Source organism: Mercenaria mercenaria, chromosome 14, assembly GCF_021730395.1.
Source record: "Mercenaria mercenaria strain notata chromosome 14, MADL_Memer_1, whole genome shotgun sequence".
Classification (NCBI taxonomy): Eukaryota; Metazoa; Mollusca; class Bivalvia; order Venerida; family Veneridae; genus Mercenaria; species Mercenaria mercenaria.
Window position 1 is genome coordinate 47,684,601 of NC_069374.1, and position 66,526 is coordinate 47,751,126.

Below are 66,526 nucleotides of genomic sequence, written 5' to 3' on the forward strand. Positions count from 1 at the left end.
GCTTTTAAGATATCTTAACACTACTGAAACATCCCATGTGAATTTATACCGACAACCAGGTGGTTTTAAATTAAATACTCCCTTCATGAATCTGGGTATCAGAATACTTGAAGAACACCAGGAGTTTCCAAAGAAAGGCAATGTCTGCAGTAACATACTTTTATGTGTGTTGATTTTACTGTAAGAAGAACCACTTTTCAGAAGAAAACAAAGATAATTTACTACCTTACTTTCAGTTGTTTGAAATGGATTGCAATGTTGTTTACGACACCAAATATACCAGAATCTGAAGGCCAAATCATACTGTTTCCTGGTTCCTTTTCGCCAGCCCTCGAGGATGATTCCAATAGCTTGTGATGAAATTCTTGCACTTTGCAGCGATTCCCTGATATGACTGCACCGATCAAGGTGATCTGCTTTGCCAGAGGATGAACCTCTCCACTGTGTGTCAGTCGCAACAAATCTTGATGTCTTGGTAGCCTGACAGGATAATCAATCAAAGTTGATAATATCAAAGGAAAATAAGCTTGTGATTTCCAATGAGGAAAAACAATAATTGCTTTATCTACTTCATCTTGTATGATTTTATTTACCACTTTTCCCAACAAATTAAAAGGTGGGAAAATGTAGGGCGAAAACTCTTTCCAAGACAAAGTAAAAGCATTGTTATGAAAGGCTCCTGGTTCAGGAAACCATGTGACAAATGTTCCCAACTGTTTATTCAATCTGGATGCAAACAAATCTATATCAGGTTGAAAGAAATGTTTACATAAACGGACAAAAATGTCTTTTTTCAACATCCATTCTGTTGAATTTGAGAAGTTTCTAGAATAGAAATCTGCCATAGAATTGTTTGAACCAGCGACATGAACTGCAGAAATAAAAATACTTCTTTCTAGACACCAAATCCAAATCTGACATGCAAGTCTATCTAGTGATTCTGATGCAATACCACCCATGTCATTGATATAAGTAACTGCTGTGACATTATCACACTGGAAGAGTATATGAACATTCCTTTTATTGGAATACAAAGACTGCAAAGCATGGAAGATTGCTAATAATTCTAAAAATTTATATGCTTTACACATTCAACACTATTCCATCTTCCACTTGCAACTTCACCAGAAAAAACATCATAACAACCCCAGCCTAAATTCGAGGCATCTGTGCTACATTGTATAGAAACTTTATCTGGCCTAACTGGCTTTCCATTTTTGAGGTGTATGTTATTTATCCACCAAAGCAACTCCTGTTTTCCAACAACTGAAAGGTACACTTTATTCTGGAAATTGAACTCTGAACCCAAACCTACAAGTTTGTCTCTCTCTAAGGCTCTATAGTGCATAGGAGCTTCTAAAACTGCATGAAAGGCATTAATGATCATGCCAATGAAGGATGCTAAATCTTGTACAACAACTTTTTCCCCTTTTAATAAAATTTTTGCTTTCATCAAGATTTTCTGAACCTTATCTTCTGTTAAGAAGACTTTAAATTGAACTGAATCTAAAATAAAGCCAAAAAAGACAATTCTCTGTGTAGGAACAAGAACAGATTTTGATTCATTCAAAACAAAACCTAGAGAGGTCAATGTAGAACAAATTTTCAATGTGTTACCATGACACATTTCATAGATTTGATGCATATTCAAAGAGTCATCTATATAAAATGAACACCTGACACCTTGATGTCTCAGCCAAGCATAGATTGGTTTTAATATTTTGGTAAAAACCCTAGGGGCTGAAGATAAACCAAATGGGAGTACAGTGAACATCCATAGGATATCATCCCATTCAAATTTTAAATATTTTTGGAAATCATTGTGTATGGGAACAGTAAAATATGCATCAGTTAAATCTACTGAAGTAAAATAATCATTTCTCTGCACAAGATCCAAAACAATTTTGAAATGTTCTTGTTTAAAATGCTCATATACCACGAATTTATTTAAATGTTTCAAGTTAATAATTGGCCTAAACTTTCCATTTGGCTTTGGAACAACAAAAATATTAGAAACATATTGTCCTGGTTCCCATTCTGATTTTACAATTGCACCTTTCTCAGCCAAATTTTTAATTTCATTTGAAATAACTTGTTTCTCTGTTAATGAAAAGGAAATCACATTTGGAACTGAATACTGGACTGGCTCTTGAATAAATTCTATTTCATAACCTGTTATTGTTTGAAGAATCCAAGGATCATTTGTAAACTTCTCCCATGTGTTCAGAAAAAATTTTAGTCTACCTACCTTAGGTAAACTGTTCAATTCTGTTCGTTTGGGGATGTTACTGTTGCACTTGGCCTTCCCCGACCTCTAGCACCACGCCTATACATAGCTCTAGACTGCCACGGCTGGTAGTATGTATCTGTACTCTGTGGCTGGTTAGAGGCATAGCCGCCATAAGGGTGAAAACGACGACCCCTGTTTCCTCTGAAGGAGCCTCTACCCCTAATAAAAGGTCTACTAAACTGATCTATACGAGAAGAAATAGAAATACCAGCATCACAATTTTTAATTTCTTTAGCTATGTCGTCTCCGAACAATTGCGATGAGATAGGCGTACTCTGACTGCACAGATTTCTATATTTTTTCTTTAAATTTGGTCTCAATAGATACCTTCTACGAAGTGATAAATGATACTGAACCTGACCAAATAAGGTCAATGCATCAGATACAGTTCGTTTTGCATCATCATTTTTCGACATAACCTCTTTCAGTAAATCTACCAACTTTATAATAGAGGTAACACCTGTCGCAACCAGATTTTGTATCTCAACTAGCATTCTATCATAACTTTTGGGCTTCTTATCGAGAATTTTCCAAATTTCAGAATTTATCAAAGGTGGACACAACTTGTCACAATTTTGAGGGACGTTATATTTCAACATCATATCCTCTACATCACACTGTGAGGTACAAGCAGTATTGATTAAAGAGGCTAACGATGAAACAATTGGGTCACCCTTGACCACAGATTTTAGTTTTGGCATGGACCATTCAGTATCAGAAGGATCAGTGTTTTCTTTTGAATCACCCCCAAACATTGCATTTAACATATTTTGTGACATGTTTTTATCTTGTACAAAATTATCTTGGTTTTGCCTGTAAGACAAATCAGAGTCTGAAACATCCTCCGCATCTATTTGTACCCTTAAATTTGGTCTAGGTTGATTATAACTGTCAAAATCGTCATAATCTGGCTGAAAAAAAGCTTCATCATCATAGTTTTCTGGGTGCATACCCGTGGACAAGCCCAGACCTAATTTTTTCTTCAAATTTGCAACGTCCTCAAAGGACAAATTATCTAAATCTATCATATTACTTTTCTTAGATTTTTTCTTTGGGGGTTTGCTTTGGGTTTTGGATTTTGGTTTTTTCTGTTTTTGAACACCTTTCTGATTTTGAACACCTTTCTGACTTTTACCACTACGAGTGGGTTGAACAACCTCTTTATTTTTATTTTGCTATTTTTTGACACGGGTTCATCAACCTCGCATCCAATTTCTACATTAGCACCCACGGGCGGGATATCCTTATCTTCACAGCCCGAAACTTCCCTCTCGGATTCTGAGGGACTTTGGTCATGGCGGGGATCTACGTCCTCGCTTGAGCTCATATTTACAAGCTAAATGATATCACTCGGGATACTACGTCCTCGAGTAGCTCAAATAGATATTTATAAATGGAAATACTTACGACAGAAACCAATAAAACAACCGGAAAAATAAGAATTTTAGCAAAACACGTGAACGCGATGCTTCTCTCGCCAGCGCAAAACATCGAATGATTACAGCTGTTCACCGCTTCCGGTGCATGGAGCGGTCACGTGATACAGTTTTTCAATAACTTTAAAGCGCGCTTCTCAACCGTATCGGCAGAACATCTTGCTGTTCATACATGCGAGAGCTGAAGGCTTTATGAAAAATAATAACTGTATTCTTTTGTATTCCCATGATGGTAATTATACATGCTTTGCGTAAAGAAAAGGAGAAATAACAATTAAGTATCTAGTTACAATTGACAGTGACATATATAAGGCCAAGACAATGTGTTTAATGTCTTAACATTTTATTGAATAACTGTAGCAATATGTACATAAATCTGTGTATTTAGTTAAAATTTCAACCACATTTTGTTTTTACAGTGTAAGATAGTTATTCTTCTATATTCTTAGAACTATGCTGAAAAGAGATTGACTGAATAAGTTTGCAGATAAAGTTTTGAAAACACATTTATTCAGGAAGGGCCTGGATTGTCCACCCTGAAAACTTGAAGTATAGCTGTTTATTACCTGTATTAGTAGAATGATTTTCATGAAGTTTTTGTGGTGAAAAAAGTAGGTCACTAGGTCGTGGCGGGTCTTTAAACTTGTAAATTTCCTACTCTTATTTTCACAAAATCGTCTTCATATTTACGTATGTGTGATGTTGGTCACGTAAGCATCCTAAATAGTGTCCGGTCTATATATAGTAAAGGAGGCTTCATTGTCTTATTAAGTACTATTCACCGAAACAATAGTAGCTTATTAATAAACAGGAAATTGGAAATTATAACAATACATTGTACATGTGAAATTGGCAAACCTTAGTCTTTCAGTTCACAGAAGACTATTGGCAAACCTTAATCTTTCAGTTCACGGAAGACTATATAAATACAGTGCAACCTCTGCAGAGCAACAGCCTTTGGGAGATGCAGATATTTGCCTCTGATGAGAGGTTGTTGCTCTATAGAGGCTACATTGATAGTAATTAAATCAGCATTGGGAAATTTTGGTGATGCTGTTGTGGAGAGGATTTTGCTATAGATATAGAGAGTGCCGCTATGGAGAGGTTGCACTGTAGTAGCATAATACACTTATAACTTGCAACTTCTAAAAGACCTATTTCTCTCTCCATTTTATTGGTAGAGTGTGGGTAAATAACAATTTCTGTGTCCTTACTGGGAACACTTATTGTTTATTTTTTAACTCTTTAATGTGCATACAAATATAATAGGGTTATTATAATAGCAGCTCGGTCTGGGATGCTGTATTCGGCTCGAGTGGATTTTGCCAGATCGGATATCCCGGGGGCGCATGCACCGAGTATGATCCGTCCTTGCAAATTCCAGATCTAGGTACTGTTGTAATGAACCTTTTATTATATACATCCACCTTTTTGTTTTTTGTTTGTAAGCAAACGAAATCTTAAATGTTTGTTGATGCTTAAAATAAAATGAGTGGTGTTCCTGTGCCAGCTCATGTATGTAAGTAGTCCGGCAACATACAATACGGGGGTACAGTACGGGATTTTTTTGAAGGTACAGGATTTTTTCAATCCGGTTCGTATTTTCTTGGTTTAACATCGCACCGATACAATTATAGGTCATATGGCGACTTTCCAGCTTTGATGGTGGCGGAAGACCCCAGTTGCCCCTCCGTGCATTATTTCATCACGATCGGGCACCTGGGTAGAACCACCGACCTTCCGCGACTGGCGAGCCAGCTGGATGGTTTCCTCACATGAATAATTCAACGCCCCGAGTGGGTCTCGAACCCACATCGGTGAGGGGCAAGTGATAGGAAGTCGGTGACCTTAACCGCTCGGCCATGCAGGCCGCTGAAATTCAAGTTGTAATTTTGACAGAACGTTAACTTAAATAGGTACATAATAAAGATATATCTACTGTTCCTCTTATGCCTCCCACGCACACCTACTTTTACATGGGACTCATTTCAGGTTTAAGTATCATGCCTTGAAACAATGGATAGGTCAATTACAGCTTTCCATCACGGATATCAGTAAAGTGAAAAACACTTCAATTATAAAAGTACGTACATCACACACAGTGGGAAATCACATGATCAAAATAATCTCTAAACCAAAGTTATATTTCTGAAGAACATGAATAAATTTCCTATCATGATAAGATATGAAATTTAAACATAGCCTATCTTATGACCAATGAAAATTGTTGAATCATCATAGAGTTGACAATAATGTTAGATTTCCTGTAATTACAAACACTAAGGAAAATAAGAAGTCTCAGTTTCTTGAAAAGTGTTCCAGATAATCGGAAAGTGATTGTGATTGAAATCTATGTAGTTCTATACGTTGCCATATGATAGGCTTAATTTTAGATTTACAGCAAAAGCTGTTTCAATATTATCCCATATTATTCATATATTTATTTTGGTTCAGGGATTATTTTGATCAAGTAATTCCCTGCACTTAAGAAAATTTGTGAAAATAAGATTTATCTCAGTTTGATAACCAAGAGGGGTATTAATACTCCACCTGAAAATGTTTGCTGGAATAGTATTATTAAGCTCAAAACGGGCCTCAATATGAATAGTAGATAAAACAACATAACACTCTAAACGTATGTCTTAAAAATTGAGCCGCGCCATGAGAAAACCAACATATTGCATTTGCTATCCGAATAAATCCACACCAGCCTTCGCATCCACACATTCTGGTCAGGATCCATGTTGTTCGCTTTCAAAGCTTATTGCAATCGGAGAAACCGTCAGCGAACAGCATGGATCCTGACTAGACTGCGCAGAATCGCATGCTGGTTAGGATTCAGGCTGGTGGCAATGCACTATGTTGGTTTTCTCATAGCACGGCTCAAATTATTATCGGGAGGTGTACTTTATGCTGCCGAAATGTACATACATGTAGTTTCATTTCAACGAGAAAATCAATCAGGAGCCCATAGGGGAGCAAGGGTATATGGAGATTTTTGCAAGTTCGTAAAATCGGTCAAAGGTCCTTTTTGATGTTGTCAAACAGTGTCAGTTTATGCCTCGGATGTTAGATATTTCCGTATCCGAGAGCTGCAAACCTAGACATTTCATAAATATTTCAATATGAATTTTTTGTAATACACGGTGTTGATGCATATCGGATCCCTCTCTGTTCGCGCACTGGACCTACTATGTGCTAAACAATAAACTCCAATGTCAGTGAGTTCGGAAAATCGGAATATTCGTCCTCAACAAAGGTTTGTGCATAAAACCACATGAACCACGGGAAATTGTTACATTTGTTATATCAGGTGACACGCGTCCAAACGAAGATGGAATGTAGACTTAGGGTTATGACTCGGGTGGACATTAGACCATGTTTATGAAACTTAAATACGACTGTCCTTGAATATAGGAAGTATCTAGTACCTTATATGTAAAACCTTTAATCCCATCTTATTTGTAAAAATAACTTATGTTGTTATTTTCATCATGTTTCCTTAAAAACGCCCCACTTTCGATTTCGTTAATGTACGAGACCCCTCTCGGTCGGCATAATTTTGCCTAACAGGATCCCTCTTGCTTTTCTGCACCCGGCACGGGAATCCTCTCGGTCACAAGTAACTTTCTATCTGCACTGGCATCCCAGTGTTAGAATTATGAGATGGTATTCGTATTTAAAAGCAGCAAAATAATTAAGACTCGTGTGCCCGGGCGGACGGGAGTTCCTTTATTTCTTATGGTACAGATGTGCCGTTGAAATACCACCTTTTCAGACCAGCTATATATAAATTGCCCCCTTTTGTATCAAATCAAATTATACAAATCCTAGTTTCAAGTGATTTAAGTACCACGGTATACGTAAAGGAGAAGGTTCACTTTTGCCCCAAATTGGCATAAAAACTGAAAGTCTCAAAATGGAGTGAAGAACAAGTTTTCTTTCATCAAGAAGTATTGTGTTATCAAACTGCAAATATTCATTATCAAAGGAAATAACTGACAAAAATGAGAATACTTTTAACATTAAGGTTATGTGAAACCAGTAGTTTTGACTGAAACCTTGAATAAATCTGAAATTTTCAATATGAGCACAGCTGTCAAACACAAAAAAAAAATGACCATAAATTTTGTGAAAGAAGCTAGACCTATGGTCGAGATATTTTTGTGGTCCTGATGTGTGCTCACTACTAAAACATATGTGACTTAATCATGGGGGATAAAGTGCTCATTTTTTAAAAAAAAAATCAGTGATGTCGGAAATATAATAGATTTGTTTCTAAAAGTCTGAATTTGCTATATATCTACAGGATAAACATTCTGGTATAGAAAAGAATGCATACATGTATTTTTTTAATTATAACAAATTTAAAAATGTACCAAATCGTGTAGGCCATAAAAAGCTTAATTAAGTGAATCATGTCTTTAAATATGCATGAGCATATTAAGGGACATAAAAGGGACATAAAAACACCATGACTGATTTCCCTTAGAAAAAGATGGTGTTTTCAATAAGAATACCATCTCAAAATTCTAACACTGAAGATAAGGGTGCCGGTGCCAATAGAATTTTTTGTTAAGGAAGGTTCCTTGCAGGGTGAGGCAATAAAGAATCTACTGAGAGGGATACCATGCATTGACGAAATCGAAAGTAGGGCGTTTTAACTTTTTAAGGCATCCGCGCAGTCTGGTCAGTGTCCATACTGTTCGCTTTCAAAGCCTGTTGCAATTAGAGAAACCGTTAGCGAACAGCATGGATCCTGACCAGACTGCGCAGATGCGCAGCTTGGTCTGGATCCATGCTGGTCGCAAATGTACTATGTTGGCTTTCTCATGACGCGGCTCACATTACGAGTTTCATTATATTTTGATGTTATTGACACGATTAATACGAGGGGTGTCCCAGAAGTTCGCGGAATTGTTAATTAAATTTCAAAATACTGGTTATCTTAAGCAAAGAAATCAGCAAGACAACATTTAATATTTCAAAATATAAATGTATAAGAATCAAAAGATAATAATAAATATGAATACGTAAACGGATGTACAGAAATGACCTATAACAAAACACCCAGAGCACATAACTCGTCGATGACATTAGCAAAACATTACAAGTTCCCTGTTCACTCTTTTTACATAATCCCGACCGTTGTTTACACATTTTCGGTGTTTGCTGGCCCCAATTTCACAAAAAAAATCTTAAGTAATTACTTAGTTAAGTCTGTTATTCTAAAATCATGCTAATGCTTAAGCTATTATTATTTAATGTTGATTTTTTCTATACCAATGTATTTATAGCTAAATTAAACTATCATGGTTAGTAGTATTTGTCTGCAGTACTTATTTCAGTCACGCAAAAATGATATTTCTATTTAAGCACGATATAACGAACTTAAGTATTTGATTAAGTATATTTCTTATTTTTATACATCATTTTCTGTAAAATTCAGAATTGTTGTGCTTTGATCTATGAAATAGTCATGTACGGGTCTGACATAGACGAAAAAGTCAAGATTGAAGACGCATAAAGGGCAAAAACAAGCACTTGAAATAACAGACTTAGCTAAGCAATCACTTAAGTTTTTTCGTGAAATTGTGGCCAGATCTATTTCTGGAATGTTTCCATGTACCACTCTTTGTCAAGAGTTAAAACAATTCTCTGTGCAATTTGCATAAGGTAAGAGGTCAACACAAAACGTTGGCCGCGTAACTGGGCTTTGATCTGCATTCGGTCGCTTCTTTCGGAAAGCTTGAATAAAATCTCTCCGCATAACGTGAAAATGAATATCAAATTGTTAATCGATCAGGTGCCCGCCCGGTTCTGGTGTCGTCTTCAACAGATAATCTGCCATTACGGAATTTGTTCGTGCCGCTTGTAAACGAATGTTTTCCCGAATGACGGAAGCGTTGTCGATCTTTTCATCAGCTTCAGGGTTTCCGCTGGCGACATCTGAAGGCCTACGCACATTTTCACGACACTCCGTAACTCAACGTCATATGTGAACGTCATGTCGATGTTGATTTCTAACAGCGGTGTTACTAAAGTTACAGCGAAATTTTAACGAAAACAACCAATGACGTTGACATTTTCAGGAAATTACGACAATGCATGCTGTAAACATCAAGTCATTTCACTGAAAATTTATCCGCCTTACAGTGCTGTTAATAGACAATATTTTAAAAAACAAGCCAATATTAATGCCTGCACCGGTTAAGGGGGTGTCAGTTGCTATGGAAAGTGATATAATATTGAGAGTAAGAATAAAAATTAATTTTTGCTTTTAATCACTTAACCATACTTAGGTGAATATGTACAACCACCAAATTTCAACTAGATTTGTGTTAACATTTGTGAGAAAGGACTTTATTCTGCGAACTTCTTGGACACCCCTCGTACTACTTTAAGATAACAGGAAACAAAAGTTGAAGGAGAAGGGAGGGAAATATTGTAGTTTTCTTCCTTGAACAATATTAACAATTGGGCCATGATGGCCCTATATCGCTCACCTGTTATCATTTGACTTGAGGACAAGAAGGGCCTCAGAAAAAATATCTAAGTCCAAAGGACAGGAATAACAAAAGAAAGAAATTTAACCAAAAAGAAAAAAAATCTTACAAGGTACAGATATGTCAAAATACACCTAAAAATTGGAGGTACCATCCATGTTGTACCACAGAAAAGTGGTCTCGGTTTTTCCCTACGGCCAATAATAAAAAAAGTTACTAAAAATAAGCTATTTATAGTAACGTAAAAGGGAAATAATTAAAAAGAAAATTATTGTAAGTGAACAAAAGAAGTATCTGCCAAATAAATCTGTTGACATAAATGAAATTTCAGATCAGTATCTTCATTAGTTACGGAGATATACCCATTTTAATTTGAAATGAAGGGAGGTAATTTGACATAAAATCAGTCCATAGTTATCTACCCTGATTGGCTCAGTCCAACTAATGACAATAATGAAATTTCAAATAAGTCCTATAAGTACTTACTGATATAAATCCATTTTGACTACAATCAGGGGAGGTAATCAGATATAAAATAACTCTGGAACCTATGATTGGATTTGATTTGTCATGGAATCCAAGATTTATTGTTCTTGAAGATATTTTGGAAGTTTGTGTCAAATAAAACCATAAATGAAGTCTCTGTATGGCTGCAAAAGCCAAAATAGCCAATTTTGGACCATTAAGGGGCCATTACTCTGGATCCCATGATGGAAGCTGGCAGTTCAAGAAAGGAACCAAGATCTTGTGGTGATACAAGTTGTGTGCAAGTTTGGTTAAAATCAAATCATAAATGAAGTTGCTATTGTGCAGACAAGGTCAAAATAGCTAATTTTGGCCCTTTCAGGGGCCATAACTCTGGAACTAAAAATGGAATCTAGCCAGTTCAAGAAAGGAACCAAGTTCTTATAGTGATACAAGTTGTGTGCAAGTTTGGTTAAAATCAAGTCATAAATGAAGCTGCTATTGTGCAGACAAGGTCAAAATAGCTAATTCTGGCCATTTCAGGGGCCATAACTCTGGAACCCATAATGGGATCTGGCCAGTTCAAGAAAGGAACCGAGACCTTATGGTGATACAAGTTGTGTGCAAGTTTGGTTAAAATAAAATCATAAATGAAACCACCATCGTGCAGACAAGAAATTGTTGACGGACGCACGGACTGACGACGGACGACGGGTGATCACAAAAGCTCACCTTGTCACTATGTGACAGGTGAGCTAAAAATCATCGCGATACTTCCCCATTGGTTTTATATCTTTTCAATGAAACTAAGATAAAGAAAAAAAAACGAATTTAGCCCTTTAGGCATGATATAACACAACAAGGCAAAATGAAAGCAAACTATGTTTGATTAAGTCTGTCCGTGAATTGTGATAAATGTATAGATTTTTTTCTCATTTCTGCCAACTTCGGCTTTTCGCTCTGTCGCGGGGAATGCCGATATTTAAGGAAGTTCTGCACGTTTAAATAATAGGAAGTAATGGCGTAACGTCATTTTTCGGGAAACCGTGAAAAAAGGTTTGATTAATCCAACACAGGTAGGTTAACTGCCCGCCGTAATACTGTTGAAAAACGGCGTTAAACCCAAAACGAACCAACAAACACCATCCACCCACTCATACAACAGATTGTCATTCACTAATGATAACTATTATCATATATTCCAATGGTTAAAAATTGTCTTGAAGACTTATCTTAGTGTTGTATTCGTATAGTATCTGTGACATACATTATAAGTCTCTTATAACTGATTAATGAGTGGCATCTGTGTACAATGTTATATAACGTTTATGTAAATATATACATGTTTTTGATTTATGTAACGATGTACATGATGATGAGACTGAAAGAAATAATCTTATCTATCTTATCTAGCGTTTCACAAAAGAAAAGCGCAATGCAACGTAAAGATTTTAGTAGAAATGTAGTTTCAGTCTTATTATATAATAATATCGTATGACAGCCATTTATTTCGAAGAACAATCTGTTAATACGTGCATGGATAGGTTTCCATTATTATTGTGTATATTAAAATTATGCATAGCAATAATAAGATTTTTTCACGTATTATTAAAACTTTTGACCAATGTTCGCATATTCTATTATTTATTTCATGTTCCCCTTTGTAGTTAAATATCTAATCTCCAGAGCTTGTGGTTTTGCTGTTTATAATATTTTAAAGTTATTCTCATATAAAGAAGTGACCCACAAGTGGGGTCAATTTGACCGAAGTGCATGATTTGAACACACATTGTAAAGGCCCTGTATAGAACTAAGCTCAAAGGCCTGATGTTTGAGAAATTCGATTCATTTCCTAAATAATTTCTATGAAACAAATAAACAAAAGGGCACTAAACTAACCGCCTTTTAAATTGCATTAAAAGTATTAGTCATTGTCACCAGAATGATGTTTTAATTGTACAATGATATTGGTATTTTCGTGTTCATTATTACCTCTATGTCAAATATTTGTTTTCTGTGTCTTCTAAAATGTCTTTAGGTTAATCGACAGATAACTTAAATGTAAGGGTAACTACATATAGCTATATGCCAAAATTATAAGCCAAATGCGTTAAGGGTTTAGACAAAAAACCCTGTGCTGCACAAATTATGAACCAAGGGCATGATTTGAAAGAACGTGGCATTTATCTATTGCACAATGTCATTTGCCGACTATCTAAGCTCTGTGTCTTCAGGTTTTAGAAAAGTAGATTTTCTTTTTTTATCGGATATTCGGCTGTATTAAGCAAAAATGCTAGTACGGTACCACAATGCTATATAACAAATTTCTGAGATCCAGGATGGAAAATCTAGCTGTCTTATAAGCGGAAATGTCATTATATTATGTTGATGCTTATTTGAGCCGTACCATGGGAAAACCAACATAGTGGGTATGCGACCAGCATGGATCCAGACCAGCCTGCGCATCCGCGCAGTCTGGTCAGGATCCATGCTGTTCGCTAATAGTTTCTCCAATTCCAATAGGCTTTAAAAGCGAACAGCATGGAGCCTGACCAGACTGCGCGGATGCGCAGGCTGGTCTGGATCCATGCTGGTCGCATACCCACTATGTTGGTTTTCTCATGGCACGGCTCATTTATATTAAGTGGAACATCTTTATATTGAGTGGAATTTACTTTATATTTGTATATAAAGTTCTTTATGTAGTTTGGATGTCCTTATTTAAAGTGGATATGCCTTTATATCGTGTGAATATGTTATTACTTAAAATGAATACTTCTTTACAGTATGTGATTGCAATATTATATAAAGAGCATACTTCTTTATAAAGAGTGATTATGTCATTATTGACCTTTTACACAAACTATTGGTTGCTATGCTATTTCACGGATGTTTTGATTTTAACGCGCATGTACTTTTAACGTTAGGCAAAATAAAAAAATACGCCAAAGACGATAAGAAAAAAACATACATAAAATTATCATTATATTACGAATTGTTTTGCCACTCTTAAGATGATTCATGTCAAGTAATTTATTATACAGTATGCTTTGATTAAAGACATGTATGTTATTAATTATATCTTAGTATAATACCTGAAAAGCCTGCTTTATTCTCATTTTTGTTAGAAAAGAACAAACATTTCCAGTCTATTTCCAAGCACCATACAAATATAAAACTTGTTCCTTACATTTAAAAATGTCATATTTTCTTTCATTTTGTCTATGTTTTCCACAACATCAAATTGTTCTTGTATATATTTATGTCCGACTTGAATGACATCTACATTCTAAGGGGTCGCGGCTCCATGTCACTGAAGTTGCATTTTAAGCAATCTATCGGAAATTATTACGTAACTATTATGCAAATGACATGATAATTAACATAGGTCACCTAGTAATAGTAACCAAAACCCTCGAGAGTGTCCCCTAATCGGAGCAGATCATAAAAGTTACTGAAGCATATAAGATAGCTTTGATATGACATACTTTAAAGGCCTAGATTCACTACTATATAAGTGCCTCCACCCTCCAATCTAATATACAACTCCCATCTTATCTGCTGCTTATCAGCCATTATGTAACAGTAACTGACTAGAGGGCAATTAGCACAGCAGGGACCCCAACTAGACCATAAAGATGTATGCAGTGGAGTTGAATGAAATTAGTTTTTCTTCAGTGAATGTGGAATGATAATAATAATTATTATTATTTGGGTATTATATAGATTATAATTACTGTTGCTTTAATGTTATAATAATAATGATAATAATAATAATTATTATTATTATTATTTTATTACATATAAGATGATAAAAGATACAGTAATAATATTGAAAATAATAATGATAATAAAACAAAAGTATAGTGAAAACTTCTCGAGTTCTTTGTGCTGACAAAAAATTAATATCAAATTATTGTGTTCCATCTATACTCATTTTTCATTTTCATTTTGTTGCCAAAAGTGACTTTTTTCATGCTTTGCTTTGTAACTTTGAAATTCACATACTGTTTTCAATTTAAGATAAATGTTATCTACAGTATCATGCCAGCTTTAGATGAGTGAAAGTCACATTTTTCTGAAATATCACAATTCTCCAGACAGAATTTGAAGAAAAAACTTGCGTGTTTCTTTAAGAAAGTTTCTGATTATTTTATTATTGTGTTTGATCAACAACATTTTTCTTTACAAAGAAATGCAAAAAGAACCTAGTATAAGTTTAAATGTTATCAATTATTCACTAATTTAACATAAATTACTTTGTTTCCCCTTCTCACTAACTGATACACTTGAAAGGTAGACTGACTCTCCAATAAACAATGACCCTTGTTTATTGGAACCATACTGTGATGGTTATTAGCTGTGCTGGTGAAGACAGAAATCCCTTGGCCCACTGCCAAAATCTAGGCCTTTAATGCCTTCGGTCATCAATGCCATAATCAGAACGCACTCGGATTAATATACATTGTATCACGTTCCGAAGCTCTTTTGGAAATCCAACATAAACATTTCACGTGATATCTAGTACTTAAAATCTATTACAATATACTTTGGAACTTAAATGGACATTTCTTTTTAAAACGATGAAAGTTTCGTTATAAACAAATCTGAATTCGTAAGATATGAATCAAATCAAGGACTATAACTTCATACTGAAGGAAAGAACCTAATGTAAATTTCTATTTGTCATCGCTCATGTTTACATGCTGGATCATTTTCATATCGAAAATATATAATGCGCACTTATTACCCGTGAATAAATATTACCATGATAAACTTGAATTCCGCAAAGAATAGGAACATCGTTTAACAACAGATAAAGAATGTAAGTAGACCACCCCTCCCCACTACCCGCTCCCTGTCTATTAAATCTGACCGCTGCATTCACCATCCGAACCACTTTGATATTGCCAAATAAAAACTTTCCAATCCAAAGAATCGATAGCAATAAAACATAACAATTTTAAGATGATTATTATTATTTGAATACGGAATGAATTGATCTCCATTTGGGTATAATTGGATACAAAATCGAAGGCTGAACCTTTTTAATTGAACATGTTATTTTAGACTTCATTAGTTAAAGTATATCAGCTGTAGGTTTGCAAAGATCTATCCGTGGATATTTACTATAAAACAAACAAATTATTAATCCAATATATTTAAATGCAATATAACTTTAACGTAATTTATATTGTGCTGTCATTTCTTTTTGTCATACGTAGAGTGCGCATGCGCGAAAATTGTCTCCCGTTGCTAATGAAATAGCTCTCTGTAAAAAGGTCTAAAGTGCGTCTTTTAAATATAAAGTTGTTATGTCCTTATATAAAGTGAGTTTTTTATGATATGAAGTTCAAAATTTAATGCAGTTATATAAAGTAGTTATTTCTTAATACATAGTGGATACTTTTTTTTATAAAAAGTACTAACATAACCTTATGAAGTTCATTTGGTCGTTATCATATTCTATTACGAGGTTAATTGATTATATAATGTGATTATGCCATTATTTGTAGTCGATTGTTCTTTATATAGAGTCGTAAATTCTTTATATAGATATATCCATTATGCGGGTGTGCATTCACCAGATAGACTCCATAGAAACCGGGCGTGAATTCACCTATGGTAGTGGCGTGAACAACCTTAATCAGCTGCCTGTACAAATTTCAAATGGCTACAGCATGTAACTTATATTGTCTAGAAGAATACTATCACTGTTGAATAAATATCAAAATTTATATCAAAATAAAAGTGGGGGTCATGTTTGCTATATAAAAAATGTTTTCAGACAGACACACAAAATTGTAAAATCAGCTAGAAATGAGACCCACATTATAATGGTGGTGTTTTACCTAAGTATTCATGATAAATTCTATGCCCCAAAAATGTATGGAAAGAAGACTTTACAGATAAAATCTTACAACCGACTTAAAGCACTTTCAATCACTTTATTTCCTTTTTTGTCTCTGTATACCTATAAGAAAAACTTTTTTCTGAAAGATAGTGGCAATATCATTTGAGCCTAACAACATAAAAAATGAAAATAAAAACGAGGTCTTTTTTGGCTTAGTACCAACATTCTCTAAGATTTCAGTATGATATTTTCAGTAGCTATGTCAAATTTAGCCGAATATATCCGTCGCGGCATGATTCCAATAGTTTTGTCCTGTAATCTTATTGTCTTCTCCGATCTGCACACAAATTACACATTTGAATTGATTAAAAATGTTAATCCTTTCCTCTAACTGCTATCTATATATTAGTAACTTAGGAATATTTAGACTACAAATTTGCATTTATTTTGAAAAACAAAATCAAATTCAATGTACACAGACAAATAAAAACAGTGAAAATTTGATAATCTTTTGTTTTATCCATGATTTTAAAAGCAAAAATGATATAAATTTGTCATTCATTTATCTCAAAAGTTTTATTCAGCACTGACAATACTCTTCAAAAGTAACATTATCGAAAACAAACGTTGTAAAACCGTAGAACTTAGACTATGGAAAGCCTCATCTGTCTTATAAGCAGAAATATCATCATGTTATGTTGATAGTATTGTACTATTTAATGACCTGTCAAAACATGTTCCCGGCTTTCATGTTAATCTTATATAGGCTCGAACAGAATATAATGAAAGCCGGGTCCATTTTTTAACAGGTCAAATAAATTGGACAATAATTTATATTCATAGATACATCTTTATGTATAAGTGGTCGTTACTTTAATTTGGGTAGTCCTATTTGTATATAAAGTTAATTGTTCTTTAATAGTTTTTACTCTTACTCTTACTCGTCCCTTGACGAAGTCTTCATCGTAGGGGGGAGTCTGTCGCCGAAGTTGCTGCCATTCTTCTCCAGGCTGGTCTGTCTGTCTGGCATGTGTAAGGAGATCAGGCATCTTCAGTGATGTCCACTCCTTGATGTTGTCTGGCCAGCTTTTCCGTTGTCTTCCGCGTCTGCGTCCTTCTTCCACCGTTCCTTGGAGGATTGTTTTGCTGAGGCCATCATGTTTTGTGATGTGGCCAAACCACTGGAGCTTTATCCTCTTAACGGTGCTGAGCAGGGGTTCTTGATGACCAACAAGGTTCTTGACTTGATCTCTTACGAACTTATTTGTTTTCCGTTCCGTTCCGAGTAAGAGATGCGCAGCAGCTTCCTCATGCACTTTGTCTCGAATGCCTGGATTCTTCTTTCTGGTTCTGCCATTAGTGTCCAAGTCTCACAACTATATAAGAGGGTGGACAAGACAAGTGCTTTGTAGAGCCTGTTCTTTGTCTGGAAGCTGATCTTGCTCTTCCATATCCTCTCAAGGCTGGCCATGGCCGCTAGACGGATGTGGATTTCTGCTGCACATGTGCCATCGCTGGACAGGGTTAAACCTAGGTACTTGAAACTGCTCACTTCTTCTAATGGCTCTCCATTCGTTGTGATGTTAGCAGGGGTGTTATTCATGCTGTTCACCATGACCTTCGACTTCTCTGTGCTGACTTCCATTCCGAATGCACTGGCGCTGGAGACCAATTTGTCAGTCAGCTCTTGCAGTTCCCCGGTACAGCCTCCCATGAGATCTATATCGTCGGCAAATCTTAGATTGGCGCTGCTGGAGTGTTCGTAGAGGGCCTGGATGAGTTGGACAAGTCCTTCATCCACATTGAAACCTCTGGGTACGCTCCACAGACCTTCGTGACAGACCCTGTCGAAGGCTTTCTTGAAGTCGATGAAGTTGTGGAATAGGTCACGTTGGTGTTGCATGTGCTTCTCAATAATCACTCTGCAGTTGAAGATCTGTTCCACTGTACTTCTCCCTGCTTTGTTTTACATGCCATGCCTTTTTGTTTCCATTACGTGTGTAAGAGATTCACCTGGAGGGGATTACTTTTATTTACACTGTCCCGTGTCTTTGGAACATGGTGGGGGTAAGAGTGAGGTTGGGTGCGCACCATAAACCGGTTTAAGCTCCCCAGTGGTGTTTTGGCCACTGAACTTTCCAAGGCGGTGCCCCACTGTGTTCCTTTGTTTGTTCGTTTTGTCCTAATGTGTTGGATTTGTGTGTGTGTGTGTGTGTGTGTGTGTGTGTGCGTGTGCGTGTGTGTGTGTGTTGTTCGTTTTGTCCATATGTGTTAGCTTTGTGTGTGTGTGTGTGTGTGTGTGTGTGGTACACGCGTCTGCGTGCTGGGGGTTTCGTTTTGAGGAGGCTGCGTTTTTGGTGTGTGGCATTCCCTGTTTGATATTTTTCTTTGTTTTTTTAAGCCAGCCTGTTCCTCTGAAAAATTTATTCTGCTACTTGTCGCAGTTCAGGATGACTCTTAGCATGACTTTGCTAGGTTGGCTGATCAGGCTAATTATCCTGCAATTTTGGCATTGTCGGAGGTTCCATTTCTTTGGCAGGGGTATAACAAGGATTGTGTCCATTCCTCTGGCCACTTCTTTTGGTCCCAGATCATTTGGCATAAAGCAGTTAGGGCCTTAAGTGTGCTCTCACCGCCATTCTTCAAAAGTTCATCTGGGATATTGTCCACCCCTGGAGATTTTTCCTGACTTCAGGTTTCTAACTGCTGCCTCTACCTCAGCTTTTAGAACTCAAGGGCTCTCCATTGTTTCTTGTGTACTGAGGTGTCTGTGTTGATTGGGAAGTTGTATAGGCCATCACAGTATTCTGTCCATATTGCCAAGACTTTCTCACTGCCCGTCAACAGATTGCCATCCTTGTCATCGATGACTACTGCCCGGGGTCTGTTTGTCTTGGTAATGACCTTGAGAGTGTTGTAAGCTTCTTTGCTGCTTCCTTTCTCCATGGCCTTGTTGGTAGCAGAACACTGGTCATCTATCCACTTTTGCTTCGCATCTTTCATTTGTTTTCTCACATTGCTATGAACAATCTGATATTGTTTCCTAGCAGCTTCGCTTGTATGCTTCAGCCCCTTTAGTTTTCTCCTTTCATCACACAAGTCTAGGACCTCATTTGTGACCCAAGGGCGAATGTTCTCCCTTTTTTTTTGCCTAGAATATCCCGAACTGTTGACAGCAGAACTTCCTTTGTGAAGTTGGCCAGGGTGTCTATGTCCGTTTCGAGTACGTTCAGGACAGCAAACTTCCCGCCTACATGAGCTTGGAAAGCATTCACAACTTCTGGGTCTTTCAGCTTTTCCAGGTCAAAGGATATCCGTAAAATCTTTGGGCTCCTCTCTATCTTCAGTTTGAGCTTGAAGTTGGCCAAGACTAGGCCATGGTCACTGCGAATGTCTGCGCCGGGGAAGGTTCTTGTCTTTGCTTTGTTAACGCTGGATTTGAAGCGCTGTGGTACCAGACTGAAGTCTATCTGATTGTGAGTTTCTGTCCGGCGAATGCCAAGTAGCAGTTCTGGATAGTTTGTGTGGATGCAGTGTGTTGGCAAAAGTAAGGTTATGACTCTTGGCAAATTCTAGCAGTCTGAGCCCTCTATCGTTTGTTGTTCCGATGCCAAAACGTCCCACTGTCCCCTTCTAATTCTCAGATGCATCTGGGCCTACTTTTGCATTTCAATCCCCTTGGATCATAAGTATATCTTTCTTCGGAACCGTCTTGATGGTTGACTCCAGTAACTGATAAAATTCTTCTACGTCGCCATCAGGTAGGTAGGAAAACGGTCATAATAATAATAAAAGGATCTCAAATGTAAAACAAGCCTTATATCTAGTTTCCTGTGCAGGGATTAACTATTCAACGTGTTGGCCTTGAATCTGGCATATTAGTAGGTGCCGTTGCGCACGAATCAGATCGGTTACTTGTTAAACATATTGTTATGTATGTATTTTCTTTCGGGCTATATTGTCGATAGCTGATTGTTTGCTGACCTAGCTTTTGCAGATGGTATATTCTATGTATTCTCAAAATGTTTACTGACCTAGCTTTGGCAAATGGTATATTCTATGTATTCTCAAAATGTTTACTGACCTAGCTTTGGCAAATGGTATATTCTATATATTCTCAGAATGTTCCACCACAGTAACGATAATAGGGTGTGACAAATATATTATTGGTTCTAATAAGGAAATGTTTTAGGAAACATTAGAACTAAGAGTTTCCTGTATTTCTGAAAAACAAAATATTACAAGTTTGGACATTTGAAGATTTAAATTAAAATTGCGTATTTAAAAAGTTATGTTTGAGGAGAGGATTTATTCATTCTTTGGATAAACTAAATTCAATTTTGATCTGTTGTGAAATATTTTGGAATTGTTATGGATAGTGTTGATTTTCAAACTAGGAGGATTTAGACTTATCTTCTAATATTACGGCGTTAGATTTCACTTTCTAGCTGAAATTACGGTGAGCCAGTCTAAAATGGTCCGAATACGCTTCCGCACAATAAGTTTTGAAATCCTCTTAGAAGCAAGTAGGTATTCGTTTAAAATATAGAAACATAGTACTATTGTTACAAATGTTGGAAACGGTAAAGTTAGTGACAAAATCAATTATTGATATATATTTACTAGTCTTTGTTCGTAATATTCAAAGATAAATTCGATTTTACGACTATTTGTCATTTTTATTTTTAAAGGTATTTTGAAGTTTTACTTTCATGAATAAAATTGTGTTATTGTTAACAGTTGCTGGTTTGTTTTTCTGTTGCTTAAATTTACTGTAACAAGAAATTATTACCCTTTGACGTGACAATGTCATATTGTCGTTTAAGATCAGTTAACAAATTGATTTTAACTATTGTATTTGACAACAACCCAAAATGATAATACATGTATATTTATAAATCAGTTTAATATTAGTGCAGTAAACTTACCTTCACTATATGGGCCCTTCCCGTCCTGCTCTAAATTTCCAAACTGAATAACATCACTAGTGTTCAAGGCACTTTGATTTGTTCTTTCATAGTCTTTAGTCTTAAATTAATGAACATCGATGCAAAGTACTAAATGAAATTTAGGAAAAATATCCGAGTTAAGTAAGGAAATATTCTATATTTCTTCTGTCAAAATATAAAGAAATGATTTTGTTCACACGTTTTATGTATTACATGCAATTTTGATTAACTACAAAAAGAACAACAATTTATTCACTTTACATAATTGACTATAAAATGTAACATAATCTCTTAAACCATAGACGTTTACTATTGTTTTAATACGTTTACCATGTGCATGTCGTATTTAAATGATTTTATAACAAAGCTCAGGGGCGTGTTTAAGATAGGAGGTGTGTTTTATATAGTGGCGCCTACACTAAAACACTGAAACGGACAGCTTCACTTAAAGTCTCATAATGCCATTGTTTAAAAGGTGACTTTCGCATACTTCATACGCTCGGGTATTGAATTAAAAGCACGATTGCAGATCTGGGGAGAGCCATTTTATTGTGACAGGTAGCCTACACAAAACGTTAATCGGCAAGTGGGTCTCCGTTTACAATCTAGTTTGAAAGACTTTTTCTTACACGATAGATCTACAGCTGGCCTGCGTTCAAATTTTCTTTCAAGAGCAACATGTGGTTGTTTTGATGTAGAATAAAGTAAAGCCATATCTAAAAAAAGAAATATAATTGTTATTCCAATTGCAAGCATCTACTTAAGTCAAATTTTCATTTCAATCCGCCAGTCAAGAAATTAACATTTTAACGATACTATAAAAAAAAAGTCCCAAGCATGAATGGTTGAGCAGGATTACGGGTATCCTACCAGGCACACTTAGTTAACATGCAACTTTGGAATCGGCGCCCTAGGAACAGAAACAGTAAATAACAATGTTAACAAACCACACTTTTTTTCTCGGGGAAGTAGCAATAGATCTATTATTTTGAAAATAAATATCACAAAGAGGTATATACCATTAGAAAATGATAGTTATCTATATATAATATTTTTTCTATCTGCCGTATAATCATATTTAAGTTTTTGTATAAAGTCCAAGTACTTTGAATATGAAAATTTTCCAACTTTTAAGAAAGTACTTTCTTGATTACATGACAAGGACCTTCGATCTTCCTCCTCCACATGTAAAACTTTGACCCTGCAGTGATTCAGACTAACAGAGGTCAGACGTAAAGTAGTCCTACATTCACTATCAATGGGGTCACCTTATCGTCTGTGTTAAACTTGTTTGGCATGAACTAGGCTTTATCAAATTTAGTGCAAATAAACCAGACACACTTTTGCTCTGTGATTTGAAAAACAGCAGACAGGGGAGATGCATCACATCGGATTGATAGCAACGTCTGCGTTCCTCCTTGGTGGTAAGTCGACACAAATTATTCATTTGCGGGAGCAAAATGTGTCATTTTATAGAGAAACAAAACAATAAAACTATACCGATTGATACTTAATACCGAGGCGTAAAATATTGTTAGTTCTGCTATCCCGACCTACCCTAATTTTTTGGTTCGACTCTAAATGTTTTATGGCCTTGGAGAATGTTTTTCTCAACTTTTAAACAAAGTAGATGCAAAATTTCACTTTTTATGCTTTAAACAGAAATCAACTTACTGATGCACTAAAGGCATAACACTCTTATTTGTATTCATTTTTGACACAAAATAATTTTCGAAAAGTTTCACTTAATAAAAAAAAAAAATAAAAAATTTTTTTTTTAAGTATGCTACAGGAAACAAAGAATTTTTAAAGCCTTATAATAAAACATATGCAGTTTTTTTTATATACAAACAAATGTATATATTTGCTGTTCTTATTTTACGGTGAATGGATTAAAAATTATTATTAATTGTATTATTTCCCTAAGCAATGTTCAGCATAACTTAGTTCGTAGTTATCAGTAAGTTTAATAAAACTGTTTTCTTAAAGCCTTAAAACTGCATTTTATCAACACCTTACTCACAACGATAACAAAACACGCATTTTCTTCTGTTCTGTCGAACGGACTGATAATAATTTTTCTGTCGTATTTTTTAAAAATTTTTAATTGTTTTTTTTTTTCCTTTCCTTTTTTTTTTTTTTTTTTTTTTTTTTGAAGCATATGGATTCACACTCTTTTGCTAATAACAATATTTTTAGGACTTCTTATTCACCACGCCATTGCGGACATTGGAACACGTGCGCACGCGCCATTAGAAGTTGAAATTTTGGCCGTGGCCGACTACAGTTCTTTTGATAGGTATTTATTCAAAACTTTTCTGTAAAGACCCAGCTCGACCTATATCACTGTCACCTTAAATTCTAACTTTTTAGAACACGTTCAATGTTCTCACAGCTAAGCAGATATTCCTATCGAAATGTTGATATATAGTGTATAAATCCGGTTAACCAGTTTCATATGTTTTCAATATATCTGTCGAAAGTAGTGTTATTTTGTCTAGTGCATAATGTGTCAGTCGCTCAACTAAAATGGCGTGGATTCGACCTTGTCCGAAGGTCATTGCAAGCCGAGCAATTTTGAAAAAGGAAGTATTTTGAAATTAGTTACTGACAATAATATAAAGGCTATTCGTTTGCTTTAGTGAAAGACTGAAATATGAACTGAAGTTTCTGTAATTTCACCAACGACGTACAATTGCTCATGAGTGAACGATATTTCATTAATGTAAATCAAACCATATTTTTATATCTCATTTTTTCCCCCAATCATTTTATGGTTCCGTAATGATTGAAAATAATAATCTATTTTCATCTATAAAATTATCAGCTATATTATGTGTTTTTACTTTAATAATTCACTGAATAGTATATCATGAATTGATTTTCCGCACACAGATGGTACCAAACTACTGACAGTAAACTCCCACATGCAACAAGGGTGAATATAGCCAAGCAAAACTTGACGACATGGATTGGTACAATGATTCATTCGGTAAAATACGTTTCCTTATAAGAAGGCAACTGTAAAAGGCTAAATGTTACGAAATTAACATGATAAATGATGTAACAGTAAGGCCGTGGGATTTTGACGATAATCGGCAAATTACGTATTTCTTCGTAATCAAACATCGGTATTCTTCGGTATACATTACGGGAAGCCACTTGCGCGTTCAACCATATAAACGTCCGAGGAATCCCGAATAGTCTTACAATGATATGTAATTAAACGGAAATTACCTAGTGTTATAATGGGTCCATTATTTTAGGTGTCAAGTATAATTTTCTCATTAATATTTTATAATTGGCATAGACAGGTATGGAGCGGAGCATAGCTGTAATTTCGTAACGCTTGCTTATTACCGCTGTTCGTGTGAAATTTAGCTTGGTGGGTATTTTTTTTTCAGGCGGATACGGAAACCAAAGTTTAGATTTGTATTTTCTAAGCGAATGAGTTATACACAGAGTTACAATTGTATTTTTTTCAGGCGAATTTGGTGTACAAAGGCCTAGAAGCTCACAATCTTTTCGTACAATTAAAGCTTGTAGATTTGCGTATAATGACGGTAGGTATTTGTTTTATTTACCAAAGTTTTTTTATAGATAATCCAAGCCGATCCTTTCAGCTAGGTAAAATGTTAATCAACGGAAACGTCTGAAACTTCCAGATGAGTAGCCACAAACATAATCTGGTTCCCTGTCCTATAATGGTTCCATCAAAATAGCTTCCAATTTTTGGTACATTTTTCGAAATTCGCAGGGGATCAGTCTACCACTAACAGGAAGTACTCGTAACAATCTTTTCGATCTGAATGTTGTTCGTTTGCTGTAGGCACGTGCTGACAACTGGTAAAAACTGATACCGTCTAATATTTTCTAGATACCACCAAAAAACTATAACCTGCTACTAATAGTAATTTTTTTGTTAACCTACACACAGAAAAGTGTACCTGTTATTAGAGATCATCTGCCAATTACGTCTATTTTCAATGTCAAAGAAATGATCTTTGAAGACAAGATTCACCATACTTTGTTCCGAAAACGCTTTCGGTCGCAAGCACCAAGAAAGAAATTATGAACTCTTGACGTATAAAATTTTGTTGCTAATACCTATATTTTGTCTTCTTGGTCAGACCGCGTCTGCATCCCCATGGACAGAAACAACTAAATTCAAGGTAAATTCAACATTCATGATCGACTACAGGGTGGTGCATCCGCTCTTCAAGGTCAAATCTTTGGAGTTACAAAAGACCATTCCACACGACCACGCAATGCTTCTGACAAGGTTGGTACCTATTGAGTCTATTTCTGATCAATGGAATATCGGTTATAAAAACGGCGATTTCCGTTTGACTTATAATCCATACAAGATTTCGGCAATCTTGACTGTTACAAGAAGTCACGTGATTGTACGAGAGGCATCACGGAATCGCACGGACTTTGCCGAAGATTGTCGGACTGCGACGCGTGGTATCGCCATGGGCAACAGACATGCAGTATTACTCCAGGTCCAGGGCAGTGCAGACCTGTGAAATAATATGCATTCCAGTGCGTAGTTAGACCGGTTTATTTTTCATCATATTATGTTCGTATTGTCTTTGATTTTTTATGCGAAGCTTAGAAAATCTTTTGCGTGCAAGCAGTTCGGTCAAAATAACAAAAATGCCAGAGTACTGGCCACACAATACCCAGTTACATACGTATGAAATTTCATTTATTGTTATTTTTAAATTTGTTTCTTTCAGATATACGTTGACCCATGGCCCAAATGGAACACATTTTTATGCAGGTGTATATTAATTTCCATTTGTTTTTATTATCATTATTATTATTATTATTATTATTATGTGTTTTGTGGAAATTTCAATGAATAGATACGATTTATTGAGCATAGCTTTTTTTGTTTCTAGAGTGTTCTGGCCTAAAGGAAATGGATTTAGGCATACTTACAACGACATTTGAGCCGCGCCATGAGAAAACCAACATAGTGCATTTGCCACCAGCATGGATCGAGACCAGACTGCGTATCCGTGCAGTCTGGCCAGGATCCATGCTGTTCGCTTTCTTACCCTATTGCAATTAGTGACATGGTTAGCGAACAGCATGGATTCTGACCAGACTGCGCGGATTCGAGGCTAGACTGGAACCATGCTGGTCGCAAATGCACTATGTTGGTTTTCTAATGGCGCAGCTCATTTGTCTTGTCGTGACACAATGAAGGCATAGATTCCATAGACAGATAAGGAGTTATGTAATTATTCTATATGATACACATCCTAGACACGTTACAATTCCGTGTCACTGCAGTCAGTATCATTATGTTTTAAAATACACGTCCTAAAGGAATTTTCAACAATCTTTTTCTTAAGAATATTTTCTGAAAAATAAAAATAAATCGTTCTCAAAGTGGACGTCTGTTTTGAAATGATAATATGATTGTAATCATTATATCCTAGTATTTCAGTTCTGTTTATACGACTAAATTGATGGATGGCTGTGGTTTTTGTTTACAGGAAATGCTTTCTTCGCAGCAGAATGCAAACCAAATAGCCAGTCCATCATTAAGGACACTGACAGCATGTATACAGCCCAAGCAATCGCACATGAACTCGGTCATAGGTGTGGGTTTATTTCCTTTGTTTTTAGTTTATAGCCACAATTGCACATTTATAGCTTGTATGGCGACTTTAAAGCTTTTGATGCTAGAGGAAGACTACACGTGCACCTCCGGGCAATATTTAATCACGGGGGCACCCGGGTAGTGGGCCTACTATCGACCTCCTGTAAATCCAGCTTGGCTTCCTCGCGTGAAGAATTATATATACGCTCATAGCGAGGCTCGATCCACTTCCTTAAGTGGCTCTTGATTTAAAGCCAGTGACTTTAACCACTCGTGCACAACCGACTTACTGAGATTCTTTATATTTAGATAAGTGTTATGTTAACTTTAAGGACGAATGGTTCTTCCTCAGATTTTAACCTGAATACTGGTTTTGTATTATTCAATATATGCAGACGACAGGATTCAGTTTTTTAAATTCCGAGATGATTTTTGCTTCATTCAAAGTCAGTTGTTTTCGTTATAAGCAAAAATAGTTTAACGAAAATTACTGTGTGCAGATAATTAAAAAATCTTGATGTTATGGAATTGAAAACAAAATAAATGAGTTCTGTGATATTGTCGTCAAAATTGTCAAATGTAAATTATTTTGAACAATATGTTCAACATCAGTTTTAAGATAGATCAATCAAGGGGTTATTCGCAGCAATTTTCTTTTAATAGAGAGTCTCCTCGTTTTTTTTTTTTTGTTTTTTTTTTTTGTCGAATAACGTAACTCCATATTTTGGTTTTCGTACAAGAGTACCAGATTATATAATCTGCTATGCACGTGTTTTCCTTATTACCATCTAAGATTTATTAAGAGGTGGGAAGAACATGAAAATACACATGACTGTGCTCCAGAGCTGTATGATCTGCTTATGTGCAGTCGTTTTTCCATATTATATATCTGTATATGACCTTGATTTTTTTATGAAAATTACACTTGTCCCCTCTGTGCTTCCGTACATTCCTATGCTTTGATACTTTTACTGGAAATTGTATTACAGGGCATCCATTTCCTAGAAGAACTGTTACACATGCTTGCAAATATTCTTTTACATTTTACAGTCTTGGTTGCGAACATGATGGTGAGAAAAACGCATGCGCAGACAGTGCCGGCTATTGTATGGCGGCAAAACTGAGCACGAAAAGTACCAACAAATGGATATTTTCATCTTGTTCCGTGACCTATATTAGGAATTTCATTACTAAACTTAACAGGTATTTCACTCCATCAGAATACATATTATTTTGTATGAAAATCTGTCTGCGTTACATCAAAGGGAACATACATCTATACTGTTGTATTCCTCACTTGAATATATCAATAGTAGTTACCAAGGTATTCCGAATATAAAGTGGTTCAGAAAATATAATCCTACTAGGCATTTTAGTTCAAATTATATATATCTGACACGGTAAATTCTGCTGAAATTGAAAGCAACAATATAATTATTTAAGACACTATCTTTTTATAGGCAAGTTATTGCAGAATTTTATAAAATATGCTAAAAAATATGTATTCATTGACAAGCATTTTCATTGTTAAATAAAACCTCGTGAAAATGTACGTAATTAATGTCAAAATTTGGCTGAAACTTTATTGACTAGAACAGCTTGTACACTTATTTAGAGAGAAAAACAACTGCCTCGCCAGAGTCGATGACAATCATGCCAATACGGAACTTGGTAAAGTATCTCAGAAATGGGTGGGAGAGGTGTTCACTCCGGATCAGCTTTGTGTAGCTTATTTAGGGAAAGGTTCCTACTTTTGTCGGGTATAATGAACTTTTATTTATTTGTTTGTTGAATTTCTCTTTCAAACATGATTTAAGAAAATATGTTAAACATTATTAATAGCAATTTCTTTTAATTGTATTGAAGGATTTTTAGTACTTCACAGAAATATTCCCCATGATTAGACTATGTGTCGTGCACATGATTCGTGGTTGTCGTTCAAAGGTCAAGGTCACTACAGAAGATCAAGTAAAATTGTTTTATCACCTGTAGGGACTTCTGTTTTGCAACTCGATCACTTGTTTAAGCTGTAACCCAATACCAATGAGATGACTCTATATATATTTAGGATAAATACCAAGGGAATTTCACAGACCTTTGCAGAAAGATGTACTGTTACAGTCCTGCACGAGGTTCTTGTTCCTATACTGACGCTGGCGATGGTGTTGCATGTGCAGCCGGATCTGTATGTACTTCCACTTCCTTCACATTATTGTTTGTTGTTAAATAAGTTTCTAAATATAGTTTAGAAGACTTTAATTAATATAGCAATATCTATATGTCTAAAAAATGCTTTAAGTCTCACGATATCGTATTTGGGTCAGGATTAACGTAAGAAATGTTCATGACTATGTGAGCATTGTATAAAATACTGGCTTAGAAGTTAAAAAGAATTCTAACACGATCCGCAGCAGCTGCTATATAAACATATAGCGAAATCGCCTATACATGAATCTACGATAAAATATAGCTCTTCCATTCCACCCTACGATTGTAACACGACTGTGAGATTCTACTCTGCTTCTGTTATATACCGACTAAATACTCGACTTTTTCGGTGATACGTAGTAGTAATAAAAAGTACATCAAATTTTCTGAAACAAACGATTTCTAACTGATGAATTTATTTGTTTATAATTTTACCGTAAGAAAATGTTTCAGCTCGGTAAGTTTCAACTTCAACACCAGTGCATCTATGTCTGGTCGTGTGTGTAATTTACAATTTCTTCGCTGTATGCACCACAAATGTCAACTAGATTCTACTTTGACAGTAAATAAATTATAATTCATGTTCCAATCTTCCAGACTCAAGTGTTTACGTGTTTATATACCGCCGCAATGTTCTGGCGTGTTTGTTTCAGTGCCATCATGTAGGTGACGTGCACTATTTTTAGAAACTGTATATATAAACTTTGAACAAAGTATTTATTTCTGGTTTCTATATCCGACCTTAGATGTTATTGAAAATAACATTTTTACAGCAGTAACTATTTAATACTTTAATTAAAATTTGTTGAATATCGGAATATTCCGTTTTATGCAACGCTTTCCATTCGTGGGGAGGTTTTTATAGTAGCATATGGCCAGCCGAATGATATATCCAGCTAAAATATAGTGCTGTAAAATGCGAATAATTTGCGTGGTTAGAATCGAAATAATAAATATGTTCCAATAATTTTATCAGTTAAACAAAAACGTGGGAACTTGAGGCCATTCTACGAGTACATATATGTAAGCTAGACATTAAAAATTCGTCAAACTTCTAAATATCAAAAAAGAGAAAAAAATGTTAGATTTAAAAAGTTCCAATAAAATATTTTTCTTTTATATGCATTTGTATGTTTCAAGATATTGGCAAAATAAAAAATGGCTGGTTAGTTGTTTTGTTCAGTATATTACAGCCGCGGCACCCTTATGCATAAGGTGCCTGTCCCGCATTCGACAGATCGGATGTTTGGGTCATGTCTGAGGCGGGTCTTGTTATTAAAGGGCGGCCGGTTGTTTGTTTGTATATAAATTTATTTATAGTCACCACCGGTAATCCACATGGGCCACATTTTCAGAAGACTGGAAGTAACTTTAGCAGCATAGTGCATGATACAGAAGACGTTCCAATGCCAGAGGCTTCCCTGGTTCTTAATCGTGCCAGGTGTTAAAGCATTCATACACGGGACTCGTCCCAATATTAGTATTTTAGTTGGAGAAGCAGGGGCTCGAAGTCATGACCCCTAGTTTTGTAATCGAACTGTTACAAATGGACCATGCCGTCCGCTCTAGTTACAGGTTATAAAGCCGCAAGCTAGTTAAATAATGATTAAGGGTTGGCTTACTGCATTATACCTATCATCGGAAAGTAATGTTGCTTAATGTATATAGCAGGAGTGATGAATTCTTGTTTCACATTACCTTTATACACTTGTACTATACTTTTTATGTGTGTGCGTGCGTGCGTGTGTGTGAAATATATACTTTTTGCAAGTAATATCCCATGCATGAAACAATATATAAAAGAAAATTACTTCTTTCAGTGGTGCGTGTCGGGTGAATGTGTAAAGGATAGCCGAGCCCCGACGGTTGTCGGTATGGAACTTTCTGTCTTATACGATTAAAATAAAGATATCTTTAATGTTATGTATGCTACTAATTCATTCATTTTCCTGTAAAGGAATTGTTTTATGACATAAAGTCATAGTTATTCGAAATATCTTTTTTTTTAAAGTCATAACCATGATAAATCAGTTTGACTGCACGTTTTTCACTGACTTTTTTAGATTTTAGCTGCGCCGTGAGAAAACCAACATAGTGCGTTTGCGACCAGTATGGATCCAGACTGCAGTCTGGTCAGGATCCATGTTGTTCGCTAATTGCAATAGGCTTTGAAATTGAACAGCATGGATCCTGACCAAATCGCTATTTCTATCGACATATCATTACCAAAATGACCTTTGTAATGTTAGATAACAGATGTGTAGCCGGAGACCAAGAAGGGGTTGTGTACGAGCAGCAGACATGCGGGGAAATCGTGAAGGCCGCCAGTTACAATTGTCTGCAGAGTCATATCAAATACAAATGTTGTGCCTCCTGTAAACACTCGAGAACACATGCCGTCCCCGTGGATAGACAATGTCAGCAAAGATTTGGCGACAAATCATACATGTGCCGGGTAAATTTGTTTCATTTTTATAGCTTTTTTCTACAATGATTTCTTTGGCGACGGATCCAGCAGTTTTCAGTCCACATAATTATGCAGTCTTGTGTGTGTCAAATTGCAGTGCATAGTGTCAGTGCGTACCGGCGTTAAATTCATCACCTTTAGTGATAACTCTAGTTAGTATTACCATAACTATTATTATTATCATCATTTATTTATTTATTTATTTATTTTAGTATTCCAGCATGTACAGGAACGCCACGTACTCTAAGCTATGTAGAGAACTACTTTGTACCAGACCAAATAATGCTAATTACTGTAACGGAATGAAAGCCTATGATAAAACAACGTGTGGAAATAAAATGGTACATACTAGTTATTTACGAGTTCAAACTGTTTTGATGCAAATATTTTTTCAAAGTATCATATGCACATATGTCATAAAACAATTAGAAATCAACTCAACAAGAGTCTGGATGTCATTTTTAATAACTTTGTAAATGTTAAAGTAAGTGTGTCTAATTGTTCAGTTTCCGATTTTCAGCTCAACGTTTTGAAAAATTCGTTAATCTAGTACTAATTTAGAACCTTAAATAGCACTGAGATGAGAAACTATGAAAATCAAACAATCTACAGTGTTCGTAAATTAAAATGGGGTTGCACAATATTTGAAAAAAAAAGGTTCTGACTTTAGTACCTTAAACACGACTGAATAAAACATATGAGCCGCGATATGAGAAAATACGAGCAAAAATCTTGAGATGTAGACAGTTTTTTTTTACAAAAATACCTCTAAATTATTTACTTTAAACTCCTTTTCATTAGTGGTGTATGAATGGACAATGTGTGCACAATAAACAAGCTCCGGCAGTTCATGGTGAGTATAAGCAAGCGCTATCTAAATACTTTTACCAAATTTGAAATACGTACATATATTTTTTTCCAAGTTACAATTTTGAAACATTATTTGTCCTTTGAAAGACTACATACTAAATACGAGCTACTTTAAAAACTGTAATTTAACGTTGCTTTTAAAACCAGAGGCTTAGATTCCCTCATAAGATGCGACTTGAAATCGAGACACCTTATTATGTGCACGTAAAAAACAAGAGATAGTCTGGAATTTTTTCCAGAGGGGTAACGAATATTGGCAACCGATAGAGATTATAACATTTCATAGACTTAGAATCAAACTTTCTTTAGACGCAAGCTGTATACCTGGTGATCGAGTTGGTGTTGTGCACGAGAATCAAACATGTCAGGAGATTGTGAAGAATTCTCCGAGAAAATGTCTAGAAACAAATGTCAAACGTCTGTGCTGTAGGTCCTGTGAAGACGTTAACGTAAAGGCGGTGTCTGTTGACGCTCAATGCAGTAGCAAATTTGGCCAAGGCTCCACGATGTGTAGGGTATATATCATTTCATTATTTTATATATGTAAAAAATCTAGGTTTGTTTGTTTGTTTGTTTTGGGTTTTACGCCGTTTTTCAACAGTATTTCAGTTATGTAACGGCGGGCAGTTAACCTAACCAGTGTTCCTGGATTCTGTACCAGTACAAACCTGTTCTCCGTAAGTAACTGCCAACTTCCCCACATGAATCAGAGGTGGAGGACTAATGATTTCAGACACAATGTCGTTTATCAAACAGTCACGGAGAACACACGCCCCGCCCGAGGATCGAACTCGCGACCCCGCGATCCGTAGACCGACGCTCTACCTACTGAGCTAAGCGGGCGGGTTATCATTGTAATGTCATAATTTCACACCCTATAAACGACTGTATCCCCCGCTTCCTCTTGCGAGTGATCAAAACAATAAAATGACACGGAAAAGGTAAGAATCGTCATTAAATTCATTATTTGACTTTACACTGTATGTGTATTAAAGTTAAACGATAAGTCTAACATAAATATGTGAATATGATGATATAATAAATGCAACTGACAGGTAATGTTTAAAAAATGTTGACTGATCACACTCACTGCATGAAAATTCTCTCGACCAAGTCACGAAATTGATGAATATCACGCCAGATTGATTTGTAATCCAATTATCCATCATGTTTTCTGTAATAAGTATGCATACTCCATAAATGTATGTAAATAAAATGTTTTGTTTCTGTTGCGTTTTTGAATGAAATTAATTTTTCTCTAGTCGGTGAAAAAACATTTACTGTATGCCGGCTTGCCAATTTTGATATTTGATCTGAATTCGTATTTGCGAGTGATACTGTATTCCATCTTGCGATTACAAAAGGCGATTTATGTCCTTAAAATGCGTAAATGAAATAAAAAGTATGCATACAAAATTGTTTCTTCTGATCAGTCGTCATGTTTATAATGTCATTAAATGTCGACCCAACACCCCCACCCCCATGCGATACTTATACTAATCCATTGGGGGTGGTTGGATTCGAGTGTCTGTGACTCGCTATCCTACTTAATTAAATAATTAATTGAATGCTTCAGCATCGTTTACATGCAAGTGTTCAGAGTTGGCTTTACACACATATACTATCATGAAATACGAATTAGAAACTGAATGTATACACAAGGTCCCTACCATGTCTTGCAAAAAATTAATCGTCGATTCCCTATGGAAATCACACGAAGTAATGTTACCTTACGATTTCAAAATATCAGTGAGATAAGACAGGAGAGGACTATAGGTTGACCCCCCGTCTGTCTGTCCGTCTGCAGGAAAATGATCCTCTGATTTAAAAACAACAAACAAAAGTATTTCACCCGCAAGTATCCTGCGGATGAACGTATAAATAGAAAAGGATAACGAATATATTATCGGAAAAGTCGATTAAGTCCTTATTAGTAATTCAGAGTTAACTTCATAGTGAATCAGTCAACAAGATTCAAAAGCAGCACAAAATAGCTGAATGGCCTAATGGTTTAACCCCGTTTCTCAATAATAAAATAAACATGTTATCGTTATAAATACAGCTGTCATGTTTACTGACTGTCAAGATTTACCGCTATTTCTCATGTTAGAAATAGTTTGCATTTGATAGTGATAACGCACACACGCCAGGAATATGTCCTTGCGGATTTGGTCGTTTTCATTGCTTTTTACAGTTTACAATTTATTAATCAAGTCAGTGCTCATAAGGGCCTCTGACAACAATTGTAACAATAACAAGTCATAGTAACAAAACCAGATTGACATGTAAAACCTCGTTGCAGAAGTAACTGATGATGTGGAGGACGAAAACTAACTATTTATCTAAAAGCAGACATAATTTTCTTACAGGAAACAGCCAGTTTTAACAAAGTATTCTTATTGTAATTGTTCATAAGGTCAGAAAATTTGATAGTATCTGGATATTTAAAATAATATTCATCTATATATTAAATATATAGATGAATATTATATTGAGAGAAAAAATATATTACATTTGTTATCAACATTGAAATATATCTTTGTAATAAAAAGGAAATTCATCTCCTAATTATGTTACTGTTACACAAATGACAAGTACTTTGTTCTCCTGCATTGTTTTCAAATCTACCTTTTTCAATTGGCAACATGATTCATGCATCTGAATTTACAAAGTGAAATGCTAAGGTCAAAAGGTAAAAGCTTGAAATATTTTACAAATACAAATTCGTGTTTATACATTCTATAATTTAAACATATGCTTGGGTTATTAACTGAATAGTTCCAGTTTTGTATAAACTGATTTTTAATTCAAAAGTTAACAACATTTTTGAAGGAGTTACAAGAGCGAATCTTCTGATCTAACGACTAATTAGATATACCAAGAGAATTAAGAATTTCTTTAAAATAACATAACCAGTTAAATTTCTTGTTTCGTCTGTGAGACAGTGAGAGAAGTTCTGTACAAAATATTAAAAATTTTATTTTCCTTTGAGTTTATTAACTTACTCCAAAAAGTTAACACTCTACATTTAATACGACTCGAAAGTGGTAAAATACTAAGATCACCATACAACCTGTTATTAGGGGTACTCTGCTTCAAATTTAAAATAAGTTTTATATATTTCAACTGAAATATATCAACAATATCTAAATTTTCAACCCCTCCCCAATACCTCTGAGCCGTACAAGACAATAGGAGTAACCATGGTATCGAAAAGATGCAACTGCAAATAAATAGTTAAAAACAACTTCCTGAATTTACTAATAACTGCAAACATAGCTTTGCGTGCTTGATCAACTAAATGAGCCTCAGTTCTACCGAACTTGCCATTGAATGAAAATTGAATACCTAGGTATGAGAAGTAGTCAACAATTTCTAAAATATTACCACTCTCAAATTGAAATACTTAAGCATTACGTATGCCTCTCTTATTTTTCCAAAATATGACAACTTTAGCCCCTATGAGGTGCAATACTCTGACATAGCATTAAGAGCTGACTGGAGGTCATTAGGGGTCTCTGCTAATGTGACTGTGTCATCAGCATATAATAGCAAATATAACTTGAAGAAGAAAACTTCAAAATCGTTATCACTTAATATATGACTAGCATTATCAGAAAATAACTGAAGACCATGAAATTTACTAGACAAAAAGCTATAATTAATCATTCCAGAATAAAGAAAATAGAATAGGAAAGAGATTTTCACCTTGTCTAACTCCTGTATCACAAAAAAAATCAGACAGAGTATTGTTTGATTTTACACAAGACTTCGCTTTATCATACATGTTGAGAATAATTTTAAAACATTTCCATCAATATTTTAACTTAGAATATTTCGCCACAGAGCAATATGATTGACTGAGTTGAGGGAAATTTGGTTAATCCACAAAAGCACAGTACAGTTTTTTATTATTGACAAAATACATATCTATTAACAATTTTAAAGAAAATATATGATCAACAGGGCTATAATGTTTTCTAAATCCAACCTGTTCTTCACACAATATGATATTGACCTCAAAAGTGTTTAACCTAGTGTTTTATAAAGATGTGAACAATTTTCCAAAACAGCTTAATATAGTTATGCCCATGTAATTGTCAGGGTTATTAATGCTACCCTTATTCTTGTACAAAGGTAAATAACACCATTACTCCAGATATCGGGAAAAATACCCGACAACGACAGACGACGGACACAGGATAGTCACAAAAGCTCTTCTAGAGCACTTCTTGCTCAGGTGAGGTAATAGACCCTCATTTTTTTCCTCTAATGGCACTTCTGCTTGTAAAATGGGGACTTATTTCATTCGCAGAATGTATTTTCAGTAAAATAAGACCAGGTTCATGTTAAAGTTCATGTGTTTATGGCAAATACAAAGACAAAACTAAAATAAAGCTGATTACTGTGCGACGCTGTCAAGAAAGCGATCCACAAAGGATTAGTAGATTTAATCTCGCGCCGCTTCACCCCATTTACTGTTCATATTCTCGCATGTTATTAATTGCAGTTCCGATTATATATCAGTTGGTTTGAAATTCTAGAAAATATAGTCTTGTATGAGACACATTGTCGCATTACGGTCTCATGATGGTGAACATTTGTGTCAAGTTATTTCAAAATCCCTTAATGCATAAAGACGTTATGGCACTGATACGAAACACAGACCATGTTTCACCTTTAGGTGTAACTTTAAAAAGAAAAAGAAAAGTAATAAGATGGACATTAACTACATATGGCCGATGTTTGTATGAAAACTTTGAGAGAGGTAGGTGCAATAGCATTGAAGAAATTGCACGACTAAATATATGAGGACACATATACAAACAGATCGAACAGACAGACCACATGGTGACTGCTTTATACCACCCTCCTTCAAACATTGTTTGCGGGTTCTAAATATGAAGAAATACTACAGGAGCATAGGAAACGCCGATATTTTTTAAAGAAGTCACTCACAAACAGGCATACAGTCTTTATACCAAACTCACAAGCACTTGTACAGAAATTAAGCAAGCATGCTTACAGTCAGGAAATAGCATTGAATTTTCTTTCCTTTACGGTTATAAACAAATTCGAGTATTTATCAATGGTTTTATTTCATTTTACCAAACTAGTTTTGTTTCTTTATCCATGAAACAGTGGAATTTACATATAGGTCATTCTTCAAGCAAGAAAATAAGTACTTTTGACGCTGACAATGTATAATTTCTCGACAAAATCAGTGATCAATCGAGTTTTTTTGCTATAATTCTACCTGTCATCAGACTAGCACATTATATACAGAAACAAGTCATGTTCAGGTTCTAATAAAATGTAAATATATATACCTTTAAAGCAAATCAGTTACTTTAAAATGCTGTTTTTCAACGTTTAGATGTCAGTTTATTGTTTTGATCACTCGCAAGAGGAAGAGGGGAAATACAGTCGTTTATAGGGTGTGAATTTGTACCTTGCACGATATTCAGGCGTGTTAACATTTTCGTCCTGCAAGAATGGGCATTTTAGCTTCACAATAAAAATACTTTTCTCAAATTTTGTCAATGATACGTTTCGTGCTTGACGGACAATATGGTCTGTGCGATTTCGACAGCTACAAAGTGTCTCATTTAGCATTTCTACAGGAACCCTCCTTCATCAACATTTGAAACTTACGTATAATAAAATTTGTTTAAAATTCTGGTGTAGAGCAAAAATTGCCGAAGGTTAGCACAACTGGTAATTTCCGCTGAATTTGAAAGACAAATATTTTGAAGCGATTTTTTTCATGTTTTTTTTTTTTTTTTTTTTTTTTTTTGATTGGGTTTAACTTCGCACCGACACATTTTAGGTCATATGGCGACTTTCCAGCTTTGATGGTGGAGGAAGACCCCAGGTGCCCCATCGTGCATTATTTCATCACGAGCGGGCACCTGGGTAGAACCACCGACCTTCCGTAAGCCAGCTGGATGGCTTCCTCATTTTTCATGTTTAGCATCAGGCATATTGACATTCGTAGAATTGCATTTTGACCGAACAAAAAAAAAACAAATACTTAAAATGCAAGAAAAGAATGGCGTCCAAAAATTTTAGAAATGAAAATGAATCCCTTATACGATAAACTTGTAAATATGTATACATGCCTGAGATGATATTCCTTTGTTGATTCAGAACATAAATACTTACAAAAGAAATCCAGATCACCCCTACTCAGTCATATGTGGTGGTCTGTATTGCTCCAACACCACTGTACCTTCAATGTGCCATTGGATGCGAGCATTTGACATGACACCTTGTGGAAACAAAAAGGTATATGATTGACAGATTGAGCATTTTGCCGAGAGATTTAACAGTTTTTTGTCCTTAAAATAAGTTTACTTTTATACATGTTGCTATGGATTCGCGAAATATATTGCACGGATATTTTGCAAACTCGGTCTTACATTCTAGAATTTTTTGCGATTGTTATTTGCACGATCATCAAACATTTCTCATACCTGATGGTCCATGATTGACTACAGTATATATTTCCAAAATATACCGACATTATGTGATAATGGAAAATGTCTCTTTCCTTATCTGCTATGCATTTTGTAGGTGTTGCAAAATTTTGTTGGGAAGTTTGATGTGGCTTTTTGTTGTGATAACAAAGATAAGGCAATATAGTTGTTTAGCTAAAAAATTGCTTTTATTTTGAATCATTAGTGGTGTAAGGGTGGACAATGTGTTCATGATGAAAATGCTCCAGCGATTCTCGGTAAGATTTTTTTATAAAACGATTGTCACTTTCCATGCTATAGCCTACCTGTTAGACTCAATTAATTAATTACGATATGCAGTCTTCTTAATCATAGAGCCCGCTTCTTAATTTCAGTATGTTTAGTTCTGACCACTGTTTTCTCGTTAAGTGCCAGCCCATTACTTTAAATTGGAACCATACATCGCCTTTAACGGAATTACACACTGGCATATTCCATGTGCACCGCCGTATGAACACATCTACGGATGTCTTTTATTTTTTATGCTCTCCGAAAGGGGTGAGGGAGCATATAGTTGCGCAAGCTTTTCCGTCTGTCTGTTACACTTCTTGTCCGGGGGATAACTCAAAAAATATTGAAGGTTCTAAGTTGTGACTTTATACAATGACAGAGCTTATTTAGAAGGAGTACAGTGACAAAAAAACTATAACTCTAAGTGGTCCCATTTTTTAATTATCTCCTTTTTTTAAGTATAACTCGATTTATATGTAAGATATTTGGCTTCATTCTTAATACAGAGATAGAGGTTAAAAAAAGGGAGTGCAGTGACAAGAAACCACAACTCTAGTTGGTCCCGTGTTTCAATTATCTCCCTTTTTTGAAAACCTTGTCTGGGGCATAACTCGAATTCTATGTAAGGTATTGGCTGCATTCTTTACATATTGATAGAGGTTAGTGATAGGGAATGCGGAATGCAGTGACAATGAAATACAAATCTAGGTGGTCCCATGTTTAAATTATCTCCCTTTTTCGAAACCTTGTCTGGGGCATAACTCGAATTCTATGTAAGGTATTGGCTTCATTCTTCACATATTGATAGAGGTTAGTGATAGGGAATGCGGAATGCGGAATGCAGTGACAATGAAATACAAATCTAGGTGGTCCCATGTTTTAATTATCTCCCTTTTTTGGAAACCTTGTCTGGGGCATAACTCGAATTCTATGTAAGGTATTGGCTTCATTCTTTACATATTGATAGAGGTTAGTGATAGGGAATGCGGAATGCGGAATGCAGTGACAATGAAATACAAATCTATGTGGTCCCATGTTTTAATTATCTCCCTTTTTTGAAAACCTTGTCTGGGCATAACTCGAATTCTATGTAAGGTATGGCTTCATTCTTTACATATTGATAGAGGTAGGATAGGAATGGGAAGCGAATGCAGTGACAATGAAATACAAATCTATGTGGTCCCATGTTTTAATTATCTCCCTTTTTTGAAAACCTTGTCCAGGGCATAACATGAAATCTCTGTACGGTGACTTGATACTTTACATATTGATAAAGGTCAGTGAAAGCGAGTGCAGTGACAAGGAACCATTACTCCTAAGTGGTTCACATATTTTCTCATCTTCCTTTTTGTTGAAAATCTTGTCCGGGTATAGCTCTAAGACGATGTAAGCTATTAGCTTCATACTTTACACAATCATAGAGATGAGTGGGAGGAAGTGCAAGAGGAAGTGCAACTTGTTAAAGAATCACAACACTTGCTGACCACATTAAAAAATTTTCTTCTTTACTGAAAAGCCCCTAATGCTACAGTAATTTCGGGGAGCACTCATTAGTGTTTGCCAATCGCCTTGTCAGTATTTGTAACATGTGTAAGTGCCGAGTTCTGTTCAGTCCGAGGCTAGTGGGCGTGGACAGTAGCATGGATTATCACTACCGTCCATGAACAGGTTAAATCAAACCAAGGCTACAATATTTTCATTTTTATCGTGTTGAGTTGCTTGTTAAGTTTCAACTTCTTCTATATCAGTCAATTCGAATCTGCTTGCAGTTTGCTCAAGCGTGTTTTTGCATATTAATTTGCGTTTCATTTATAACACATAAAATAAAATTGTCTACACACCAGCTTTGTACGCTAATACAAAATATCAAAAAAAAAGTACGAAAATAACTTGCAAAAACCTGTTTGGTATGGTAGCTATCTTTTGCAGCCTGTAATCCTTCTATACTTAAGTTTTCATGTCTTACACTCATTGATGCTTTTATTTTACATACATTTCTTGAGAAATTGGTTGTTTCTAAAATCTGTACAGCGATGTATTTCTCACATTTTCCGCATTACATTTAAACATTAAGTTGCGTCCTCTTCCTACAACCTACAACAGGTCATATGAAATGCACTCTGTTCGCTTTTCTAAAAACAAAAACAGTGGGTTGGTAGGTCTTCAGCTAGTATTCTAAAGTCATCTAAACCATGCAATTCATTGACGTGCTTGAATCTGTTGAAACATATGAGTTAATAATGGTTCATTGCCAACATAAAATTCTTCACATTTGTATTAATCTTCTTTTTTTTTCAGATGAAAAATGTTTACTGGGTGATCAAACCGGAGTAGTCAATGGCCAGCAGACATGTCAAGATATTGTAAACAACTCTCCAAGCATGTGTCTTCAAAAGAAAATCAAAGATCTATGCTGCAGTTCCTGTAAATCAGTAAATGTATCTACTGCTCCCTCTGTGGATACCCAGTGCAGCGCAATGTTTGGTAAAGGTTCTACAATGTGTAGGGTAAGTAATGTTTGAACCAAATTTGTATTTACTATAGTATATAGCGTTATTTTTTTTATTTTTTTTTTCTAAAATTCTTTCTATATGGTTTATACTTTAAATCACACGATTAAGCACAAAATTATTTTTTCCATTAGACCAAATGCAAATTAATTCGAGGCTACATTCTGCTAATTCACCATTGACATCGCCCTTCCGCTATGATATTTACTTCATATACTATAGATACCTAGCTAATATAGAAATAATATATAAATATCCGAACAATTTACGGGTTTTTTTGTAGTTCTTCGCGTTAAATTAACCAGACGTTACGGCGTAACGTCATTTATCGGCAAAAGCTAGTATATTGCCTGGTAACTATTAAACGGGTAGCATGAATGTTGCCGAAAATTTATTATACATGTGTAATAAATGTCACTGTCTTTCCCTGAGGTACCTTTTTTTACAATGCATAGATGTGAACTGATTCAAAATAACATAAAAAGTAGCAATTGATATTAGGCCAATGGTGAAAAATCAAACAAAAGGACCTAAGCATTTTGTTTGGCCTTATAAATGAAAACAGGTAATTCTACAGCTATGAAAAGTTTCATTAAAGTCTATCTTGTTAGACGTTTTCGTGTGACTTTCCAATAGAAGCCCATTTTGAAATTTGACTGTATGATCAATGTTTTGAGATCGCTCTAACAAAAGAAATTAAGCATACGACCTTGTCTTTTTGTCTGAATTTCTACTGAATACAATGGTGAAAAATGCGATGTAAATGAGATGTGAAACCAAAATTTGTAGTCCTGTTTGGCGCCATATAACCTATACTGTGTTGATGCGCCGTAAAACCCAAATAAATAAATAAATAATGAAATTTAACTTTGTAGAACTTGTTTTTCAAACATGCAGCTCTACTTGTATCAGTCTTTGTGTACTTAGACATTGGTATAGAATTTTCAAAGCATAATATGGAGGAAAATATGCACATATTCTTTCTTTTTTTTTTGTTTCAGCACTCCAGCATATATAATCACAATCACTATTCTGTAATGTGTAGCAATCTATACTGTCATGATACGAAGACAACATCCATGTGTCACTCTATGGCCGCCTACGACATGACGCCTTGTGGACATAAAAAGGTATAAGGTTCTAAGATGTATTCAAAAGTAAAATGTTTTGAATTGAATTGAGAAAATTTTGCTCAAGCTGGGCTCACATCAATGATTTTTAATGTTAAATATTTTTGTTAAGACGTGAAATTTCATTTTTGTCAATTCACATGCTAAACAAGGGTGTTTGATCCCATAAAAATTTTATCTTAGGATATAGAGTAAGTGTTAAAACATTATTTTGTAAAGAACGAAAACCAACCGATAAAATTGTTATGTAGTTAATTTTTACTTTTATAAAACCGCAGTGGTGTATGGACGGAAAATGTGTGCAGGACAACAGAGCACCCGATGTTTCAGGTATATTTGATGATGGTAATCAAATTAGCATATGCCGAGCTGGGGTTTACGTAAGTCTTAATCCAGATGTGCATAATTCATGCCGAAGTTCGGTTTTACGTGAGTTTGAACAACAAAGAGTATAGTTCATGCCGAGGCTCGGTTTTACCTGAATTTAAACATCAAAACGCATAGTTCAAGTCGAAGCTCGGTTTTACCTGAGTTTAAACATCAAAGCATAGTTCAAGTCGAAGCTCGGTTTTACGTGAGTTTAAACGTCAAAACGCATAGTTCAAGTCGAACCTCGGTTTTACGTGAGTTTAAACATCAAAAAGTATGTAGTTCAAATCGAAGCTCGGTGCTTCTTTTACAAGAGTTTAAACCCAAAAATGCATAGTCCATGCCAAAGCTTGGTTTTACGTGAGTTTAACCTCAAAAGCATAGCTTATGCGATAGCTTTTTAGTGAGTTTAAAATGCTTTTTTACGTCTGCAAGTTAGACACCCAGGCTGGGATATAACACTATTAAGAAGCTTTTGGCTCATAACTAACATGCATAAACTTAGCTTTTATAACATTTGATTATACAGTGTAATATAGAGATGTTATCAATTAAAACAAGCGAAAAATGTCGGACAAAAGCCAACCATTGTACGTCTAAAGGTCATTTTGATGATACCTGTTATTCAACATATTAAAATGGAATTATTATCGCCAGTATGTATACTTAGGAAGATTTTTTAGTTTGGGCATCAGTATTGAATCGCAGTAAGTGCAGATATGTCAACTGATTTCCTGTTCCCCTTACGCCTAGAACGGAGACTGCGCTACCTAGTAAAGTACAGGGAAGCCTTTTCTATGACACACTCACATAATACTATTGTTTATTACTCACATTTAGTTTTCAGACAACTGGCCCTTACACATATTGGTTCGGTGACTCGCCTCAAAACATTAACAATCGGATTGGAGGATTCTGAGCTCAATCTTGAAATTGACTAATCACAAGCTTACAATTAGAGACTGGTTTCCAATTTCAGTTTTATTTTGCAGACAACTGCCCAATGGGAGACCATGACAATGACCCGTCTGTTACCTACGCTAATCTGACATGTGCTGAGATAGCCCAGCAAGGCAATAACTGGCCTTGTTACAGTGGTTATACTGCAAGAGAATGTTGCAACACTTGTGCCACTGTACGTCGTGATATCAAAGGTATACATGAACCTAATTATCATACATGTAAGGTATACATTCACGTGATTATCAGGCAATAAAGGTAAACATTAACGTAACTATCATGCAGGTGTGGTATACATTTACGTAATTATCATGTAAGATATACATTGACGTTATAATCATGCCCATAATCACGCCGTTATCATCATACATACAAAATATATATTAAAGTAATAATTTCGCATTTAAGGCATACATTAACGTAATTATCATGCATATAATAAGGTAAACGTTAATGTAGTTATTATGCCTGTAAGGTATACATTTTAAATGTAACTATCATGCATGCTATTTTTTTACGTTTTTGTAAATGTGCGTGCCTTATTGATCGAATGATTAATGTTACCGATGTCTTTCTTAATGTGTGGGCAAGAAAATCTTATATTTTAAGGATGCGAGTACGATGAAGAGATATGTACTGCCTGCGGGAAGAACTTTCTTGTATTTGATGGGCGTGGGCGTGACATTCTTATAGAGATCCTGTATAGAGTGTAGGCAATGTATTCCTGAATTTTAAGGTTGTGAGTACGATGACAATTTGATGTGAACGGAGTGCGATCAAGACATTCTTGTATTTAAGGCTGTAGCAATGAACTTATATTTTAAGACTGCGAGTACAGTGACAACTTGAAGGGGTGTGTTTGGAGTGCGGGCATGACATTCTTATATTTTAAGATTGAGAGTACGGTGACTAATTGGAGGGATGTGTACTTTGTGTGGGCAAGACATTCTTCATTTAAAGGCTGTGAGTACGGTGACAGGTTGAAGCGGTGTACTTTGTGCGGGCAAGACATACTTATACATGTATTCTAAGGCTGTGAATACGGTGACGGGTTGGTGGAGCGTGTACTTCGTGCGGGCAAGACATTCTTGAATTTTAAGGTTGTGAGTACGGTGACAAGCTAAAGGGATGTGTACTTTTTGCAGGCATTACATTCTTATATTTTAAGGCCGTGAGTACGGTCACAGGTTGGTGGAGTGTGTACTTTGTGCGTGCAAGACATTCTTGAATTTTAAGGTTGTGAGTACGGTGACAAGCGAAAGGGATGTGTACTTTTTGCAGGCATTACATTCTTATATTTTAAGGTTGTGAGTACGCTGACAAATTGGTGGAGTGTGTACTTTGTGCGGACAAGACATTCTTGAATTTTAAGGTTGTGAGTACGGTAACAAGCTGAAGGATTTGTATTTTGTGCGGGCAATACATTCTTATATTTTAGGGCTGCGAGTACAATGACAGTTTAAAGGGATCTGTTCTTTTTGCGGGCAAGACATTCTAATGTTTTAGGCTGCCAGTACGGCGACAATTTGATGAGATGTGTACTTTGTACGGACACAATATTCATGTATTTTAAGGCAGCGAGTACGGTAACTAGTTGAAGAGATGTGGACGGTGTGTGGGCAAGAAATTCTTTTGTTTTAAGGCTGCAAATGTGACAACAAGTTAAAAAAAAAAGATGTGTACGGTGTGTGTGCAAGAATTTCATGCAATATAAGGCTGCGTGTATGGTGACAAGTTAAAGGGATGTATATGGTGTGTGGACGAGGCATTTTCGAATTATAAGGGCTCGAGTACAGCGACAAGTTGAAGAGATGTGTACTTTGTTCGGGCAAGACATTTTTACTTCATGGCTGTAAGCATGACTTTCTTGTATTTTAAGGTTGTGGGTACGGTGAAATGTTGAAAAGATGTGTACGGGGTGCGGGCAAGACAGTTTTTATTTCATGTGTAAGCATGATATTCTTGAAGTTTAATGCTGCTAGTACGGCGACAGGTTGGAAGTATGTGCACGGGGTGTGTGCAGTACATTTTAATTTTATGGATTAAAGCATGACATTCTTGTATTTTAAGGCAGTGAGTACGGAAACAGATTGAAGAGATGTGTACGGAGTGCTGGCAAGATTTTTTTTTTATTCCATGGCTTTATGCATGACATTCTTTTATTTTAAGGATATGAGTACAGAGACAGGATAAAGTGATGCGTATGGAGTGCTTGCAAGATAGATTTTATTTCATTTCTGTAATCATGTCACTGTTATATTTTAAGGTTGCGAGTACGGTGACAGGTTGAAGGGATGTGTACGGAGTGCCTGTGGAAGGTACCAGCCTCAAGCATTGACACAATGTTGCGAAACATGTAGAGCATCAGCAATTGTCGGATGAAACATACTTCAAAAAAGATACTGAAAATATTTAAACGAATAAAAAAGGACACTTTATTTTTGTTTCTTTTTCTTTTTTATATTTTACTTCTTTTGAAATAGATTGCTCTGTCCCCTTTGCTGATTGTGTAAAATAAAAGATATAAAGCTCTTACTTCAAAATGTTGAAGTCTCAGTAAAACATTGTAGAGTGAAAATGAAATCTACATATAAGTGCAAAATAACTTTGTACATGAAATATAATGTATCGAAGCTACAGCTCACGCCAATTCTGATGGCCTTACGATCCGAAAAATCCTGAAAACAGTCAAATTGAAGATAGAGCGGCTCACGCCATTTCTTATACCATCATAACCCTAAAGATTTAGTTGACATTCATTTTATTTTACTTAATAAAGAAACTAAGACTCGCTTATATACATAACAAAACCAAGTTTAGACTCGAAATTGAGCTTATAATTATGTAGTAAAGCCTTTGTATTTCATTGCTGTTCTATTTAAAAATGTGATACATTGTATAATATACCGAATAAGACTTTTTTGTTCTTAAATGCCTTTTAAAACATCACGAAAGTAAAATTGCTGCCACAAGTATCGAGAATTTCTTATCACCAAAGTGTATAATATACCGTTGATTGGAATGAAACTTGTGTACTTAATTTCGCTTCAGCTGACTCCCGTTTTTTGAGAAATGATTGTTTGAAACATAAATCAAATAAAATTAGACAAATTATCGATTCAATAAGAAGACCTTTTTGGCAAAACTCTACTGGCATGAAAGCTGTGTAGATATGTAAAACGTGTTTCATTTAATGTCGGCATATAGAAAATTATAAATTACGACCTTGTGGAACATTTTAAGGTGGAAAAGGTATACATTTTCGGTTAGAGTGATCCTTTGCTAGTGGAGTCCAGTGGTTATGAGTCGGATATTACCAATATTAGGCGCGATAGCATGGGGGACAAGAACGTAGTTGACAAGACTGAAATTGACCATGTTCCATCCCTTGTCTATATTTATGTTATTTATGGATGATTTTTTTTTCACATACTATGTTATTTTTATGGGTGATTTTTTTTTACATATAAGTTCATGAATTTCATCTAAAAACATTTAAAACAAAAAAATATCCCCTCTATCATACAATTTTCCCCCTCTATCATAGCACGTGACGGATCCCTACGGTAAGAACGTGTTAAAGCGATGTGGTGACATAGAATCTACTATTTATTAATTTTTTGTTGTTGCTGTTGTTTATTTCATTTGATTTCAATTTTTCCCTGTTAGTGATTTAGCACAAAACAGCTTATTTTCATTACTGTACATAATAAATGTAATACCCAACAACACATCATTTTAACTGAACATAATTTTGTTACCACATGCCCCGTTTCTTTTAAGAATTGAATATAACGACCTTTACACCTAACAACACATGGACTTGACTGAAAATATAATCAGCACACAACCTAATGATAGTACTATTTAACAGTTCTTTTTCACAACTGAACATACTTAATATAACACCCAAGAGCATATCTTTGCAGCTGAAAGTAATTTGAGTTCTAGTTTATAATACACTGTCTCGGTTAAACATAATCACAGTAGCACTCAGCTGTTTATTCTCATAGTTAAACATAATGAGTTAAATACCAAACAACATATTATTATAACTGTCATAATAATGTAACACCCATAGTGCATCTTTTTTAACTTAAAATAATTTTGTTACCAAATGCCTGTTTCTTTCAAGAACTGAACATAATGACTATAGCACCCAACAATACATTGACTTGATCGAAGAAAATATAATCAGCACACAAGATAACTCTTCAATAGCTCGACACATTGCGATTTCCACCCTCAGTATTGTAACTCGGACTAAACAGAACGACATTTAACCAGACATATCAGTTATTCTCAACATAAGACAGTATAGGCGTTCCATATAAAGGTGTTGTGAGAAACAGAGCTCAAAAAAGGTAGAATGCTGCATAAAAGGGACAAGATCTTAAATTTGGCGCTAAACAAAATTAAAAGCTCAGGACAGCCTTATCAGCGCAAAGCACTTATATCTTGGGAAAGAGTCGAGGAGGATCCGGAATATTCTTTTGAAAAGAGAGGCCCAGCTCGTTTGGTGTTCGGACATAAGATAAGACACTGATTTCATAGACGAAATATCTAAATTCGAGGCATCAAATGAATATCAATCAATCATGTGTATTACAGCTCAGAATTCGGCACAGTCATGACATCTTAGTTGTGGTCATAATGTGAAATGAATATTACTGTCCAACAGTACAAGAAGTATTACTAACCTCTACGAGTTAAGTGGTACTACTTTATTTTGAAATCGTGTAGGGTCGTGGAAATTTTGTTCAAGATAAGCATGTGTCATTGTAAATATCATCACTTGCTCATGTAACTACTATCTTATCATAAGGTATTGTGAAATACAGTTTTGTAACAAGTAATTTTGTCCAGGCTAAAACTGCTGGAGGTACTTATTCAATTATTTAATTTTATTTATTTAAATATCTAAAAACAATTATTGTCGTTTTTGTTGGAAGCTTTATCGACCCCTCCGCTTAAAAAGATATACATGTATATACGTGGCTGATCTCGGCGTGTGTCGAGGATGTCTTTATCCGTTGGATCGGGGAGGGGAGGGGATGGTAGTGAGTGGTTAAATGAGATACTGGTCATTATAATAAATGTATACGGGAAAACTTAAATCAGTTTTCTTATGTGCATTTTCTAGTATGATTCTGTCATTATTGATAGCCCCTCATGAAAGTAGCGACAATACAATGTTTGATTGATGGAAATACTGAATAATTGAAACCTTGAGGTCGTGTTAGGAGTCTTCACAGTGTGTACTTGTTTTGTATTTGCACTAGCATAACCCTGTATATTTTAGCTAGATCATTTCTCTAAACATATTCTTTATCCCTTGTATTCAATCAAATTTATGTCTTTAAACTTCATCTTGAGTGATTTTTACCTTATGAAAATATGTAATTATCTTTTCAGATCAAAATCTCAGAAAATGAAGAATCACTTCATATCAGCAGCATTGCTTGTAAGTTTTAATCAATATGTACACGTATTTAGTTTTATAACTTACTTAAGTAATACTTTCTTTCACCGATCCTAGTTTCATCGAAGGATTGATCTCAGAAAATTAAGATTATGATGGTCTTCCTTTGAAATACTGAACCTTTCTGTGTATGGAAATTTCGTCTTCTTGCATCATTAAGGGGACGCATATTGCTACATTCACAGTTCATATAGCAATGCGGAAGGGGTGCATATTCAAGAAATCGATGGTAGGAAAATAAAAAACATATTCCTAAACTGATATAATACTGATGGACACCTGTAATATTCAGTATTTTGTGGATAAGGATGTGGTACTATGAATGTAATAGGAATACAGAGGTCTTTGTGAAAATTCATTCAACACAAAATATTAAGCTTTTGTATAAGGAAAAAACAGTTTTTTTACAATAACAGTGTTCCAAATAATGTTGAAGGGATGAGATTTTCTTTCTAACACACCAGGTTTGCTTAAACATGTAAAAATTTAACGCCACGTCTGTTCATCTCGGGATGGACGCCATATTTGTCATTGATAAAAAATGTAAACAAAAAAATCAGAGTGGGATTAGCATTGCAAGGGCATAACATGACATTCTACACAATGAATACCTTAGAACAGATATCTAAGATGCTACACAGGTCAGGCGGGTTAAGTGCATAATGTCGATCACTTGAAATTTATCTTGAAAAGGTGGTTAATTTTAGTTTGTTTACATGGTTTTTAATTTTCCCACGACTTCTCGGCGATTCACTGCAAGTGTATTACTGCGCCGGACGAAAGGTAACTCTAATAAACAACGGGAGACAACTTAGGTGTCAGCACGTGTACGATTTTAAAAAAAAACATGTCGATGATTATAATTTCTTATCAAATAATGAATCCTATTCAGATATTCGTCTTTAATATTAGAAAATTTTTAATTTCTGTGGACATTTGTCAAATAATATTACTTACAGTGGACTACTTTGCGCATCAAACTGGTTTCCGCTTCAGTTGTGAGGCACTTCCGTTATACTTTTTGACAACAACAACAATACACAAAATGAATCAATAAAGTCACTTATAAACCGACTGCTACTTAAATCAGTGTAAGTAAAGTTGTTGTTACAACATTATACATGTTCGTTACGTTATGAGATAAAGTTTATCTTGAATTGCATAATCCATTAATTACGTTTAGATTATATTGCATTTACAACTTATTTGACCCCTTTTTTTACGTGAATGACAGCATTCTCGTGCAACTCGTGCAAACAGAATTATGAAAAGTATGGTGGAGAATTCAAGGACAAATTATAAATGACATTAAAGTGAGGATAACTGTATATTCGTCCAGTTTTGATCATTGACATTCCTGCTGTTTATTAGTAACTTTTGTAAACAAGATTAGAATGTTGCTTTTGCACATATACACATTGATTGGACCTCTCAACCAAATTTCATACCTTATTTTGGGGATTTTTAAGACAATACAATTCAAAAGTTTGTTGAATGTGTTTTGATATTTAAGTACATTGTAGTTCATGAATACCAAGTTAAAAATTAATAATGGCAACATTTCTAGGCCTTTATTGTAAGCCACTAGACTTCTGTAACGATAAATGTTTAATGTATTAAGGGGAATATACTCTTTTTAGTTTTGTAATGTGGCATTCCTTGACCACCATATCTTTTCTTATGCACTACTTTGTAAACAAACTAAATAATGTGTTTTAGCTCACATATGCGAAATGAAAAGCAAGACAGTGAACTTATTTCACATTCTTTCTTTAAATTAGAATCTGTAGGACATTGATAAATGTTTGGACAAAGTGAAGCACTATTATTTTCGCACCAAAAAGTCTTAATTGTTGACTTTGAATGTACACAAGAAGTCTTATGTAATTCAACAATAACTTTCTTGTTTCAGTTTTTCTCATTTTTATTTTAGTGAGCAATCCTTTGTGTACTTATAACAGTTGCCACAATATTCATTTCATTTATCAAAACCTTGTACTTTTTTGCAGGTAAATTTTATAATACCCCACCCACTTTTTTCTAATTTCAAAGTATGCGTCCCCTTAAACACAAGAGTAAGTTTTAGCAAATTTCTAGAAATGAGGTAGAGTAAAACCTGTCTTTTAAGACCACCATTGGGAGAGCCAAATATTGTCTTTATCGGGAGGTGGTCTTTATTCACATTTTAAAATAAACAGTAAATATTAAAATGGGAAACAAAACATGTGGGCTTTAAGAGCCAGGTGGTCTCTGTTCAGAGGTGGACTTAAACGCTGGTTTGACTGTATCAGTATGAAAAACTAATTGAATTAAATGTTTTTGTTCAGTGTAAACACTGTTCTTTTAGAAAATTTAAGTTTAAAAACATCTAATATCTAAAAGGGGCATAGGTACCATAAACTCAGAAATATTCTTGATATAGCTTTTACATCCATTTGCGAGTTTTCAGTCACGAAAATTCACGCGCAAAATTTAACCCAGTGTAATTGGATAGTCTCTACATTTTGCGAAATTTTGGTCTTGCGAAAATGTCTGAAGAAAAATAAGTGTATACAATTTTAGCTATTTTGTGCTTTTATAGATACAGCGAAAAGTAAATACTTGATTATGCTTTGCATGCAGTAACGTTTGATTTAAATTATTTAGGTTTGGTGCAACGCAGTGTTTTCTTTCAAAGGGTTTGAAGCATTCCTGTTTTCGGATGACTGCCCGGCAAACGCGCCGTGCTCCTGCCTAGGACCGGCGGATCACGCCTTGATCCTCTGCAGCAACAACCAACTGACTTCCGTTCCACAATTTCACTCATCACAACTTCATTCCAAAGAGCTTAACATATTTCTTAACGATAACAAGCTAACGACTATACCCAACTACGTGTTTCGAAGTCTTGCCAGCATGAATGCAGCATCCATACATCTGCAGCTCGACTCTAATATGATCAACTACATTGCATCTAATGCATTTGATGGGATTGAAAACGTCATTACCATACTTCAGCTACAAAATAATCGTTTGACTTCTGTGCCAGAGGCCGTAGGAAACCTGCACAGTCTTAACTATTTAGATATAACACACAACCCTTTCAAATATTTAGGTATATCAGTTATGTCTGGGATAGGACTATCACTGAAAACCTTGTACATAGATTTAAGCCCTTTTCCAGTGTGGCCTACGGAGCTTATTTCCTTACGAAGATTGGAGCATCTTACTATATCTAGTATACCATATACCGCTATGAATTCTAGTGATTTCCGAGGATTTGAGAACACTCTTATTACCCTTAACATTGAAGAATCACCAAGATTGAAGAAGATTCCGTGTGCCATTACGCGGCTTTCACAGCTTAAATCCCTTTATCTTGACTACTTCAGTCAGTTGGGCGCAAACGATAGTTCAATTTTTGAAAACTGTACGCAACAGAGCCGATCTGTTTCTTCGTTCACATTGGAGCACAGCAATATGACTACATTTCCCGATGTTTTCAACTTTTTTCCAAGTTTAACCAGTTTGAACCTTCTTGGTAACTCGCTTGAAATCATCGAGGCTGAAAAAATCCCACCGGGAAATAGACTGGCTGAAATAGATCTTGCTTCCAATAATTTTAAAAGAATTCCATCAGCTCTGAATAAGATGAAATATCTATCACACCTTGACCTGACGAACAATGACATAGTTTCAGTTGAAGACGTAGACCTTAGTGGTCTGTCTCAACTACAGGAGCTAAGTCTTTCCGATAATCCAGTGCGTTACATCTCTACCCACACCTTTGATAACAATAAGCAGCTGACAACATTAAACTTAGCAAATACGAATCTGAGAATCTTACCAGCTGCAGTTACTTCGCTGGCGCATCTAACTGACATTGACTTCAGCGGCGTCCATATCATGTGCAGTTGCGAAATGTCCTATCTTAAAAGTTGGAATATTACGTCTATTCTGTCGTTTGATGGAGTGTGTGCCAATACGCAGACAAATCTCAAGAATTACATCACAGCGTCTTTAAAACTTTGCCCATGAAGGAAAGAAAATCTTGGTCGGTTCCATATGAAATACTATTTTGTATGTATAATCCGCCAATATTAGAAATAAAACTCTTCATAGAACAAAAAAAAAATGTTGATAATAGTCATAACAGTGACAAGTACTAAAATGGGAGGCGTGAATTAGTTTTAATAAGTTCGCACGAATGAGAAGTAAGTCAAGATTCAACGAGATAGTGATACAACTCGTTTTGGCTCTTATTTATAAACACAGTAGTATAGTATATTATACGGTACTCCTCATTTACATGGGTCAAACAGTGTTGTTGTACTTACAAAATAGACTGACCTGGTTTATAGAATGGTCAGGGCTACAGGAATGCGATATGTATTGTATTTTGTCATCATTTTTAGCATGAATTCCCTTCAGTTTGGAACTCTCACTTACTTTCACTTTGTTAAAAATGTATAATTTCCAATCTGCGTGTTTTTATGTCTTAGAAATCATACAATAGTTAAAATACTCTCTATGCAACACAAAAATCTGGGTTTGAAAAAAAAAGTGCGAGCATTTAATTTTTATACGCCCGTTTGAAAAAAACGGGACGTATTATGGGAACGCCCCTGGCGGGCGGGCGTATGGGCGGGCGGGCGGCGTCCTCAGACATTGTCCGGAGCATATCTTTTACATGCATGGAGGGATTTTGATGAAACTTGGCACAGTTGTTCACCATCATAAGACGGAGTGTCATGTGCAAGAACCAGGTCCCTAGGTCTAAGGTCAAGGTCACACTTAGAGGTCAAAGGTCAAATTCAAGAATGATTTTGTCCGGAGCATATCTTCTTCATGCATGGAGGGATTGTGATGAAATTCAGCACAATTGTTCATCATCATGAGATGGAGTGTCATGCGCAAGAACCAGGTCCCTAGGTCTAAGGTCAAGGTCACACTTAGAGGTCAAAGCATACAAGAATGAAAACTTTGTCCGGAGCATTTCTTTTTCATGCATAGATAGATTTTGATATCACTTGGCAAAAATGTTTACCACCACCAGGCGGAGTGTCATGCGCGAGAACCAGGTCCCTAGTTCTAAGGTCAAGGTCACACTTAGTGGTCAAATCATACAAGAATGAAAACCTTGTCCGGAGCATTTCTTCTTTATGCATAGAGGGATTTTGATATATCTTGGCACAAATGTTCAACACCACGAGGCGGAGTGTCATGCGTGAGAACCAGGTCCCTAGTTTTAAGGTCAAGGCTACACTTAGAGGTCAAAGGATACAAGAATGAAAACCTTGTCCGGAGCATTTCTTCTTCATGCATAGAGAGATTTTGATATAACTTGGCACAAATGTTCACCACTACGAGATGCAGTGTCAGGCACAAAAACCAGGTCCCTAGGTCTAAGGTCAAGGTCACACTTGGAGGCCAAAGGTCAGATACAAGAATGACTTTGTCCGAAGCATTTCTTCTTCATGCATGGAGGGATTTTAATGTAACTTGGCACAATTATACACCATCATGAGACGAAGTGTCATGCGCAGTTCCCTTCTTTAGAATTACTTCCCTTTGTTGTTTCTTATAAATTGCTTATATTGTAACTTTTTCATTACTAGTCGTAGGAAAAAAAACGAGACCACTTTTCTGTAGTACAACATGCATGCTACATCCAATTTTGAGGTGTATTTTGACCAATCTCTACCTGGTAAAGATTTTTGTGTGGACTTGCATTTTTTTTAACTTCCCTTAGTTGTTATAACTTATATTGTAACTTTTTTTATAATTGACCATAGGCAAAACCCAAGACCGCTTTTCTGTGGTACAACATAGATTTTACTTTGTAATTTTTGGTGTATTTTAAGGTATCTCTACCTGGTAAGGAGTTTTTTGTTGACTTAGAAAAACAAAAGACTTACAATGATTCCTAAACAACCACAAAATTAAAATTCCATTTGCAAATACAGGCGCTAGAGTAAAGAAATTTGCTGTGACGGGCGTATATTGTGACATTCTGGCACTCTTGTTTTTAGCTCACCTGTCACAAAGTGACAAGGTGAGCTTTTGTGATCGTGCGGTGTCCGTCGTCCGTCGTCCGTGCGTGCGTGCGTGCGTGCGTCCGTCCGTCCGTAAACTTTTGCTTGTGACCACTCTAGAGGTCACATTTTTCATGGGATCTTTATGAAAGTTGGTCAGAATGTTGATCTTGATGATATCTAGGTCAAGTTCGAAACTGGGTCACGTGCTGTCAGAAACTAGGTCAGTAGGTCTAAAAATAGAAAAACCTTGTGACCTCTCTAGAGACCATATATTTCACAAGATCGTCATTTCATGAAAATTGGTCAGAATGTTCATCTTGATGATATCTAGGTCAAGTTTGAAACTGGGTCACGTGCCATCAAAAACTAGGTCAGTAGGTCTAAAAATAGAAAAACCTTGTGACCTCTCTAGAGGCTATATATTTCACAAGATCTTCATGAAAATTGGTCAGAACGTTCACCTTGATGAAATCTAGGTCAAGTTCGAAACTGGATCATGTGCCATCAAAAACTAGGTCAGTAGGTCAAATAATAGAAAAACCTTGTGACCTCTCTTGAGGCCATATTTTTCATGGGATCTGTATAAAAGTTGGTCTGAATGTTCATCTTGATGATATCTAGGTCAAGGTTGAAACTGGGTCACGTGCAATCAGAAACTAGGTCAGTAAGTCTAAAAATAGAAAAACCTTGTGACCTCTCCAGAGGCCATATATTTCATGTGATCTTCATGAAAATTGGTCAGAATGTTTATCTTGATGATATCTAGATCAAGTTCGAAAGTGGGGCACGTGCCATCAAAAACTAGGTCAGTAGGTCAAATAATAGAAAAACCTTGCGACCTCTCTAGAGGCCATATTTTTCATGGGATCTGTATGAAAGTTGGTCTGAATGTTCATCTTGATGATATCTAGGTCAAGTTCGAAACTGGATCATGTGCAGTCAAAAACTAGGTCAGTAGGTCTAAAAATAGAAAAACCTTGTGACCTCTCTAGAGGCCATATATTTCATGTGATCTTCATGAAAATTGGTCAGAATGTTCACCTTGATGATATCTAGGTCAAGTTTGAAAGTGGGTCACGTGCCATCAAGAACTAGGTCAGTAGGTTAAATAATAGAAAAACCTTGTGACCTCTCTAGAGGCCATATTTTTCATGGGATCTGTATGAAAGTTGGTCGGAATGTTCATCTTGATGATATCTAGGTCAAGTTCGAAAGTGGGTCACGTGTCATCAAAAACTAGGTCAGTAGGTCAAATAATAGAAAAACCTTGTGACCTCTCTAAAGGCCATATTTTTCTTTGGATCTGTATGAAAATTGGTCTGAATGTTCAGCTTGATGATATCTAGGTCAGTTCGAAACAGGGTCATGTGCGGTCAAAAACTAGGTCAGTAGGTCTAAAAATAGAAAAACCTTGTGACCTCTCTAGAGGCCATACTTGTGAATGGATCTTCATGAAAATTGGTCCGAATGTTCACCTTGATGATATCTAGATCAAGTTTGAAACTGGATCACGTGCCTAAAAAACAAGGTCAGTAGGTCAAATAATAAAAAAAACCTTGTGACCTCTCTAGAGGCCATACTTTTCATGGGATCTGTATGAAAGTTGGTCTGAATGTTCATCTTGATGATATCTAGGTTAAATTTGAAACTGGGTCAACTGCGATCAAAAACTAGGTCAGTAGGTCTAAAATTATTAAAATCTTTTGACCTCTCTAGAGGCCATATTTTTCAATGGATCTTCATGAAAATTGATCTGAATGTTCACCTTGATGATATCTAGGTCAGTTTCGAAACTGAGTCACGTGCGGTCAAAAACTAGGCCAGTAGGTATAAAAATAGAAAAACCTTGTGACCTCTCTAGAGGCCATATTTTTCATGAGATCTTCATGAAAATTAGTGAGAGTGTTCACCTTGATGATATCTAGGTAAAGTTCAAAACAGGGTCACGTACCTTCGAAAGACTAGGTCAGAAGGTCAAATAATAGAAAAACCTTGTGACCTCTCTAGAGACCATATTTTTCAATGGATCTTCATGAAAATTGGTCAGAATTTTTATCTTGATAATATCTAGGTCAAGTTCAAAACTGGGTCACATGAGCTCAAAAACTAGGTCACTATGTCAAATAATAGAGAAAACGACGTCATACTCAAAACTGGGTCATGTGGGAAGAGGTGAGCGATTCAGGACCATCATGGTCCTCTTGTTTCTTTTTTTTTTCTTTTTTTTTTTTGGACATTTTTTGGAAATTCTGACTTAAGGGTTTGCAAGGGTTATCTTTCCTGTTGTTATCGCTAATGTAAGTGAAAAATACATTTAATAAATTCAAAGTGAATGATATCAAGTATAATTTACAGTACAAATGTACAGTACTTCGGTTGGGATTACTTTAAATATATTTCCCCATAGTGTGCCTCAGGCACTGTCACTCGTTGCGAAAATAACTTAAAGACCCGCCACGACCTAGTGACCTACATTTTTCACCCACAAAAACTTCATGAAAATCATTCTTATAATACAAAACAGGTAATATACAGCTATACTATAAGTTTTCAGGTGGACAATTTAGGTCCTTCCTGAATAAATATGTTTCGATAACTTCACCTGCAAACTTATTCTGTCGATTTTTTTTTCAGCATAGTTTCAAAATACAGATGAGTAACTTACTATCTTACACTGTAGAAACAAAATGTGATTTATTTTAACTAAATACACTGATTTCTGTACATATTGCTACAGTAATCCTACAAAATGTCAAAACATTACACACATTGTCTTGGCCTAATATATGTCACTGTCAATTTGTAACGAAATACATGTATATCCAATTTTTCATGCAAATCATGCATAATTACAATCATGGAAATACAAAAAAAAGTTATTTTGTCGTGCGTCTTTAAATAAAAGTAGTTTCGGGCGCACAAATAAATTTCTTATTGAAAGCAAGTTTTTCTTACCAGTAGCTGTATCCGATGATATATTAAAAGCGTCTGTTCTGCAAGTCTTCTTGCACTAAATTTTAAGGTTTCGTGCATATTCATGTACAACCCAGCAAAAATCTGACATTGAACTAATAAATTACAACAACAATATATTGCCAAGCAGGTAAACAAATAATCCATTTCTGATTTAGTGCACATGTCTGCAGCAGTCATTTTTTCCAGCTATCCGATTCCAACTACACTAACGGGCACAATACCCTTGCCACGAGTTAAAAAAAAATCCAGTATTTGTTCCGAAATGTCCGAAATAAAACCATTCGTGAGAATACTACTTTCGAAGCCCATTTGATGAAATAAAAATGCTGATTCCGTATATGAGCAAGCACAATTGATAGCAACACGAGAATCCCGGGCTAACGAAAATGCGAGAAACACGAGAAAATCGCGAGAACGTGCATTATGAGAAAAAACGTGCGTAAAATGGTCCTGAGGCTCTACAGGGTATTGCATTTTAAGAAAATTTCACTGGTTGAACAATTGCACTGTCAGTGATCTTTTTTCTTTTTTGCACGCCTTATTCTTCAATGTAAAGAAGAAATAAAGAAAAACGAACGGGTTTCTTTAAGGCGCTATTTTGTTATTGTAACAAATTTCAAAAATTACAACACCTCTGGGTGTAAGGTGAGTTTTTCTAGCACCGGAAAAACATGGAAAAAACCTGACCGGCATGCAAGGAAATCAATTCAAACAACAGAGCTGGGGTGTCCGAACTGCAAAAAGTGAAAATTTCCCAAAACGACCTCAAACCAAGTTTGAGACCTGCTCACGAGTCAAGAAGTCAAGATCAAGGTCTGGGGCGGAGATGAGTGGTAGTGCCTGTACATTTTATGGTATGTGCTGGATTTTTAGGCCGTTCTTTATGTTGTTGTTTTTCTAATTTATGACGCGTGTCAGATGTTTTCTTTCATATTTGCCCAAATCAACTCAATAGGATGGAAGTTCACTTGAAATGAATGTAGCCCTATGCTGGAATAGCGATGAACATTAACTATGCTGTCACTTGATCTATATTTACGCGACCTTCTGTATGCCTGTCCCATTCCTTATTGACTGGGTCGGGTATTTGTTTCCTGCGTGGGGTGATACATACGTATACATGTAAACAACGGCGCGAGTTGGATTGGCATTTAAGTTGGTAACACACAGGTCATAATGCCAAGAGCAGGAGATAAAATGTCATGAGCTCTAGATAAGATGACGTGCCCACAAGATGTGATGGCGTGCGCACAAGATAAGATGTCGACCACATGAGATAAGATTTTGTTCATACGAGAAGATTGTTTGAATGACCTCCGGCGGGAAAGCCTTTTGGCAGTGCGACCTTCAGCGATGTGACGTTTGTCGGGGCGACGTTCGGTAGGAGCCATTACGACGATTGCCGTTATGTCGCTGCCGCGGAAAAAAAGGCTGATTTACTCATGAGAGAGACTTACAGATGTTTGGAAGCGGTTTTTGGTTTTAATTTTCACTGTTTTTTATGTTCTGAGGCCCTAAGATCTAGCCAGTCTCTACGTTTTTCCAACTAAGCATTGGTGGCGGGGTGTCTTTCTAGAGAAATTCTTCTTTGGAAAGAATTTTGGCACACGAAGTAGAGGCGGAACGAGGTGGAGTGAGACGAGGTTGGTCTTATTCCGGTAATCTTTGATATCTACAAGGTGTGTATGTTTATAAATGTGTTTAAGCCTTTAGATAATTCTAAAAAGAATGAACGTTTTAAGCATTTTGCATTTGTTAAGTATGCGTTTGTTAAGTATTGCTTTAATGAATATTTTTAACAGCATTTAGTTTTGTTATGGTGAAAAAAGTAAAAATGGCCATACTGAAGAATGAATAATATCAAAATACAGTGCATTCGCGATGCTACGAATCGCAGTTTAACGAAATACCGGTATACTACGAAAATGTGTTGTGGTCCCGGCTGCTTTCCTTCTTATTTCTATGTTACAAAGTCGCGGTTTTACGAAAATGCAATTCTGCGAAAAATGCGCTCCAACGAATGTATTGTTATGCCCTTAAAGCATGTTTTTAACTTGTTTAAGTTGCGATTTTACGAATATCTGTATCGACTAAATTTTCACACCTTCCATAACGGCGTGAAAATGCTTTAGATTGGAAAGTGTCACTATCATTTAGCTGGTCGTAAACAGTAATTAAAGTGTGAAAACTTAGTAATGAAATTCGAAACACATACGATGTACAATATGACAGAAGTTAGTGGTTATTTTTTCTCTCCTATAACTATCAGATCGGATAGCATTCCAGTCACACTTGCTTCGATATCTATACATCTCGAACAATCACTGCATAAAAACACTAAAAAATATTTAAGTCCTGATCGTCTGTATATTTTCGTTTTATTATTCCGGACAATTCAGTAAAGGGTAGCTGAGGGTATCGGAATATGCAACTGCGATTTTTTGTTCTAGTGCAACAATGTACCCTAAATATGTTTTATGTACAGTGAATAAAAAGTGAAGAAAAAACAACCCGTTTTAAATTCCAGATACCATCTAAGTTCAGGTTCGAATTAGATTTGTAGTAAACCTAGATGTACATATAAAATTGGTATACATATACTTCGATTCGAAAATCACATAAATATCACGGGTTACGACGTGTAGATATTAAGGTGCTGTATAGCGAAATTTCCTATGCTACGATCGAACGAAAATGCGATATTACGAAAAAAACGGCCGGTCCCTTGGCTTTTCGTAGAATCGCGATTGTACTGTATCATTTTATACCCCCGCTTCGAAACGGGACGTATTATGTGATCACTAAAGTTGTCCGCTTTCTAACTTGAGCAGGTCTTATCCAACGTTACAGTGTATCTTGGTATCATACCTCGGCAAAGTTTGGCAGTCAGCTGGATTATCCCAGTGTCTGTTGTATTACGGCCGATGGATTACTAAAACTTCAAAAAAGAAACTGACAGACTGAGTGTAAACTGTTACTTAGGTACTCTTTATCCAATGTTCACCAGCCTTGTCACAATGTTTATGAGCATAAAATCTCAGACAAATTCGATAACCTAATAATACTCTAAGGCACTCTTGAATAATAGCCCTTTAACAAGAAAATCGCAATATTGGCAGTGTCCCTCATTTATCATATCCAATCTTAATCAAACTTAGGCATAATGTTTATGGGCATGTTATATTGGCCAAGTTCAATAACAAACAGTATAGTCCTCGAGGCTCTGGAATCCGTCAACATTTAGAAAACCGACAATTAGTCTGCTGAATAGGAATAGTACTCAAAAATCAAAAGTAATGGTGTGAAGTTGGCCAGAAGTTCGACATTCGACATTGAACATTCGATCTCAGAACGACATTGGACATTTGAAGCTTGAAGTTGACAATAAGTAAAACTTTCGACATTGAACATTCGATCTCAGAACGACATTGAACATTCGATACCAGAACGACATTGGACATTCAATTTAGAACGACATTAGACATTCGAATCCAGAACGACATTGGACATTCAATTTTAGAACGACATTAGACATTCGAATCCAGAACAACATTGGACATTCAATTTTAGAACGACATTAGACATTCGAATCCAGAACGACATTGGAAATTCGAATCCAGAACGACATTGGACATTCGATACCAGAATGACATTGGACATTCGATTTCAGAACGACATTGGACATTCGATTTCAGAACGACATTGGACATTTGATACCAGATCGACATTGGACATTCGATTTCAGAACGACATTCGACATTCGATATCAGAACGACATTCGACATTCGATTTCAGAACGACATTGGACATTCGATTTCAGAACGACATTGGACATTCGATATCAGAACGACATTGGACATTCGATTTCAGAACGACATTGGACATTCGATTTCAGAACGACATTGGACATTCGATACCAGATCGACATTGGACATTCGATTTCAGAACGACATTCGACATTCGATACCAGAACGACATTGGATGTTCGATTTCAGAACGACATTGGACATTCGATTTTAGAACGACATTGGACATTTGATACCAGAACGACATTCGACATTCAATTTCAGATCGACATTAAACATTCGGTTTCAGAACGACATTCGACATTCGATACCAGAACGACATTTGACATTCGATTTCAGAACGACACTGGACATTCAATGTTAGAACAACATTGGACATTTGATACCAGAACGACATTCGACATTCGATTTCAGATCGACATTGAACATTCGATTTCAGATCGACATTGAAAATTCGATTTCAGAACGACATTCGACATTCGATACCAGAACGACATTCGACATTCGATACCAGAACGACATTCGACATTTGATACCAGATCTACATTCGATTTCAGAACGACATTGGACATTCGATTTCAGAACGACATTGGACATTTGATACCAGATCAACATTGGACATTCAATTTCATAACGACATTCGACATTTGATACCAGAACGACATTCGACATTTGATACCATAGTACATTCGACATTCGATTTCAGAACGACATTAGACATTCGATTTCAGAACGACTTAAGACTTTTGATACCAGATCGACATTGGACATTCGATTTCAGAACGACATTCGACATTCGATACCAGAACGCCATTGGACATTCGATTTCAGAACGACATTGGACATTTGATACCAGAACGACATTCGACATTCGATTTCAGAACGACATTGGACATTTGATACCAGAACGACATTCGACATTCGATTTCAGAACGACATTGGACATTCGATTTCAGAACGACATTGGACATTTGACACCAGAACGACATTCGACATTCGATTTCAGATCGACATTGAACATTCGATTTCAGAACGACATCCGACATTCGATACCAGAACGACATTCGTCATTCGATACCAGAACGACATTCGACATTCGATTTCAGAACGACATTCGACATTCGATTTCAGAACGACATTGAACATTCGATTTCAGAACGACATCCGACATTCGATACCAGAACGACATTCGTCATTCGATACCAGAACGACATTCGACATTCGATTTCAGAACGACATTCGACATTCGATTTCAGAACGACATTCGACATTCGATACCAGAACGACATTCGACATTCGATTTCAGAACGACATTTTACATTCGATTTCAGAACGACAATGGACATTCGATTTCAGAACGACATTGGACATTTGATACCAGAACGACATTCGACATTCGATTTCAGATCGACATTGAACATTCGATTTCAGATCGACATTGAACATTCGATTTCAGAACGACATTGGACATTCGATACCAGAACGACATTGGACATTCGATTTCAGAACGACATTAGACATACAAACCCAGAACGACACTGGACATTCGAATCCAAATCGACATTGGACATTCGAACTTAGAACGACACTGGACATTTGAATCCAGAACGACATTAGACATACGAACCCAGAACGACATTGGACATTCGAATCCAAAACGACATTATTAGTGTCAGTTAGCACCGGTTCCTGGAAGTATTTGAGTGCTCCTGAAAGTGTCACAGACCACTTAAAATGATTTAAAAAGAAACAGGAACTACTTGGTTAGTGTAATCACTCCTGGCTCCAGTTCTTGAAAGTCTGCGATTCCTCCTAATGTGTCGACCGGTTTCTTTTCCAACCAAAGTTACCTCCCCTACCTCCGGTGACGCCATTTGCAAAATTAAGGGGAGGCAACCCTTACTACCCATTTCTTTTACATCCAAAGTTACCTCCCCTGACGCCATTTGCAAAATTAAGGGGAGGCTACTCTAACCAACCGTTTCTTTTCCATCCAAAGTTACCTCCCCTACCTCACATGACGCCATTTGCAAAATTATGGGGAGGCCACTCTAACCGACCCGTTTCTTTTCCATCCAAAGTTACCTCCCCTACCACCCATGACTGCACTTGCAAAATTAAGGGGAGGGCATTCTAAACGACCGTTTTTCCATCCAAAGTTACCTCCCCTACCCCCCCTCACGCCATTTGCAGGACAGTTTCTCCGACCGGTTTCTTTTCCAACCAAAGTTACCTCCCTTACCTTCCATGACGCCATTTGCAAAATTAAGGGGTGGGAACCCTAACTGTCCATTGCTTTTCCATCCAAAGTTACCTCCCCTACCTCCCATGACGCCATTTGCAAAATAAAGGGGAGGGCACTAACCGACCATTTCTTTTCCATCCAAAATTACCTCCCTACCTCCCCTGACGCCATTTGCAAAATTAAGTGGAGGGCACTAACCGACCGTTTCTTTTTCATCCAAAGTTACCTCCCCTACCTCTCCTGACGCCATTTGCAAAATAAAGGGGAGGCCAGTCTTACCGAACCATTTCTTTTCCAACCAAAGTTAACTCCCCTCCCTCCGGTGACGCCGTTTGCAAAATCAAGGGGAGGGCACTCTAACTGACCGTCATTTTTTCATCCAAATTTACCTCCCATGACGCCATCTGCAAAATTAAGGGGATGCCATTCTTACCGACCCGTTTCTTTTCCAACCAAAGTTACCTCCCCTTCCTCCGGTGACGCTATTAGCAATATTAAGGGGAGGACACTCCGTCCGGTTGCTTTTCCATACAAAGTTACTTCCCCTACCTCCCCTGACGCCATTTGCAAAATTAAGGGGAGGCTACTCTAACCAACCGTTTCTTTTTCATCCAAAGTTACCTCCCCTACCTCCGGTGACGCCATTTGCAAAATTAAGGGGAGGCAACCATTAATGCCCATTTCTTTTCCATCCAAAGTTACCTCCCATGACGCCATTTGCAAAACTAAGGGGAGGCCACTCTAACCAACCGTTTCATTTCCATTTAAAGTGACTTCCCCTACCTCCCATGACGCCATTTGCAAAACTAAGGGGAGGCCACTCTAACCAACCGTTTCTTTTCCATTTAAAGTTACTTCCCCTACCTCTCCTGACGCCATTTGCAAAATTAAGGGGAGGGCACTAACCGACCGTTTCTTTTCCATCCAAAGTTACCTCCCCTACCCCCCCTGACGCCATTTGCAAAATTAAGGGGAGGCTACTCTAACCAACCGTTTCTTTTCCATCCAAAGTTACCTCCCCTACCTCCGGTGACGCCATTTGCAAAATTAAGGGGAGGCAACCATTAATGCCCATTTCTTTTCCATCCAAAGTTACCTCCCATGACGCCATTTGCAAAATAAAGGGGAAGCCACTCTAACCAACCGTTTCTTTTCCATCTAAAGTTACCTCCCCAACTTCCCTGACGCCATTTGCAAAATAAAGGGGAGGCCACTCTAACCAACCGTTTCTTTTCCATTTAAAGTGACTTCCCCTACCTCCCATGACGCCATTTGCAAAACTAAGGGGAGGCCACTCTAACCAACCGTTTCTTTTCCATTTAATGTTCCTTCCCCTACCTCTCCTGACGCCATTTGCAAAATTAAGGGGAGGGCACTAACCGACCATTTCTTTTACATCCAAAGTTACCTCCCCGTCCTCTCCTGACGCCATTTGCAAGAATAAGGGGAGGGCACTGTAACCGACCGTTTCTTTTCCATCCAAAGTTCCCTCCCGTACATCCGCTGACGCCATTTGCAAAATAAAGGGGATGCCACTCTAACCAACCGTTTCTTTTCCATCTAAAGTTACCTCCCCAACTTCCCTGATGCCATTTGCAAAATAAAGGGGAGGCCACTTTA

General features: G+C 36.1%; 3 protein-coding genes across 4 annotated transcripts in view; 2 read left to right on the top strand and 1 right to left on the bottom strand.

The window, feature by feature from the left end:
* Positions 1-3,858, bottom strand: part of LOC123556600 (uncharacterized) — a 4,659-nt gene extending 801 nt beyond the window's left edge. The window contains exons 1-3 of one of the 2 annotated variants that reach the window (XR_008367090.1): positions 3,698-3,858; positions 2,249-2,474; positions 1-480 (exon numbers count right to left, since the gene is read on the bottom strand). The exon at positions 1-480 is cut by the window's left edge and continues 793 nt beyond it. Coding sequence is in view for 1 of the 2 variants with exons in the window: in XM_045347446.2 (XP_045203381.2) it covers positions 2,263-3,240 (978 nt within the window). In the remaining variant the exon portion in view is untranslated. Of the gene's footprint in view, positions 481-2,248; positions 3,265-3,697 lie in introns of those variants that run through there. The other variant, XM_045347446.2, reaches the window with a different exon arrangement.
* Positions 3,859-22,777: 18,919 nt separating this feature from the next.
* Positions 22,778-46,818, top strand: LOC123527480 (A disintegrin and metalloproteinase with thrombospondin motifs 20-like). The gene is made up of 22 exons (XM_045306956.2): positions 22,778-22,924; positions 23,700-23,799; positions 24,396-24,492; positions 24,986-25,063; positions 25,631-25,782; positions 26,243-26,286; positions 27,011-27,116; positions 28,168-28,320; positions 28,733-28,877; positions 29,186-29,302; positions 31,146-31,197; positions 31,575-31,780; positions 32,005-32,133; positions 32,594-32,645; positions 32,972-33,177; positions 38,813-38,950; positions 39,347-39,398; positions 41,710-41,918; positions 42,923-43,051; positions 43,330-43,381; positions 44,413-44,574; positions 46,647-46,818. The coding sequence occupies exons 1-22, from the start codon at positions 22,879-22,881 to the stop codon at positions 46,760-46,762; spliced, it is 2,541 nt and encodes an 846-aa protein (XP_045162891.2). The 5' UTR covers positions 22,778-22,878; the 3' UTR covers positions 46,763-46,818.
* Positions 46,819-49,155: 2,337 nt separating this feature from the next.
* LOC123527481 (leucine-rich repeat-containing protein 40-like) lies at positions 49,156-54,321 on the top strand. The gene is made up of 3 exons (XM_045306957.2): positions 49,156-49,262; positions 49,796-49,844; positions 52,509-54,321. The coding sequence occupies exons 2-3, from the start codon at positions 49,812-49,814 to the stop codon at positions 53,877-53,879; spliced, it is 1,404 nt and encodes a 467-aa protein (XP_045162892.2). The 5' UTR covers positions 49,156-49,262; positions 49,796-49,811; the 3' UTR covers positions 53,880-54,321.
* Positions 54,322-66,526: the final 12,205 nt, after the last annotated feature.

Coding starts and splice junctions, on each gene's coding strand:
- LOC123527481 (XM_045306957.2), top strand. CDS start 49,812: ATGAAGAATCACTTCATATCAGCAGCATTGCTT. Junction 49,845..52,508: donor TCATATCAGCAGCATTGCTT/GTAAGTTTTAAT, acceptor TAAATTATTTAG/GTTTGGTGCAACGCAGTGTT.
- LOC123527480 (XM_045306956.2), top strand. CDS start 22,879: ATGCATCACATCGGATTGATAGCAACGTCTGCGTTCCTCCTTGGTG. Junction 24,493..24,985: donor TTGGTACAATGATTCATTCG/GTAAAATACGTT, acceptor TATTTTTTTCAG/GCGAATTTGGTGTACAAAGG. Junction 27,117..28,167: donor GCACATGAACTCGGTCATAG/GTGTGGGTTTAT, acceptor TACATTTTACAG/TCTTGGTTGCGAACATGATG.